General features: G+C 41.0%; 8 protein-coding genes, 1 non-coding gene and 1 pseudogene across 9 annotated transcripts; 1 reads left to right on the top strand and 9 right to left on the bottom strand.

Annotated features, from left to right (window-relative positions):
• Window positions 1-8990: 8990 nt before the first annotated feature.
• Window positions 8991-9786, bottom strand: LOC130712313 (agamous-like MADS-box protein AGL80). The gene has a single exon (XM_057562152.1). It carries the CDS (start codon window positions 9729-9731, stop codon window positions 8991-8993), a length of 741 nt encoding a protein of 246 aa, XP_057418135.1. The 5' UTR covers window positions 9732-9786.
• Window positions 9787-11296: 1510 nt separating this feature from the next.
• LOC130714173 (agamous-like MADS-box protein AGL80) lies at window positions 11297-12337 on the bottom strand. The gene has a single exon (XM_057564067.1). The coding sequence runs from the start codon at window positions 12304-12306 to the stop codon at window positions 11569-11571; it is 738 nt and encodes a 245-aa protein (XP_057420050.1). The 5' UTR covers window positions 12307-12337; the 3' UTR covers window positions 11297-11568.
• Window positions 12338-13870: 1533 nt separating this feature from the next.
• On the bottom strand, window positions 13871-14935 carry LOC130714023 (agamous-like MADS-box protein AGL80). Its single transcript, XM_057563872.1, has one exon. The coding sequence runs from the start codon at window positions 14878-14880 to the stop codon at window positions 14143-14145; it is 738 nt and encodes a 245-aa protein (XP_057419855.1). The 5' UTR covers window positions 14881-14935; the 3' UTR covers window positions 13871-14142.
• Window positions 14936-16445: 1510 nt separating this feature from the next.
• Window positions 16446-17498, bottom strand: LOC130714079 (agamous-like MADS-box protein AGL80). The gene has a single exon (XM_057563944.1). The coding sequence runs from the start codon at window positions 17453-17455 to the stop codon at window positions 16718-16720; it is 738 nt and encodes a 245-aa protein (XP_057419927.1). The 5' UTR covers window positions 17456-17498; the 3' UTR covers window positions 16446-16717.
• Window positions 17499-19020: 1522 nt separating this feature from the next.
• LOC130714141 (agamous-like MADS-box protein AGL80) lies at window positions 19021-20085 on the bottom strand. The gene has a single exon (XM_057564033.1). The coding sequence runs from the start codon at window positions 20028-20030 to the stop codon at window positions 19293-19295; it is 738 nt and encodes a 245-aa protein (XP_057420016.1). The 5' UTR covers window positions 20031-20085; the 3' UTR covers window positions 19021-19292.
• A 1511-nt stretch (window positions 20086-21596) lies between these two features.
• LOC130714048 (agamous-like MADS-box protein AGL80) lies at window positions 21597-22650 on the bottom strand. Its single transcript, XM_057563903.1, has one exon. The coding sequence runs from the start codon at window positions 22604-22606 to the stop codon at window positions 21869-21871; it is 738 nt and encodes a 245-aa protein (XP_057419886.1). The 5' UTR covers window positions 22607-22650; the 3' UTR covers window positions 21597-21868.
• Window positions 22651-24720: 2070 nt separating this feature from the next.
• LOC130712312 (agamous-like MADS-box protein AGL80) lies at window positions 24721-25188 on the bottom strand (annotated as a pseudogene).
• An 11090-nt stretch (window positions 25189-36278) lies between these two features.
• On the bottom strand, window positions 36279-38016 carry LOC130712311 (agamous-like MADS-box protein AGL80). The gene is given in 3 exon segments (XM_057562151.1): window positions 36279-36635; window positions 36637-36713; window positions 37977-38016. Coding segments are annotated over 3 exon segments (474 nt in total).
• A 15888-nt stretch (window positions 38017-53904) lies between these two features.
• LOC130712310 (uncharacterized) lies at window positions 53905-57975 on the top strand. The gene has a single exon (XM_057562150.1). The coding sequence runs from the start codon at window positions 53905-53907 to the stop codon at window positions 57973-57975; it is 4071 nt and encodes a 1356-aa protein (XP_057418133.1).
• Window positions 57976-68361: 10386 nt separating this feature from the next.
• On the bottom strand, window positions 68362-68468 carry LOC130716375 (small nucleolar RNA R71). The gene has a single exon (XR_009011992.1). It is a non-coding gene; the product is annotated as a small nucleolar RNA R71 (small nucleolar RNA).
• Window positions 68469-71098: the final 2630 nt, after the last annotated feature.

Here is a 71098-nt window from a genome sequence, read left to right as displayed (position 1 = left end):
TAGGAGACTTCTGATCAGGGGAATGCTTCATGTTGGAACTTGTGAAGCCGGTTGATCAGAGTCAGAGGGAAAGCACAGATCCTCTGACCATTGTATCTTCTGATTCTGAACTCAGAGGGAAGTACATGGTCTTCAGAGTTTCCACTATTCAGCTTCTGTATCTTCAGAGTCTTCTACACCATCAGAACATCTGAACCTTCAGTGTTTCTAGGTTATCAGAACTTCTGGATCTTCAGAGCTTCTAGTGACTGAGTCCACATCAGAGTTTGTGTAGCTTCAGAACTTCTGAAGCTTTTCCACTGTTCATGTTGAACATGGTCAATGCGAAAGCGTTGCTTGGGTCACTCTTTAAGCACAGTGCTTCTGATTTGTGTGAGATTGAATAGAGGTCAGAGCCTGTAAATAACACACTCAGAAAAACACGTTAGAGTACCACAATTGTTCATATCAAAAAGGTTAACATGTAATCATCAAAACATAGAGTTGTACTACTAGATCAAAACTTGATCTTACACCCGTCACTGGAGGTTTACTCGTGACGAGGTTGCTCCTTACAGCAGGGGCTGTTTATATATTGTATATTAGTTTTATTACTTTTCACATTTGGGTTTTATTTAATTCAGTCTTGTCTTAGTTATTATATTAAAAAAAAATATTCACGTTTTTCCGCATTAAGTTTACTTTTGGTTACTAAAGTGACGCCACCGAAATCGGGGTGCTACATTGTGGTATCAGAGCACGGTCGAGTCTTTCGGGAGTTGTTGGGGAATAGGTCTTCTGTGCTAGGTTGTGTGACTCTGCAAAGAGTAAAAAAAATTGATTGTTTGCAAGCGATTTTTCGCTTAAAAATTGATTGAAGTTATTGCTTACTCATATTGTATAGTTATACTAGATGTTATCTTATGATGAGTACTAACTGTTTGTTTAACTTAACAGAACATGGTGAACACTAACCAATTAGCTGCGATGATGGCCACTATGGCCCAAGCCGTGACAGCGCAAGCAAACGATAATGCGATGAGGCGTGCTGCTGAGGAGGCACGTGAACAGCATCAGCGCCAGAGGGAAGTAACTCTGGACCAAAACAAAGGCCTGAATGATTTCAGGAGGCAAAACCCACCAAAGTTCTCTGGTGGTACCGACCCAGATAAAGCGGATCTCTGGATTCAGGAGATTGAGAAGATATTCGGCGTATTGCAGACTGTTGAAGGTGCCAAGGTGGGCATGGCAACTTACCTGCTGCTGGGGGATGCTGAGTACTGGTGGAGAGGCACCAGAGGGATTATGGAAGACAATCACGAAGAGATTAACTGGAACTCTTTCCGGACCGCATTCTTGGAAAAGTATTTTCCAACAAGTGCCCGGGATGAGAGGGAGGCGCAGTTTCTGACACTCCGTCAGGGAGGTATGTCAGTACCGGAATTTGCTTCGAAGCTGGAATCTTTGGCGAAGCATTTTCAATTCTTTCATGACCATGTGAATGAGCGCTACATGTGCAAGCGCTTTGTGAATGGACTGAGGCCTGATATTGAGGACTCAGTGAGGCCATTAGGAATCATGCGTTTTCAGTCGTTGGTGGAGAAAGCCACGGAAGTGGAGCTGATGAAAAATAGGAGGTTGAACCGTGTTGGAACTGGAGGGCCGATGAGGTCGGGCTCTCAAAATTTTCAAAGCAAAGGAAAATTTCAGAGCAGGAGGCCATATCAACGTCCTGCTAGAGAAGGGTTTACTTCAGGATCTTACAGACCCATGACGGGTACTGCTGGTGGTTCTGGAGATCGGACTTTGAACAGGGAGATGACCTGTTTCAGATGTGGGAAGCCGGGGCACTATGTTAATGCTTGTCCCGACACGAGGCCCAAATGCTTTAATTGTAACAGAATGGGGCATAATGCCGGTCAGTGCAGAGCACCCAAGACGGAGCCAACCCTGAACACTGCTCGTGGAAAGCGTCCTGCTACTAAGGCAAGAGTCTACACCATGGACGGTGAGAGAGCTGAGGGGTTTGTCAGAGGAGAGCGCAAGAACGATGGTAACTTTCTAACCATTCTTTCTCATTCTAGTATAATACGCTCCATTACTCTCATAGCGCATGCAACACACCTATCTTACTTATATTGTTTGAGCTTTAACCTTATAGTTAGTACATCTATTAAGACTTTACTCAGTTATTGCTCGTATTTTAACTATAGAAGTACACGAGGTTTAGGATAACATGCTAAGCCTAGGAAGTAGTCTTCCACCGATACGTTTAAACGGAAGTATATTGTGGAGCCGACACAAGCTATTGAGCTGTATGACAGTAAGTTGAAGGATGAGATGACGAAATGACTGGTTAAGTCCCTTGAGGTATAGTTATGATTTGATCTTCTAGAGGTTAAGTCTTGATCTGTGTGAAGTGTTTAGGATTTCAATAAGTCGAAATTGGTTTGAGTGAGGAATGTTTTGAGGACGAAGACGACAATAATGGATTGTTGGATATTAAGAAGATGATTAGCTTATGAGTGGTCAATGAATTGATGATTAAGGGGATGAGTCTCGTCATGCACGAGGTATTAAGAGTCAAGTCGAGTTTTAAATTTGAACAGTGACTAAGTAGAAGATTGATTTCGTGGTGCGAGTGACGATAGTTATGAAGTTGGAAGTGACGTTAATGGACTATTAGATTCCAACCCAGTATTTCGTCTAGGAGTTATCAAGCGACCGAGTTGAGTTTGGATCATGAGTGAACATCACAAGGTCAAGTTGAGCATTCACTCCGGAACATAGAGGAGTACCGAGTTTCTAATCAGCATTTTGGACGAACAGAAGCAAAGGAGCAAGGGGTTAAGGTTGTGCGATTGCACGAATGCCAACAAATATTATTTCCAACGGAGACCCAACGCAAGTGGTCGAACCGGACAACATAGAGTTGGAAGATGATATGTCTTTTGAGGCGCCGTCGATCAACATGGGGACTAGAAGAGTGAAACAAATCAAAGGGAAAGCAGAGTGCTTTAGTGAAAGTTATTCGGAACAAAGACACGGACGGTGCTATAGGGAATTGGAGGAAAAGATCAAGGGAACAATATTCAGAACTTTTGCCGGACCTTAAGTTTCGAGGACGAAACTTTCTTTTTGGAGGGTAGTAATGTGAGACCCAAGTTTTTAAGCTTAGAATAAGTGGAAGAGATTTCCATTTACGATTAGGCTTGACGTATCGTGAAGGAAAACCTGAACGAGAGTTTATCGGAAGGAATATATTTATGAAGGAGAAAGTTCAGGAAAAGTTCAAGGATTGCATTATGATCGATAAAAGATATAGCACGATCGTTATACGCTTAAACCTAGGTCAGAAACCCTAGTATATAGCTAGTTTTCACTTTTAGGCACGACGGAAGTTAATTCCAAAAATCTTCAGAGAAATGTTAGAACTTCTCTTTTTCCATATATCACAATCGTTTCGAGGCGAAACTCTAGGATCTACGAACGTCCGATTCCAATCATCGGAAGTTTGCCGAAACCGAATCCCTGGTATTTCAAAACCCTAGAATCACCCGACTATGAAGACTTTTTCTATTCAGAGCTTCAAATGAATATTCTACACGCGTACACCCATTTCTCTTGATGATTTCAATCTTTCTTCAGAAGGAAGTTTTCCATTCCGACATCCGATGCAAAAAGCAACTTATCGGGTAAAATAGTTTTATACCGACTATGCATTAGTTGCCAAAAATACAAGGAGACCTCTTTTTAGTTTTGGAATTCTTTCGCCAAAACCTATCTTAGAATTCATGGAGAATGACGCCGGAAAAATCAGATTCGCGAAACTTTCATTTTACCGCGTTTTGCCAACCTCTATATATAGCCAAGAAAGGAAGAAAAACACAAATTTTCCACCATTTTCCCCACCCAAACCCGCGGCCAAGAAGAAGAAGAAGGAGGAAGAGATTTTGTTCAATCCTTGCTTGATCGTCGATCAATCAGTTGCTGCTTCAAGGTTTCGAGGTATAGTCGCTAATCCTTACCTCTGATCGCTTTTTCCATAGCTTTTCTGTAGACTTTTCTGAGCTGATAGTTTATGGGTTTTTGCAAAACTATCCTGAATGTTTCATTTCTGATTCTAAACCTCTTCCTTATGTGCCCAAGATCACTTCTGCCGGATTAGATTTTCCGTTATGCCGCCGGATTTCCGCCGGAATCAATTTTAGCCTTAAATACCCATTTTTGGAGTTTTTGGAGTAAAGCTTCAACCTTTAGGCTGAAAACTATCGCCTTAGCTTAGTGCTAGTAGGATTAGTTGTCATAAACGTCGTTAGTAACGTCCCTGTCAAATTTGGTTTTTGGGATTTCAGTTTTAAAAATCCTAAGTTAAAAATCATGACCAAAATACCCCTGCGACAGTTTTTGATCCGATAATTTTTCCGAGTTCAGAATACCCTTAGTTACGGCTAATGATAGCATAGGAACCAAGTTTGATCGAAGAAAAATCGAGTCCCCTAATTACCTAAAGTGGCCGAACCTATTAAGGGGGGGAGGAGGAAATTTCCATTTCCGAAAACTTGTCCTTTCGCGCTAGATTATCGTACCTTAGAGTATAGATTACTTCGAGTAACCTTAGTAAGTATCGATAGCTTAGTTTTCGATAGATTCTGATAGTATTTCTGTGGTTTTGCTCTAAAGGTGATTTTGAGGAATTCCCAGAGGAGCAAGCCTTTGATTGTGAACAAGTGTTAGGAGATCGTCCTGGAGAATCTACAGGTGAGGGCTTCTCACTGAATCTCTAGTTAATGCTTAGGGTCGATGTTTTCGACATTGTTTACTGTTTATGCACTGGATTGTGTGTGATTGGAAAATGTTTTCTGAGGCTTCGGCTGACAATGTAGATGATTCATCTACTGAATGTTTTTGAGATTGACTTACATGCTATGTGCTATGTGGGTAATCTAGGATGTGTGGTGCATGCTTTATATGCTAAGTGCTATGTGGTTATTGCTTAATATGTTGATATATGGCATGTTGATTGATTGTGCTGAGTTATTTATGGTTATGCAATGAAATCTGAGTTTCTGAAAAGTGAGAATAGCGGGCAGGTCATGCCGATTTTATTTTGAGAATTTTGAGAAAGTTTGATAGGACGAATGAGATTCGGACCTTGTTATGGTGTTTCATGGATCGAGACATTCTCTGGTGTCATTTGGGGATTGGGAGATCCCGAGAACTTATAGGATTTGCGATAAGACTAAAAAGGATATTATTTTGAAAAGAAAACTCATAAGACATTAAACAACCTCTAAATCTTCAATTAATGATAATAAACTCGAAAGGAAGCTTCGGATGCAAATCTTAGTCTTTGGAAAACGAGAAGTGTCGTTGGATCCAATCGTTGAGGAAGCTGAGAAGTGTTGAGTATGTTGATGCTCTTGTGCTGTTGGAGTAGCTATGCGTTGTTGGGCTATCCTGGGGATAAGTCCGGGAAACCGTTAGTTTCCGAGAGTGTAATACTCTGTGCTCGTTGAGCAGTTGTGACCATCGGATTGAGATGAGTCGGATGATTTGGAGATCATCATGAGTTACTATGTTGATGTGAAGAAGTGTCTTTTGTCGCAGAATCGACTTTACCTTAGGGTAAGCTTTTAGAGACATTAATTTAGCTAGAACACGTGGCGACGTGTCGAGTGAGATTCGGAGACGTTGTTTGACTAATCATCCTGCATTCATGCAACATTAATGGGGTATTAACACAGGACGTACTCTGGACCTCGTCGGATTCCAAAATGGTCATAAGACCCGGATTTCCGTGTAAGAACGTTTGTAGACGTCTCTTGTAGCAGACCGAAATGGCAGACCTACGGGTTACGGCTGATCTGGCTACCTTGGTTTGGTGTAAGAGACACGCGGGCAGAATGGTCCCACCGTTGCTGGTGCTAGGATTGATCCGGTTGATGTCCATCCCAGAGGCACGCGAGTAGAATGGTCCCACCGTTGCTGGTGCTAGGATTGACTCGTTTGATGTCCATACCTATGTTTGGTGTAAGAGGCACGCGGGCAGAATGGTCCCACCGTTGCTGGTGCTAGGATTGATCCGTTTGATGTCCATCCGTTCCGGATTGCATATTGGTTGACTGGGTTAACCTGCATATCATTTCACGCAACATGCATACTGACTTAGTTGTTGAGTGTGTTTGATACTTGTTAATTCTACTTGAGGCATGTTAACTGTGATTTATTGCTGTTTACATTCATTGTGAAATATACAACCCTAGGATGTAATCCCTAGTTATAAGCCTAAGTGGCTAATCTTTTATCGGTATCTATTGGTGGTATTATTTATATAATTCTTTGGAGTTGACCCTCGCGTCTTCTGTGTGTGCTTTGGCGGACAAACGCCCTTTGTCAGATGTCTTTGGCGGACTGGTTCACGACGGTTCACCCTTCGGGGGGACTAGGGTTGGGATGCTGGAACAGGAGCGCATCGCGGTAGCGAGAGGAGGACGGATGGTGTACATAGAGTAGGTCGTTCTGGATTTCGAATTCGAACGACGATCATGCTAGCATATAGGTCTTAGTGCTGGTGTGAGCTCCTCGAGATGGGATTAGTGTAGGAGTAGAGTCTTAGCTCTGAACATCATTTGTTTTCTTTGGGGACAGGGTAGTTTCCCACCTATAGCTTTTTGTGTGGTTTCCTTACGGGAATCACAGAGAGTTGGTTGGACTTAGGAGGTCTTATTTTCAGACCATTGGGTCAACTTATTCTCAGTTTTGAGGGATGGTGTTGCGGACACTTCACCCTTTCATTCGGTTTGTACATATTGCCTACGGGCGCTACTCTTCTATTACCCGTCACTGGAGGTTTACTCGTGACGAGGTTGCTCCTTACAGCGGGGGCTGTTTATATATTGTATATTAGTTTTATTACTTTTCGCATTTGGGTTTTATTTAATTCAGTCTTGTCTTAGTTATTATATTAAAAAAAAATATTCACGTTTTTCCGCATTAAGTTTACTTTTGGTTACTAAAGTGACGCCACCGAAATCGGGGTGTTACATTGTGGTATCAGAGCACGGTCGAGTCTTTCGGGAGTTGTTGGGGAATAGATCTTCTGTGCTAGGTTGTGTGACTCTGCAAAGAGTAAAAAAAATTGATTGTTTGCAAGCGATTTTTCGCTTAAAAATTGATTGAAGTTATTGCTTACTCATATTGTATAGTTATACTAGATGCTATCTTATGATGAGTACTAACTGTTTGTTTAACTTAACAGAACATGGTGAACACTAACCAATTAGCTGCGATGATGGCCACTATGGCCCAAGCCGTGACAGCGCAAGCAAACGATAATGCGATGAGGCGTGCTGCTGAGGAGGCACGTGAACAGCATCAGCGCCAGAGGGAAGTAACTCTGGACCAAAACAAAGGCCTGAATGATTTCAGGAGGCAAAACCCACCAAAGTTCTCTGGTGGTACCGACCCAGATAAAGCGGATCTCTGGATCCAGGAGATTGAGAAGATATTCGGCGTATTGCAGACTGTTGAAGGTGCCAAGGTGGGCATGGCAACTTACCTGCTGCTGGGGGATGCTGAGTACTGGTGGAGAGGCACCAGAGGGATTATGGAAGACAATCACGAAGAGATTAACTGGAACTCTTTCCGGACCGCATTCTTGGAAAAGTATTTTCCAACAAGTGCCCGGGATGAGAGGGAGGCGCAGTTTCTGACACTCCGTCAGGGAGGTATGTTAGTACCGGAATTTGCTTCGAAGCTGGAATCTTTGGCGAAGCATTTTCAATTCTTTCATGACCATGTGAATGAGCGCTACATGTGCAAGCGCTTTGTGAATGGACTGAGGCCTGATATTGAGGACTCAGTGAGGCCATTAGGAATCATGCGTTTTCAGTCGTTGGTGGAGAAAGCCACGGAAGTGGAGCTGATGAAAAATAGGAGGTTGAACCGTGTTGGAACTGGAGGGCCGATGAGGTCGGGCTCTCAAAATTTTCAAAGCAAAGGAAAACTTCAGAGCAGGAGGCCATATCAACGTCCTGCTGGAGAAGGGTTTACTTCAGGATCTTACAGACCCATGACGGGTACTGCTGGTGGTTCTGGAGATCGGACTTTGAACAGGGAGATGACCTGTTTCAGATGTGGGAAGCCGGGGCACTATGTTAATGCCTGTCCCGACACGAGGCCCAAATGCTTTAATTGTAACAGAATGGGGCATAATGCCGGTCAGTGCAGAGCACCCAAGACGGAGCCAACCCTGAACACTGCTCGTGGAAAGCGCCCTGCTACTAAGGCAAGAGTCTACACCATGGACGGTGAGAGAGCTTAGGGGTTTGTCAGAGGAGAGCGCAAGAACGATGGTAACTTTCTAACCATTCTTTCTCATTCTAGTATAATACGCTCCATTACTCTCATAGCGCATGCAACACACCTATCTTACTTATATTGTTTGAGCTTTAACCTTATAGTTAGTACATCTATTAAGACTTTACTCAGTTATTGCTCGTATTTTAACTATAGAAGTACACGGGGTTTAGGATAACATGCTAAGCCTAGGAAGTAGTCTTCCACCGATACGTTTAAACGGAAGTATATTGTGGAGCCGACACAAGCTATTGAGCTGTATGACAGTAAGTTGAAGGATGAGATGACGAAATGACTGGTTAAGTCCCTTGAGGTATAGTTATGATTTGATCTTCTAGAGGTTAAGTCTTGATCTGTGTGAAGTGTTTAGGATTTCAATAAGTCGAAATTGGTTTGAGTGAGGAATGTTTTGAGGACGAAGACGACAATAATGGATTGTTGGATATTAAGAAGATGATTAGCTTATGAGTGGTCAATGAATTGATGATTAAGGGGATGAGTCTCGTCATGCACGAGGTATTAAGACTCAAGTCGAGTTTTAAATTTGAACGGTGACTAAGTAGAAGATTGATTTCGTGGTGCGAGTGACGATAGTTACGAAGTTGGAAGTGACGTTAATGGACTAAAGTGACGCCACCGAAATCGGGGTGTTACAATGGGTGGGGCCAAAATAATCCATTTTGGAGATAAGCATCTCCAAATAATGGGACTGTCTCTTTCTCATAATTATCATTGATCAAATTCATATACCATTGCCTCTGCATGGCATCAGAATTAGCCGTGACCAGCCGATGGACATCATTTACTATGGCCATTTCATCAGTTTTGGCTACTGCAAGTGCTGGTGCTAGTGCCATTTGGGGTTGGATTGAACTTTCACCGACTAGGACTGAAGATTGACCCTGGTGGACCACAGTCTTATTCATTTTTTCCAACGCTCGGTCGACCTCCTTCAAATTTTGATCAATCACCCATGCAAGATCATTCAGATCATTCATGTTCATGTTGGGTTGAACCTTCCCTGCATTGATGCACCTATACATGTGCAAGTTCATCTCTTTCTCCCTGTTTTCCTTCCTCTGTTTCATCATTTGGTCTTTTGCCTTCAGGATCATCTGTTTTGTGAAAGTCTCCTGGTTCACCATCTTCTTGCTCTGCTCCAATTCAGGCATTGTCTTCAACCTTTCCAACGCTTTGTGAACCCCAGGTGGGGATGGCCAAACCACAGGTTGAGGTTCGAAGGGGCTATAAATTATAGCACATGCTTCAATTCCACAAAGGGTGCTTAGTTCATCCACCTTCTTGATCAAACCTTTCTTCCTTTTCCTGTATGTTGTCTTCCTCGCAGAGTCATTGACAATGTATTCACGTTTCACTTTTCTCCTGGCCATGGTGCTGGCCAGAAAAAAAAAGTGACAAGAAATAAAATTGAAAATCAAAATGATTTGTTGTGGTTTTTCATCATGAATTGTCTCATATATATATAGGTCAAGTTTACATGCCTTGTTTGATTTGTGATGATCTTCACTAATAGCTGCCAACTCACTTTGTGGTGTAAAATCTCACCATAAATGTCATTCCATTCACAGAAGATATAGATAATCATGTGTCATTATGATATTCAAGCTGTAAAAAATATGATATATCTTGGTAGTATGAGAATTCAAATTCTCTTCATCCACTCCACTAATAAATTGCATAAATATTTTTTATAAATTTAATAACCTGTTTTTATTTAGATTAATCTTAGTCATTAATTATAATAATTAAAAATCAATAATTGTGTTAGAGGCTAAGGAAACCAATAATTGAGTTTGCTAGAGGGTCAGAGTGTATAAAGAACTTAGCAATTAATTATAATAATTAAGAACCAATAATTGTATTAGAGGTTGGGTTGGAGAAGATAGCTATTGCGTTGAGTTTGTTTGAGGGTTATAATGGATAAGGATCTTATCTATAATGGATTCATGCAAAATTATATTTCAAAATTAATTGTTTGTAATGACTATCATATTTTTTTATTCATAATGGATTAGTATTATATATTTATAGTAGATTACTAAAACTCCCGTTTCTCACCACCAAATTTTTTGTTGTATAAATACATTGTTTAAATATTATTATATTGACAAAAAAGTTCTCAGGTGCAAATGTCTTGCGGGTACCTATGCGAAATTTTTTCTAATTTACTCTTAATTCATAATGTTATTCCATTCATTTCATTTTGTTTATTATTTTTTTGAAAGATAAAAGATTATATATTATTATCCACAAAAAACCCCTAAGGGCAAAACCCTAAGGGAGCGAGTAAAGCCTCAAAAAAGGAACAACTCGATGAACAAAAGGAAACCCCACTAAACCTAAAAGCCCTCGACCAAGACCCAGGAACCAGATCAATCGCAAGGCTAAACAAACAGCAACGATGGCAAGGGGGACAACCAAAAAAAAACCCCATAACCAATACAAAAACAACCCGAGAGATACATACAAAAATCAAGACCTGAAATGTTCCTCATATTATTTTGTTGATTATTTATATATATGATAAATTAGTAAATTTTACAAAATAAATAAAGATAAATTCATAATTTGAGAGGTCCTTATTAGTATTGGTAGTAATCGACAACAATCACAAGAAGAAATATTCTCGCGACAAAAAAGAAAAAAGTGGGAATGGTTTTGGTTTTTGACGGATGTTTTAGAATTGTAGTTTAGTTATAATTTATATTTTATTAATAATAAAGATATGTATCAAAAAATACAGTGTACAAATTGTAGCATATATATGTACATCATAACCAAAATGAATGCTACAGTTATTATCCTACGAAATGAGTCTCTTGATAGCTTATGAATCCAAATTTAAATAAAATAATTATTTTTCTTTTATTTGCAATACAAGAAGTAGCCATTGTTGATTAATCATAGATGCAAAAAACATTGAAAAACAACACGAATTAAAACTTTATTCATACTACCATAACCAGTACACTTTGAAATTAAAGCCACAAGATTTTGGAAGTAGCGAAAATAAACATGTGAGCCTAAGCTACACATGATGTATTATTTGCATAAATGAAATAAAAATGTGAAGACTACTAAGCCATAATGGCTAAATATTGTGTCTTCACATTTACACAAAAAACAAAAATCATAAAACTAGATTGGGAGAGATCATGCATTCCCCCTACAAACATTGCTAAGAGGCACATCATAATTTTCTCGAGATTATGGGTGGGGCCAAAATAATCCATTTTGGAGATTAGCATCTCCAAATAATGGGACTGTCTCATTCCCATAATTATCATTGATCAAATTCATATACCATTGCCTCTGCATGGCATCAGAATTAGCCGTGACCAGCCCATGGACATCATTCACTATGGCCATTTCTTCAGTTTTGGCTACTGCAAGTGCTGGTGCTAGTGCCATTTGGGGTTGGATTGAACTTTCACCGACTAGGACTGAAGATTGACCCTGGTGGACCACAGTCTTATTCATTTTTTCCAACGCTCGGTCGACCTCCTTCAAATTTTGATCAATCACCCATGCAAGATCATTCAGATCATTCATGTTCATGTTGGGTTGAACCTTCCCTGCATTGATGCACCTATACATGTGCAAGTTCATCTCTTTCTCCCTGTTTTCCTTCCTCTGTTTCATCATTTGGTCTTTTGCCTTCAGGATCATCTGTTTTGTGAAAGTCTCCTGGTTCACCATCTTCTTGCTCTGCTCCAATTCAGACATTGTCTTCAACCTTTCCAACGCTTTGTGAACCCCAGGTGGGGATGGCCAAACCACAGGTTGAGGTTCGAAGGGGCTATAAATTATAGCACATGCTTCAATTCCACAAAGGGTGCTTAGTTCATCCACCTTCTTGATCAAACCTTTCTTCCTTTTCCTGTATGTTGTCTTCCTCGCAGAGTCATTGACAATGTATTCACGTTTCACTTTTCTCCTGGCCATGGTGCTGGCCAAAAAAAAAAGTGACAAGAAATAAAATTGAAAATCAAAATGATTTGTTGTGGTTTTTCATCATGAATTGTCTCATATATATATAGGTCAAGTTTACATGCCTTGCTTGATTTGTGATGATCTTCACTAATAGCTGCCAACTCACTTTGTGGTGTAAAATCTCACCATAAATGTCATTCCATTCACAGAAGATATAGATAATCATGTGTCATTATGATATTCAAGCTGTAAAAAATATGATATATCTTGGTAGTATGAGAATTCAAATTCTCTTCATCCACTCCACTAATAAATTGCATAAATATTTTTTATAAATTAAATAACCTGTTTTTATTTAGATTAATCTTAGTCATTAATTATAATAATTAAAAATCAATAATTGTGTTAGAGGCTAAGGAAACCAATAATTGAGTTTGCTGGAGGGTCAGAGTGTATAAAGAACTTAGCAATTAATTATAATAATTAAGAACCAATAATTGCATTAGAGGTTGGGTTGGAGAAGATAGCTATTGCGTTGAGTTTGTTTGAGGGTTATAATGGATAAGGATCTTATCTATAATGGATTCATGCAAAATTATATTTCAAAATTAATTGTTTGTAATGACTATCATATTTTTTTATTCATAATGGATTAGTATTATATATTTATAGTAGATTACTAAAACTCCCGTTTCTTACCACCAAATTTTTTGTTGTATAAATACATTGTTTAAATATTATTATATTGACAAAAAAGTTCTCAGGTGCAAATGTCTTGCTGGTACCTATGCGAAATTTTTTCTAATTTACTCTTAATTCATAATGTTATTCCATTCATTTCATTTTGTTTATTATTTTTTTGAAAGATAAAAGATTATGTATTATTATCCACAAAAAACCCCTAAGGGCAAAACCCTAAGGGAGCGAGTAAAGCCTCAAAAAAGGAACAACTTGATGAACAAAAGGAAACCCCACTAAACCTAAAAGCCCTCGACCAAGACCCAGGAACCAGATCAATCGCAAGGCTAAACAAACAGCAACGATGGCAAGGGGGACAACCAAAAAAAAACCCCATAACCAATACAAAAACAACCCGAGAGATACATACAAAAATCAAGACCTGAAATGTTCCTCATATTATTTTGTTGATTATTTATATATATGATAAATTAGTAAATTTTACAAAATAAATAAAGATAAATTCATAATTTGAGAGGTCCTTATTAGTATTGGTAGTAATCGACAACAATCACAAGAAGAAATATTCTCGCGACAAAAAAGAAAAAAGTGGGAATGGTTTTGGTTTTTGACGGATGTTTTAGAATTGTAGTTTAGTTATAATTTATATTTTATTAATAATAAAGATATGTATCAAAAAATACAGTGTACAAATTGTAGCATATATATGTACATCATAACCAAAATGAATGCTACAGTTATTATCCTACGAAATGAGTCTCTTGATAGCTTATGAATCCAAATTTAAATAAAATAATTATTTTTCTTTTATTTGCAATACAAGAAGTAGCCATTGTTGATTAATCATAGATGCAAAAAACATTGAAAAACAACACGAATTAAAACTTTATTCATACTACCATAACCAGTACACTTTGAAATTAAAGCCACAAGATTTTGGAAGTAGCGAAAATAAACATGTGAGCCTAAGCTACACATGATGTATTATTTGCATAAATGAAATAAAAATGTGAAGACTACTAAGCCATAATGGCTAAATATTGTGTCTTCACATTTACACAAAAAACAAAAATCATAAAACTAGATTGGGAGAGATCATGCATTCCCCCTACAAACATTGCTAAGAGGCACATCATAATTTTCTCGAGATTATGGGTGGGGCCAAAATAATCCATTTTGGAGATTAGCATCTCCAAATAATGGGACTGTCTCATTCCCATAATTATCATTGATCAAATTCATATACCATTGCCTCTGCATGGCATCAGAATTAGCCGTGACCAGCCCATGGACATCATTCACTATGGCCATTTCTTCAGTTTTGGCTACTGCAAGTGCTGGTGCTAGTGCCATTTGGGGTTGGACTGAACTTTCACCGACTAGGACTGAAGATTGACCCTGGTGGACCACAGTCTTATTCATTTTTTCCAACGCTCGGTCGACCTCCTTCAAATTTTGATCAATCACCCATGCAAGATCATTCAGATCATTCATGTTCATGTTGGGTTGAACCTTCCCTGCATTGATGCACCTATACATGTGCAAGTTCATCTCTTTCTCCCTGTTTTCCTTCCTCTGTTTCATCATTTGGTCTTTTGCCTTCAGGATCATCTGTTTTGTGAAAGTCTCCTGGTTCACCATCTTCTTGCTCTGCTCCAATTCAGGCATTGTCTTCAACCTTTCCAACGCTTTGTGAACCCCAGGTGGGGATGGCCAAACCACAGGTTGAGGTTCGAAGGGGCTATAAATTATAGCACATGCTTCAATTCCACAAAGGGTGCTTAGTTCATCCACCTTCTTGATCAAACCTTTCTTCCTTTTCCTGTATGTTGTCTTCCTCGCAGAGTCATTGACAATGTATTCACGTTTCACTTTTCTCCTGGCCATGGTGCTGGCCAGAAAAAAAAAGTGACAAGAAATAAAATTGAAAATCAAAATGATTTGTTGTGGTTTTTCATCATGAATTGTCTCATATATATATAGGTCAAGTTTACATGCCTTGTTTGATTTGTGATGATCTTCACTAATAGCTGCCAACTCACTTTGTGGTGTAAAATCTCACCAGAAATGTCATTCCATTCATAGAAGATATAGATAATCATGTGTCATTATGATATTCAAGCTGTAAAAAATATGATATATCTTGGTAGTATGAGAATTCAAATTCTCTTCATCCACTCCACTAATAAATTGCATAAATATTTTTTATAAATTAAATAACCTGTTTTTATTTAGATTAATCTTAGTCATTAATTATAATAATTAAAAATCAATAATTGTGTTAGAGGCTAAGGAAACCAATAATTGAGTTTGCTGGAGGGTCAGAGTGTATAAAGAACTTAGCAATTAATTATAATAATTAAGAACCAATAATTGCATTAGAGGTTGGGTTGGAGAAGATAGCTATTGCGTTGAGTTTGTTTGAGGGTTATAATGGATAAGGATCTTATCTATAATGGATTCATGCAAAATTATATTTCAAAATTAATTGTTTGTAATGACTATCATATTTTTTTATTCATAATGGATTAGTATTATATATTTATAGTAGATTACTAAAACTCCCGTTTCTTACCACCAAATTTTTTGTTGTATAAATACATTGTTTAAATATTATTATATTGACAAAAAAGTTCTCAGGTTCAAATGTCTTGCGGGTACCTATACGAAATTTTTTCTAATTTACTCTTAATTCATAATGTTATTCCATTCATTTCATTTTGTTTATTATTTTTTTGAAAGATAAAAGATTATGTATTATTATCCACAAAAAACCCCTAAGGGCAAAACCCTAAGGGAGCGAGTAAAGCCTCAAAAAAGGAACAACTCGATGAACAAAAGGAAACCCCACTAAACCTAAAAGCCCTCGACCAAGACCCAGGAACCAGATCAATCGCAAGGCTAAACAAACAGCAACGATGGCAAGGGGGACAACCAAAAAAAAACCCCATAACCAATACAAAAACAACCCGAGAGATACATACAAAAATCAAGACCTGAAATGTTCCTCATATTATTTTGTTGATTATTTATATATATGATAAATTAGTAAATTTTACAAAATAAATAAAGATAAATTCATAATTTGAGAGGTCCTTATTAGTATTGGTAGTAATCGACAACAATCACAAGAAGAAATATTCTCGCGACAAAAAAGAAAAAAGTGGGAATGGTTTTGGTTTTTGACGGATGTTTTAGAATTGTAGTTTAGTTATAATTTATATTTTATTAATAATAAAGATATGTATCAAAAAATACAGTGTACAAATTGTAGCATATATATGTACATCATAACCAAAATGAATGCTACAGTTATTATCCTACGAAATGAGTCTCTTGATAGCTTATGAATCCAAATTTAAATAAAATAATTATTTTTCTTTTATTTGCAATACAAGAAGTAGCCATTGTTGATTAATCATAGATGCAAAAAACATTGAAAAACAACACGAATTAAAACTTTATTCATACTACCATAACCAGTACACTTTGAAATTAAAGCCACAAGATTTTGGAAGTAGCGAAAATAAACATGTGAGCCTAAGCTACACATGATGTATTATTTGCATAAATGAAATAAAAATGTGAAGACTACTAAGCCATAATGGCTAAATATTGTGTCTTCACATTTACACAAAAAACAAAAATCATAAAACTAGATTGGGAGAGATCATGCATTCCCCCTACAAACATTGCTAAGAGGCACATCATAATTTTCTCGAGATTATGGGTGGGGCCAAAATAATCCATTTTGGAGATTAGCATCTCCAAATAATGGGACTGTCTCATTCCCATAATTATCATTGATCAAATTCATATACCATTGCCTCTGCATGGCATCAGAATTAGCCGTGACCAGCCCATGGACATCATTCACTATGGCCATTTCTTCAGTTTTGGCTACTGCAAGTGCTGGTGCTAGTGCCATTTGGGGTTGGACTGAACTTTCACCGACTAGGACTGAAGATTGACCCTGGTGGACCACAGTCTTATTCATTTTTTCCAACGCTCGGTCGACCTCCTTCAAATTTTGATCAATCACCCATGCAAGATCATTCAGATCATTCATGTTCATGTTGGGTTGAACCTTCCCTGCATTGATGCACCTATACATGTGCAAGTTCATCTCTTTCTCCCTGTTTTCCTTCCTCTGTTTCATCATTTGGTCTTTTGCCTTCAGGATCATCTGTTTTGTGAAAGTCTCCTGGTTCACCATCTTCTTGCTCTGCTCCAATTCAGGCATTGTCTTCAACCTTTCCAACGCTTTGTGAACCCCAGGTGGGGATGGCCAAACCACAGGTTGAGGTTCGAAGGGGCTATAAATTATAGCACATGCTTCAATTCCACAAAGGGTGCTTAGTTCATCCACCTTCTTGATCAAACCTTTCTTCCTTTTCCTGTATGTTGTCTTCCTCGCAGAGTCATTGACAATGTATTCACGTTTAATTTTTCTCCTGGCCATGGTGCTGGCCAGAAAAAAAAAGTGACAAGAAATAAAATTGAAAATCAAAATGATTTGTTGTGGTTTTTCATCATGAATTGTCTTATATATATATAGGTCAAGTTTACATGCCTTGTTTGATTTGTGATGATCTTCACTAATATCTGCCAACTCACTTTGTGGTGTAAAATCTCACCATAAATGTCATTCCATTCACAGAAGATATAGATAATCATGTGTCATTATGATATTCAAGCTGTAAAAAATATGATATATCTTGGTAGTATGAGAATTCAAATTCTCTTCATCCACTCCACTAATAAATTGCATAAATATTTTTTATAAATTTAATAACCTGTTTTTATTTAGATTAATCTTAGTCATTAATTATAATAATTAAAAATCAATAATTGTGTTAGAGGCTAAGGAAACCAATAATTGAGTTTGCTAGAGGGTCAGAGTGTATAAAGAACTTAGCAATTAATTATAATAATTAAGAACCAATAATTGTATTAGAGGTTGGGTTGGAGAAGATAGCTATTGCGTTGAGTTTGTTTGAGGGTTATAATGGATAAGGATCTTATCTATAATGGATTCATGCAAAATTATATTTCAAAATTAATTGTTTGTAATGACTATCATATTTTTTTATTCATAATGGATTAGTATTATATATTTATAGTAGATTACTAAAACTCCCGTTTCTCACCACCAAATTTTTTGTTGTATAAATACATTGTTTAAATATTATTATATTGACAAAAAAGTTCTCAGGTCAAATGTCTTGCGGGTACCTATGCGAAATTTTTTCTAATTTACTCTTAATTCATAATGTTATTCCATTCATTTCATTTTGTTTATTATTTTTTTGAAAGATAAAAGATTATATATTATTATCCACAAAAAACCCCTAAGGGCAAAACCCTAAGGGAGCGAGTAAAGCCTCAAAAAAGGAACAACTCGATGAACAAAAGGAAACCCCACTAAACCTAAAAGCCCTCGACCAAGACCCTGGAACCAGATCAATCGCAAGGCTAAACAAACAGCAACGATGGCAAGGGGGACAACCAAAAAAAAAACCCCATAACCAATACAAAAACAACCCGAGAGATACATACAAAAATCAAGACCTGAAATGTTCCTCATATTATTTTGTTGATTATTTATATATATGATAAATTAGTAAATTTTACAAAATAAATAAAGATAAATTCATAATTTGAGAGGTCCTTATTAGTATTGGTAGTAATCGACAACAATCACAAGAAGAAATATTCTCGCGACAAAAAAGAAAAAAGTGGGAATGGTTTTGGTTTTTGACGGATGTTTTAGAATTGTAGTTTAGTTATAATTTATATTTTATTAATAATAAAGATATGTATCAAAAAATACAGTGTACAAATTGTAGCATATATATGTACATCATAACCAAAATGAATGCTACAGCTATTATCCTACGAAATGAGTCTCTTGATAGCTTATGAATCCAAATTTAAATAAAATAATTATTTTTCTTTTATTTGCAATACAAGAAGTAGCCATTGTTGATTAATCATAGATGCAAAAAACATTGAAAAACAACACGAATTAAAACTTTATTCATACTACCATAACCAGTACACTTTGAAATTAAAGCCACAAGATTTTGGAAGTAGCGAAAATAAACATGTGAGCCTAAGCTACACATGATGTATTATTTGCATAAATGAAATAAAAATGTGAAGACTACTAAGCCATAATGGCTAAATATTGTGTCTTCACATTTACACAAAAAACAAAAATCATAAAACTAGATTGGGAGAGATCATGCATTCCCCCTACAAACATTGCTAAGAGGCATATCATAATTTTCTCGAGATTATGGGTGGGGCCAAAATAATCCATTTTGGAGATTAGCATCTCCAAATAATGGGACTGTCTCATTCCCATAATTATCATTGATCAAATTCATATACCATTGCCTCTGCATGGCATCAGAATTAGCCGTGACCAGCCCATGGACATCATTCACTATGGCCATTTCTTCAGTTTTGGCTACTGCAAGTGCTGGTGCTAGTGCCATTTGGGGTTGGATTGAACTTTCACCGACTAGGACTGAAGATTGACCCTGGTGGACCACAGTCTTATTCATTTTTTCCAACGCTCGGTCGACCTCCTTCAAATTTTGATCAATCACCCATGCAAGATCATTCAGATCATTCATGTTCATGTTGGGTTGAACCTTCCCTGCATTGATGCACCTATACATGTGCAAGTTCATCTCTTTCTCCCTGTTTTCCTTCCTCTGTTTCATCATTTGGTCTTTTGCCTTCAGGATCATCTGTTTTGTGAAAGTCTCCTGGTTCACCATCTTCTTGCTCTGCTCCAATTCAGGCATTGTCTTCAACCTTTCCAACGCTTTCTGAACCCCAGGTGGGGATGGCCAAACCACAGGTTGAGGTTCGAAGGGGCTATAAATTATAGCACATGCTTCAATTCCACAAAGGGTACTTAGTTCATCCACCTTCTTGATCAAACCTTTCTTCCTTTTCCTGTATGTTGTCTTCCTCGCAGAGTCATTGACAATGTATTCACGTTTCACTTTTCTCCTGGCCATGGTGCTGGCCAGAAAAAAAAAGTGACAAGAAATAAAATTGAAAATCAAAATGATTTGTTGTGGTTTTTCATCATGAATTGTCTCATATATATATAGGTCAAGTTTACATGCCTTGTTTGATTTGTGTTGATCTTCACTAATAGCTGCCAACTCACTTTGTGGTGTAAAATCTCACCAAAAAATGTCATTCCATTCACAGAAGATATAGATAATCATGTGTCATTATGATATTCAAGCTGTAAAAAATATGATATATCTTGGTAGTATGAGAATTCAAATTCTCTTCATCCACTACACTAATAAATTGCATAAATATTTTTTATAAATTAAATAACCTGTTTTTATTTAGATTAATCTTAGTCATTAATTATAATAATTAAAAATCAATAATTGTGTTAGAGGCTAAGGAAACCAATAATTGAGTTTGCTAGAGGGTCAGAGTGTATAAAGAACTTAGCAATTAATTATAATAATTAAGAACCAATAATTGCATTAGAGGTTGGGTTGGAGAAGATAGCTATTGCGTTGAGTTTGTTTGAGGGTTATAATGGATAAGGATCTTATCTATAATGGATTCATGCAAAATTATATTTCAAAATTAATTGTTTGTAATGACTATCATATTTTTTTATTCATAATGGATTAGTATTATATATTTATAGTAGATTACTAAAACTCCCGTTTCTCACCACCAAATTTTTTGTTGTATAAATACATTGTTTAAATATTATTATATTGACAAAAAAGTTCTCAGGTGCAAATGTCTTGCGGGTACCTATGCGAAATTTTTTCTAATTTACTCTTAATTCATAATGTTATTCCATTCATTTCATTTTGTTTATTATTTTTTTGAAAGATAAAAGATTATGTATTATTATCCACAAAAAACCCCTAAGGGCAAAACCCTAAGGGAGCGAGTAAAGCGTCAAAAAAGGAACAACTCGATGAACAAAAGGAAACCCCACTAAACCTAAAAGCCCTCAACCAAGACCCTGGAACCAGATCAATCGCAAGGCTAAACAAACAGCAACGATGGCAAGGGGGACAACCAAAAAAAAACCCCATAACCAATACAAAAACAACCCGAGAGATACATACAAAAATCAAGACCTGAAATGTTCCTCATATTATTTTGTTGATTATTTATATATATGATAAATTAGTAAATTTTACAAAATAAATAAAGATAAATTCATAATTTGAGAGGTCCTTATTAGTATTGGTAGTAATCGACAACAATCACAAGAAGAAATATTCTCGCGACAAAAAAGAAAAAAGTGGGAATGGTTTTGGTTTTTGACGGATGTTTTAGAATTGTAGTTTAGTTATAATTTATATTTTATTAATAATAAAGATATGTATCAAAAAATACAGTGTACAAATTGTAGCATATATATGTACATCATAACCAAAATGAATGCTACAGTTATTATCCTACGAAATGAGTCTCTTGATAGCTTATGAATCCAAATTTAAATAAAATAATTATTTTTCTTTTATTTGCAATACAAGAAGTAGCCATTGTTGATTAATCATAGATGCAAAAAACATTGAAAAACAACACGAATTAAAACTTTATTCATACTACCATAACCAGTACACTTTGAAATTAAAGCCACAAGATTTTGGAAGTAGCGAAAATAAACATGTGAGCCTAAGCTACACATGATGTATTATTTGCATAAATGAAATAAAAATGTGAAGACTACTAAGCCATAATGGCTAAATATTGTGTCTTCACATTTACACAAAAAACAAAAATCATAAAACTAGATTGGGAGAGATCATGCATTCCCCCTACAAACATTGCTAAGAGGCACATCATAATTTTCTCGAGATTATGGGTGGGGCCAAAATAATCCATTTTGGAGATTAGCATCTCCAAATAATGGGACTGTCTCATTCCCATAATTATCATTGATCAAATTCATATACCATTGCCTCTGCATGGCATCAGAATTAGCCGTGACCAGCCCATGGACATCATTCACTATGGCCATTTCTTCAGTTTTGGCTACTGCAAGTGCTGGTGCTAGTGCCATTTGGGGTTGGATTGAACTTTCACCGACTAGGACTGAAGATTGACCCTGGTGGACCACAGTCTTATTCATTTTTTCCAACGCTCGGTCGACCTCCTTCAAATTTTGATCAATCACCCATGCAAGATCATTCAGATCATTCATGTTCATGTTGGGTTGAACCTTCCCTGCATTGATGCACCTATACATGTGCAAGTTCATCTCTTTCTCCCTGTTTTCCTTCCTCTGTTTCATCATTTGGTCTTTTGCCTTCAGGATCATCTGTTTTGTGAAAGTCTCCTGGTTCACCATCTTCTTGCTCTGCTCCAATTCAGGCATTGTCTTCAACCTTTCCAACGCTTTGTGAACCCCAGGTGGGGATGGCCAAACCACAGGTTGAGGTTCGAAGGGGCTATAAATTATAGCACATGCTTCAATTCCACAAAGGGTGCTTAGTTCATCCACCTTCTTGATCAAACCTTTCTTCCTTTTCCTGTATGTTGTCTTCCTCGCAGAGTCATTGACAATGTATTCACGTTTAATTTTTCTCCTGGCCATGGTGCTGGCCAGAAAAAAAAAGTGACAAGAAATAAAATTGAAAATCAAAATGATTTGTTGTGGTTTTTCATCATGAATTGTCTTATATATATATAGGTCAAGTTTACATGCCTTGTTTGATTTGTGATGATCTTCACTAATAGCTGCCAACTCACTTTGTGGTGTAAAATCTCACCATAAATGTCATTCCATTCACAGAAGATATAGATAATCATGTGTCATTATGATATTCAAGCTGTAAAAAATATGATATATCTTGGTAGTATGAGAATTCAAATTCTCTTCATCCACTCCACTAATAAATAGCATAAATATTTTTTATAAATTTAATAACCTATTTTTATTTCGATTAATCTTAGCCATTAATTATAATAATTAAAAATCAATAATTGTGTTAGAGGCTAAGGAAACCAATAATTGAGTTTGCTAGAGGGTCAGAGTGTATAAAGAACTTAGCAATTAATTATAATAATTAAGAACCAATAATTGTATTAGAGGTTGGGTTGGAGAACATAGCTATTGCGTTGAGTTTGTTTGAGGGTTATAATGGATAAGGATCTTATCTATAATGGATTCATGCAAAATTATATTTCAAAATTAATTGTTTGTAATGACTATCATATTTTTTTATTCATAATGGATTAGTATTATATATTTATAGTAGATTACTAAAACTCCCGTTTCTCACCACCAACTTTTTTGTTTATAAATACATTATTTAAATATTATTATCTAGATAAAAAAGTTCTCAGGTGCAAATGTCTTGCGGGTACCTTTGTGATAATTTTTCTAATTTACTCTTAATTCATAATCTTATTCCATTCATTTCGTTTTGTTTATTATTTTTTTGAAAGATAAATGATTATGTATTATTATCCACAAAAAACCCCTAAGGACAAAACCCTAAGGGAGCGAGTAAAGCCTCAAAAAAGGAACAACTCGATGAACAAAAGGAAACCCCACTAAACCTAAAAGCCCTCGACCAAGACCCAGGAACCAGATCAATCGCAAGGCTAAACAAACAGCAACGATGGCAAGGGGGACAACAAAAAAGAAACCCCATAAACAATACAAAAACAACCCGAGAGATACATACAAAAATCAAGACCTGAAATGTTCCTCATATTATTTTGTTGATTATTTATATATATGATGAATTAGTAAAGTTTACAAAATAAATAAAGATAAATTCAGAATTTGAGAGGTCCTTATTAGTATTTGTAGTAATCGACAACGGTCACAAGAATAAATATTCACCCGACAAAAAAGAAAAAAGTGGGAATGGTTTTGGTTTTGGACGGATGTTTTAGAATTGTAGTTTAGTTATAATTTATATTTTAATAATAATAAAGATATGTATCAAAAAATACAGTGTACAAATTGTAGCATATATATGTACATCATAACCAAAATGAATGCTACAGTTATTGTCCTACGAAATGAGTCTCTTGATAGCTTATGAATCCAAATTTAAATAAAATAATTATTTTTCATTTATTTGCAATACAAGAAGTAGCCAATGTTGATTAATCATAGATGCAAAAAACATTGAAAAACAACACGAATTAAAACTTTATTCATACTACCATAAAAACCAAAACCAGTACACTTTGAATTTAAAGCCACAAGATTTTGGAAGTAGCGGAAATAAACATGTGAGCTTATGCTACACATGATGTATTATTTGCATAAATGAAATAAAAATGTGAAGACTACTAAGCCATAATGGCTAAATATTGTGTCTTCACATTTGCACAAAAAACAAAAATCATAAAACTAGATTGGGAGAGATCATGCATTCCCCCTACAAGCATTGCTAAGAGGCACATCATAATTTTCTCGAGATTATGGGTGGGGCCAAAATAATCCATTTTGGAGATTAGCATCTCCAAATAATGGGACTGTCTCATTCCCATAATTATCATTGATCAAATTCATATACCATTGCCTCTGCATGGCATCAGAATTATCCGTGACCAGCCCATGGACATCATTCACTATGGCCATTTCTTCAGTTTTGGCTACTGCAAGTGCTGGTGCTAGTGCCATCTGGGGTTGGATTGAACTTTCACCGACTAAGACTGAAGATTGACCCTGGTGGATCACAGTCTTATTCATTTTTCCAACGCTCGGTCGACCTCCTTCAAATTTTGATCAATCACCCATGCAAGATCATTCATATCATTCAGGTTCATGTTGGGTTGAACCTTCCCTGCATTGATGCACCTATACATGTGCAAGTTCATCTCTTTCTCCCTGTTTTCCTTCCTCTGTTTCATCATTTGGTCTTTTGCCTTCAGGATCATCTGTTTTGTGAAAGTCTACTGGTTCACCATCTTCTTGCTCTGCTCCAATTCAGGCATTGTCTTCAATCTTTCGAACGCCTTTTGAACCCAAGGTGGGGATGGCCAAACCACATGTTGAGGTTCGAAGGGGCTATAAATTATAGCACATGCTTCAATTCCACAAAGGGTGCTTAGTTCATCCACCTTCTTGATCAAACCTTTCTTTCTTTTCCTGTATGTTGTCTTCCTCGCAGAGTCATTAACAATGTATTCACGTTTTACTTTTCTCCTGGCCATGGTGCTGGCCAGAAAAAAAAGTGATAAGAAATAAAATTGAAAAGGCTTAAAAGCACTTTTGGTCCCTCACGAATACACTTTGTGCAAGAATGGTCCCCTAACTTTAAAAATAGCACTTTGGGTCCCCCGCGTTACTCTCCGTCAACAAAATTGATCCTTCCGTCTAAAAACTAACGGTTCTAGGGACAAATATGTAATTTAACAAAAAATAATAATTAAAAAATGAAGAAACCCAGGAAATTCCTCATCTTCATCTTCTTCTTCCACCATATTCATCATTTTCTCTATAAATCAAACCCAGAAAACTCCCAAATCACAGTTAATCTCTTTCTCTCTCTCTCCGAGCTAACTGCTGCTTCTTCTTCCCAAAGCAACAGAAATGAAACATTAAACCCAGCAACAATGTATGTATAGATGATGATGAACCCTAACCCCCAAATTGAACAAATACCCATAAATCGCCCAGAAATTTGATCGAACTTTGAGAAGAAATCGCCCAGAAATTTGGCTAAATCATCGAACCCTAACCCCTAATGCCGATTTGAATTTAGGTGGCTGTGGTGTTTATGGGTTTTGGGGTTATGGATGTTGCTAATTTAAATATTGTTCGCAACCTAGTTTCCAGACACGAAGATCATATTTCTTTAATGCAAATGATACCAAGTCCAATCATACCAATGGAGCTAGAGGACAAGTTTGCAAACGGCTTAAAGCTTCTTCATACGCCAATTGACAGAGGTGGCTATGGAGTTTATGGGGTTGGGGATTTTAGGTTGGAGTATATGATTTGAAGTTAGATGCTTACCAGATCGGTGGAATTTCAAGATCTAATAAACATGAAGAAGAAAGATGGAGATGAATAGATGATGATGAAGATGAAGAACAATGAACATGATGATGGAGAAGGACGATGATGATGCACATGAAGAAGATTAAACTGATGCAAATTAAAATCATTTTTAAAAAACAAAAATATCTGCCACACAGGATAATCTCTCCTAATAAGCATACACGTCAATTAAAATGTGCCACATATGATAAAAACGTTAGAAATTTGACAGAAGGACTAATTTTGTTGACGGAGGGTAACGTTGGGGACCAAAAATGCTATTTTTAAAGTTTGGGGACCAGTCTTGCACAAAGTGTATTCGTGGGGGACCAAAAGTGCTTTTAAGCCAATTGAAAATCAAAATGATTTGTTGTGGTTTTTCATCATGAATTGTCTTTATATATATATATATATATATATATATATATATATATATATATACATGCCTTGTTTGATTTGTGATGATCTTCACTAATAGCTGCCAACTCACTTTGTGGTGTAAAATCTCACCATAAATATCATTCCATTCATAGAAGATATAGATAATCATGTGTCATTATGATATTCAAGCTGTAAAAAATATGATATATCTTGGTAGTATGAGAATTCAAATTCTCTTCATCCACTCCACTAATAAATTGCATAAATATTTTTTATAAATTTAATAACCTATTTTTATTTAGATTAATCTTAGCCATTAATTATAATAATTAAAAATCAATAATTGTGTTAGAGGTCAAGGAAACCAATAATTGAGTTTGCTAGAGGGTCAGAGTGTATAAAGAACTTAGCAATTAATTATAATAATTAATAACTAATAATTGTATTAGAGGTTGGGTTGGAGAAGATAGCTATTGCGTTGAGTTTGTTTGAGGGTTATAATGGATAAGGATCTTATCTATAATGGATTCATGCAAAATTATATTTCAAATTTAATTTTTTTTAATGACTATCATATTTTTTAGTCATAATGGATTAGTATTTATATTTTTATAGTAGATTACTAAAACTCCCATTTCTCAACACCAACTATTTTTTTGTATAAATACATTATTTAAATATTATTATATTGATAAAAAATTTCTCAGATGCAAATGTCTTGCGGTTTTTATATACAAAGTTTCGTATCTCAATGTGGGTACCTATGCGATTATTTTTCTAATTTACTCTTGATCCATAATCTTATTCCATTCATTTCATTTTGTTTATTTTTTTAAAAAGATAAAAGATTATGTATTATTGGACTGGGCAAGACCCCAGGGTCCCTCACCCAGGAACGCCATCTTAGGGCGACGAGTTGACCAGGGACTTGGGCCTCCTCTCAGAGGCTCAACCGGCCCATTAGGAAGGGTTAGGGGCGCCAAGCCAAACTCCACATCTATACATAGGAGATGAATACCAATTGTAAAGGGCTCTTAGCTCATTGAAGAAATAACAAGATTGAAATTCAGTTACTTTCTCTCTCTAAAGCGGTTTCGCTCTCATTCTCTCTAGGAATCTTATATCACGTTCCTTACACTCTAGGTACTATACCTCATCTCAATGTTCATGGATAGAACATTTGGCGCCGTCTGTGGTGCACGGTAGATTTCGATTCCCGGACTACGTGGATTGTGATTTGGTTGGGTGAAGTTCGATTTTCGAATTCGGATGGTGGATTTTCAATTCTCGATTCTTTACCTAGATTCTCGGTCCGCTGATAGATCTTGATGAAGCCACGCCGCCAAGGGCGTTGCGAGGAAATGGAGCAGAAGCACGAATCCTCACCGCGCTGCGAAAGGATAGGGAGACTGCACCGCGAAAAAGCGTGACGGTCACAAGCTAGCGACGTGAGACTGCAAAACGATTGTTTGCAGGAAGAATTGGAGTATTACCGTCTCAGACAGTGGAATGAGGAGGCGAAGGAAGCTGAAGCTGCTGCGAAAGTCGAGCCGTTCTCAGTAGCGGTGAGAGAGGTGACACTACCGGACGACATGACGAACCTTGTGTTGGAAACGTACGATGGGCGAACCGATCCAAAAGATCATTTGCTTCAGTTCAATGAGAAGATGGCGGTGAGCACGGCTTCTGACGCTGTGAAGTGCAGGTGCTTCACTTTACATTTCAAGGTGCGACAATGTCTTGGTTTATGACTCTGCCTCAAGGATCCATAGCAAGGTTTCGCGACCTCTCGTCCAAATTCCTTGTCCAGTTCTCTGCAGAAACGATCGAAGATCTATTCGATATTCGGCAGAGGGAGCTGGAAACCTTGAAGCAGTACATGGAGCGGTACAGCGCTGCGTCCACGAAATTCGAGGAATTGGAATCTCGGACGTGTGTGTGCGCTTTCAAAAGTGGTTTGATGGTAGGAAAGCTGAGCTGCGAGCTGAGTAGAAAACCAGCGTGCTCAATGACAGAAGTTCGCGCCCGAGCAAGGGACTACATCCTAGAAGAGGAGGACGACGCATATAAGAGGAAACGTGCGAGGGCAACGAAGGTGTCGCTGGCGAGGAAACGGATACAGGATAAGGAGGCAAGTAACGTGCGAAAGGTTAAGGAAGTTGGCCAACTCATTAAAAAGTTCAAGGGAAAGCTACTCTGTTCGGGAAGAGAGAGCGTAGAGTGTAAGCGTCCTCGGCGGTCAACTAACTCTCGTCGGCGACGAAGGCCGGGTGGTACTCGAGTGAGGTGTTGGCAAAGTCATTCCAGGAAGAGACGGTTGCGGAAACGGCTGAGGATGGCAAATGCGCAATTGAGCCGTGGCACAGGGTCAAGGGCCGGTCCCAGTGGTGTGAATATCACAACTTGGAAGGCCATAACACCAGTGAATATTTATCATTGAAGAGCCAAGTTAGACAACTGATCAGGGCGAGGCAACCACGGGTTACAGGTCATGGATTAGACGGAGACCGACGTGATAGTCGGAGGCGAGCGTCAATTACAGATAAAGGGAAGATGAATACGTCGAGGGGAGAGGAAGCAAAGAAAGTTGTCAATGACAAAGGCGGGGCGTCAGTCGAAACGGCCAACACAATCGCAGGGGGTTTCGACGAGGGCGACAGCACATCGACGGCGAGGCGGAAGCGAGTAAGGGTGGTAGCATCGGTACAGGAATATCCGACTCCATTTGGGTGCCAACACCCAGATATAGTAATATCGTCACCAGATTTTGAAGGAATCGAGGCCCATACAGATGATCTGTTGATGGTAATGGTAAGAATTAGTGGTTTCAATGTGTAGAGGGTGCTGTTGGACCAAGGCAGCTCAGCAGATATCATCTACGGAGATGCGTTTGGACAGTTGGGGTTAACAGACAAGGATTTGATGCCATATACAGGAAACCTAGTAGGTTTTTCGGGAAAGCAGGTTCGGGTGCGCGGCTATGTGGATTTGGACACAGTCTTTGGAGTGGGCGAGAACCCTGAGCTCCTAAGGGTAAGGTATCTGGCCTTACAGGTTGTAGCAGCATATAACGTCATCATAGGACGAAACACTCTGAATCGCCTCCGTGCGGTGATATCAACGGCCCACCTCGCGGTAAAATGTCCACTACTCTGTGGAAGGATAGGAAAAATAGCGGTAGATCAGAAAGGGGCGAAGAAATGCTACAGCAACTGCCTTGACTTGTATGGTAGAAAGGGGCTAGCGACGGACACAGGTGTCATGAGATTGAGGTCGCTGAAGGCGAACAAGAGCATCGAGCTACACAGAGCCAGAACAACACGGGTAAGCGAGGATGACGGGTTGACGAAAAAGTAAAAAGGTTGAAGAAAGAGGAAAGTCAGGGCGAGAGAGCCCAGGAGATAGGGCGGGACGAACCCTTTGTTTGTGCTAGTAATGAGCGGCGTCGGGAGAACTGGGACATGGATGCAACCAATAGGGGCGTTTTGGTGATTGAACCTAGGCTCACAACCGAGCAAGAGGGGCGCCTGGATAAGTTGGTAGAAGACAACGTTGACCTCTTTAGTTGGAAACAAAAGGGAGCTACTCCCTGGGGGCTACCCGCGTTCGGCAAACCTCCACGGAGGGCGAGAGAAAAGGAAAAGGGGGAAGGACTAGGGGTAGACAAAGGAGAAATTCGTCAGACTTGGGAAAAGAGAGAGGCAGAAGAAAAGGGTAACCGGTCAAAGTGCCGACGGGACAAAAGGAAATGCGAGCAGCTAGGAGTTGAGAATAAGAGGCCAATGAAGTCAGCCCGTTGAACCGAGCGGGAGGGTGAACAAGGGAAAATCCCTTTCTACTACAAGGTTGTCGAACAGGGCGACGAGGATGGAGTGCTGAGTGTGATACTCTGATCAAAAATGCCAGTCACAAAGCAAGAGCATGGCCAGGAAACAACTGAAAAGCTAGGACCAAAATTAAAGATGCACTCTTTTTCTCCGTCACGGGAGTTTTTTAACGAGGCATCCCTCGATGTAAAATTTTCTACAAAATGAAATACAAAAGGATATTCTCAGCAATACTCCAAACAATTAAACTGAGACGGCAACTCGGTGGAAAAAATTCTCTGAAGGTGGCGATCCCAACACGACCTTGATGTCTGGGGATCGCTCCGGAAAGTCTGGCGCTGACCGTAGCCACCCGTTGGCGACGTGTGCGGATAACCTTCTTGTCCAAAGAACCTCCCCGAAATATGGGCGAGTCAAGTCTTCCCGAAACGCGGGCGAGCATTTTTAACTAGGCTAAAGTCTCGGGCAACCCATATGGCCATTGGGCCCCGAGCAACTATAAGACCCCGCCTAATAAAGCTGGTGGGGCCACACCTGCTCTTACGGGAAATATGCGTGTGAACAAAAGCTTCGGTCCAATACCGAGCGAAAGTTCTAGTTATACATGACACACTCTCAAAGCTACTCACGCAAAACTCGGAATCAAGCACTGAAAACACGTGCTAAAACAGCGAAACTCGTAGCGGACCGCCCGCCTCGACCATTTATTTAGTTACTCGTTTTTTTGTTTTTTCCGTCCATTATTTATCTGCTCACGCATTCATACTAACACACATCTAGAGGCATTCATAAAAAAAAAACTCTTTTATTCATACCATTCGCATCATTTGCATTACATCTTAAAACAGAGGATTTCTCCTCATGACTTTACATTGATGATGAAACTCTGTTTTCTCAAGCTCTAGACGGTGCTGTTTGTACTCCAATTAGACCAAGTTCTGGCGAACCTCCTGCTTCATAGGACTCTCCGCCATGGCTTCCAGCGAATCCTCCACCGCTCGAATAGCAGCATAATTGTCCAGCTCCCGCTGGAACAGATCCTGAAGCTCCTCCACGAACACGAGGAACCCTCTGAGTTTGATGTCCATCTCCGGGGTTGGGCCCATGCCTAGCAACTGATTGGTCAGTTGATAGACACTCGGATTCTCTGGATGTCTAACGTTGATGAAAAGATCCTCGTCAAAGGCCTTCTTCCTCAGCTCACTGATCCAACTTTCGAAGGATGTCATTGTGAAGCTTGAATTCAGAAACAGAATGAGATGTGAAGACTGTTATGGTTTAACTGCAATTTATACACAAAGTTCAGTTTCCAGGAATTATTGTTAAAGCGGTTTCTCGAGGAGTTTTCCTTGAAAGATGAGGCAAATCGTAATAAAGTCATAAGTGCTCCTGGCCGGTGGTCAACGATAAACCTCCGTTGGAGTTTGGGACTCTATAGGAAGGGTAACTCGCGTGATTCACAGTCTAAGAGTTTCCTCGGTATGATACGCGCGCCCAAGGCACATAATGGGTACGGCGTTGGAAGAGAAGGAAGGTCCGAGCTCGATTGAAGTTAAAAAAAAAAATTGGGGAAGAGGGAAACATAGCAAGGAAAAACACAAAGGGAACTTGGAATTTTCATTAAGAGACAGCAGGGAAATAGACCATTATTACAAGATCAACATAAAAATTGCTAACATTCTTCGTTCCCATCTACATCTTCTTCATTCAGGAAACGCTCGGCGACAAAACCGGGAGGATCGTCGGGACCGACCAATCCGACGTGAGTCACTTTCTTGAATGCTCCCATCTGGCTAAGATCAATTTGGGGATGGAGACGTTGAACTTGGTTTTTGGCGAGGAAGAACCCACGACCACGCTCGAAGACGGCGGCGGCAACGACATCTGACCTCATCTTCTCTTCTAAGACCTTCGCGTCATACTGGGCCTGGGCCATTGCTGCAGACAGAGCCTCATTTTGCTCCGCCAATTCAGCACGAAGGGTTTCAAGTTCCTCACCCATTGAAGAAATGGCTTGATCCTTGGAGGCCATCAAATCTTCCTTCGTGTCGGACTCCAACTTCGCCTCCTGCTGGAGCTTTGCAAGGGCCCTTTCCAGTTCCGAAATTTTCTTGTCTCGAAACTCCAAGCTAACCTCAGCACGGTTAGTCTGCTCGGCCAACTCCTTGGAAAACGAGGCTTCCTTGGCATTTAGCTAGGCAAGGAGCACTTTGCGCTCCTCAACGAATTTAGTGTTGAGGGCGCGGAGGCGCACCACCTCTGATCGCAACGCTCCGGCATCCTGGGCGGACCGCTTGTAGCGGTGAAAAACATAGAGCACTGTCGCCAACACACCTTCTGAAACTTTGTCCAACCCTGCTGCTTGACCACTTCATCCATCCTCACAACTTGCGATGGCGTCAAGGATAGGGAATATGATAATTCCTGGTTTGTAGAGCCCGAGGGCGAGGCGGGATTATGACTCGGCGGCGGGACACTGGCAGATGGAAATAAGATTTGACCAGGACATGGCGAGATAACCTGCGTGCCAGGGAAAGATCTGTCAATAGGATCACCCAGGGCGTTGGGCGAGGAAACTGAAGTCACCTTTGGAGGCCCGTCGGGCTGGTTCGCCTCGAGAGTCTCCTCAGGCTCATTGAAAGCAGTGGAGGTAGCGGGAGTACTTTCCCTGCCAGGGGGTGATGCAACAGTAGCGAGGTGCGGTTTCTTGGGGGAAGGGCGAGGGGTCTCCTCGCCAGGATGTCGTTTCTCACTCGCCTGGACCTTCAACAAAGACGTCTTGTCGCCCTTCAGATTAACCTGAGGAGGAAAGGAGATTTTTCTTTTCTTCCCAAAGGCATCCAGGAGATCTTCACTGACCTGGCGTATTTTTCCTGAAGCAAAGAACAACAAGGATGAGTTAACAGGAAGTATGGAATACAAAGTAAACAAGGGAAAAACTTACCAATCACATGAGCGCAGTCTAAAACGGGGAGTCTGGCCAGGAAGCTGATGACAACTTTGTCCTCGGGGGTTAAGGAATCCTCAGGTGGATCAACTACTTGGAGCACGTCTTGAGTCCAGTAGAAGGGGAATCGAGCGGTGTCGTCCCTCTGGGTAAAAACCTCTGGGTACTTATAGGACACTATGACCCTGAAGTACTTTCGGGCCAGATCAACGGTGATGCTGGGACCAAAAAGGGTTGAAGCGTTGACGTCCAGGTCTAGCTTCCAGGGAGACCCAGCTGCGTGGCGGTGATAGCTGGGCGGACACGCGATAGAAATAGAAGAAGTGGGAGGGTTCAGTCTCTTGCTGGATCGCGTCGCAGATGATTTCAAAGCATTGCAGAAAGGCCTAACTGTTGGGGTGAAGTTGACTGGGAGCGACATTGATACTATGGAGCACGGAGCAAATAAAAGAGAAAAGGGAAACCTAATTCCCAAGCTTGTGAACATGTACCCATACACATAGAAGAAGTTGGAATCACCCACATGATTGTCTTGAGGACGGAGCCAAGGGCGCTCAAAGGATGAGCAAATCCCGTAGTACATAAGGTTGTCAAGGGGTTTCTCGTGACAAAACCCACCAGATTCCGAAGAAATTTCTTGAATGGATGACCATTCCTCCAAGCTAGACGGTTGGTTAGGTATCGTCCCAGTGGGGAGGGATCTTACTGCGGGAACTGGCAAAGACTTCCAGGTTCTCGTTCGGAAGGCAACAATGTCTTTTTCCTCGAGTGGAGCTCCCCCGGGGGGTGTCGACAGGAGGAACACACCGTAAAGGGGTGGCGACAGTGACGTTGTGATTGGAGTTTTTGGTTTGGCGTTTCGATGTCATTTCGAAAAGGGGATAGGAAGTAGAGGTTATTTTGACGATGGGAAAGCTCGCGCGTGAAAGAGGAAGCAAAAGGTCGTGGTTATGAAAGGATTAAAGGGTAAGAGGAGCAGCGCCTTTATAAGCAGGGAGGGATGATTGAGGGGAAACGTGTGAAGGGAAGCTGGGGGCAGTTGTTGGGGGATGCGGAGGAAAGGTGGGAGATCGTGTCCCATAACAGAGGGAAATGATTGCAGTTGCGAGATTTCGGGAAGTGGGAATGACACAGTAAGTGGAAAACTGCAGCGGTTGAAGATAATTGGTCCAGTATCCAAACTGACAGGCATTATGGGGATTCGAGGGGACGTTTTGGTAGGACAGTTGAGATTTTGCAGACCTTGACTACCACGTGTCATAAGCCCTGTGCGCATTACAAAATCACAAGTCAGAGTACGCACGTAACGGTGACAAGGCAGACAAACCAAGCGCCATCGCCACAAGCCTACTTGTGGACTCGAGCCGCCAGGGGAACATAGCAAGAAGTTCAAAATGTTAATTTTTAAAGTTTTAATTACCAAGCCATGTTGGCCATTACTCTTTGTTGTTAGACCTCAAGTTTTAGCATTAATTGGCTTCTCATGGCCATCGCCCTAGTTTTTCTACTAAAAGACACACTTAGCTCTCATGCTTCGAGCTCGGTGTCTTGTGGACTTGTGGACTGGGCGAGACCCCAGGGTCCCTCGCCCAGGAACGCCATCTTAGGGCGACGAGCTGACCAGGGACTTGGGCCTCCTCCCAGGGTCCCTCGCCCAGGAACGCCATCTTAGGGCGACGATCTTAGGGGCGCCAAGCCCAACTCCACATCTATAAATAGGAGATGAATATCAATTGTAAAGGGCTCTTAGATCATTGAAGAAATAACAAGATTAAAATTCAGTTACTTTCTCTCTTTAAAGCGGTTACGCTCTCATCCTCTCTAGGAATCTCACATCACGTACCTTATACTCTAGGTACTATACCTCATCTCAATGTTCATGGATAGAACAATTATTATCCACAAAAAACCCCTAAGGACAAAACCCTTAGGGAGCGAGGAGAGCCCCAAAAAAGGAACAACTCGACGAACAAAAGGAAAACCCACTAAACCTAAAAGTCCTCGACCAAGACCCAAGAACAAGACCAAATGCAAGGCTAAACAAACAGCCACGATGGAAAGGGGAACAACAAAAAAGAAACACCATAACCAATACAAAAACAGCCCGAGAGATACATACAAAAATCAAGACCTGAAATGTTCCTCATATTATTTTGTTTATTATTTATAAATATGATAAATTAGTAAAGTCCAAAAAATAAATAAAGATAAATTCAGAATTTGAGAGGTCCTTATTAGTATTTGTAGTAATCGACAACGCTCCCAAAAATAAATATTCTCCGGGCATAAAAGAAAAAAGTGGGAATGGTTTTGGTTTTTTACGGATGTTTTAGAATTGTAGTTTAGTTATAATTTATAATTTATTAATAATAAAGATATGTATCAAAAAATATAGTGTACAAATTGTAGCATATATAACTACATCATAACCAAAATGTATGCTACAGTTATTATCCTACAAAATGAGACTCTTGATAGCTTATGAATCCAAATTTAAATAAAATAATTATTTTTCATTTATTTGCAATACAAGAAGTAGCCATTGTTGATTAATCATAGATGTAAAAAACATTGAAAAATAACACGAATTAAAACTTTATTCATACTACCAAAACCAGTACACTTTGAAATTAAAACCACAAGATTTTGGAAGTAGCGGAAATAAACATGTGAGCCTAAGCTACACATGATGTATTATTTGCATAAATGAAATAAAAATGTGAAGACTACTAAGCCATAATGGCTAAATATTGTGTCTTCACATTTACACAGTAAAAACAAAAATCACAAAACTGGACTGGGAGAGATCACGCATGTCCTCTACAAGCATTGCTAAGAGGCACATCATTATTTTTTCAAGGTTATGGGTGGGGCCAAAATAATCCATTTTAGAGATTAGCATCTTCAAATAATGACACTGTCTCGTTCCCATAGTTATCATTGCCTCTGCATGGCGTCATAATTATTTGTGACCAGCCCATGGACATCATTCACCGTGGTCATTTCTCCCGTTTTGGCTACTGCAAGTGCTGGTGCTAGTGCCATTTGGGGTTGGGTTGAACTTTCACTGACTAAGGCTGAAGATTGACCCTGGTGGATCACAGTCTTATTCATTTTTTTCCAACTCTCGGTCGACCTCCTTCAAATTTTGATCAATCACCCATGCAAGATCATTCAGATCATTCATGTTCATATTGGGAAGAACCTTCCTTGCATTGATGCACCTATACATGTGCAAGTCCATCTCTTTCTCCCTGTTTTCCTTCCTTTGATTCATCACTTGGTCTTTTACCTTCAAGATCATTTGTTTCATTAAAGTCTCCTGGTTCACCATCTTCTTGCTCAGCTCCAATTCAGGCATTGTCTTCAACCTTTCCAACGCCCTTTGAACCCACGACGGGGATGGCCAAATCACAGGTTGAGGTTCGAAGGGGCTATATATTATAGCACATGCTTCAATTCCACCAAAGGGTGCTTAGTTCATCCACCTTCTTCATCAAACCTTTCTTCCTTTTCCTGTATGTTGCCTTCCTCGCAGAGTGATAAATGCCAATTTTACCTAGTTTCGATGTGCAATATAAGCACTTATCTTAAGTAATTCATGAGAAATTCTTATTAGTTCTCCTCATCTTGATTGGAATTTGTTAATTGAGTGAGAATTAAGCTCAAATGTGTTTTTTCTGGTTGATTATATTCTCAAATTATGATGTAGGGTTTAATTTTTCAAGGAATAAGGAATATTTTCATGAGATTTAAAGAATTTTTGAATCATCTGGGTCCCAACGCTTGTCAGTGGCCGCCCAGCGCCCATGGCGGTTCCGAAAACCCAACTGTGAAGTAACTGGGCGCCCAGCGCCCATAAAGGGCAGCCCAGCACTCTGCACATATGCAAAATGATTATAAAAGGGTTTTCTTCATTTTCAAAAGGAGAACTCGAAATTGGAGAGAAAGGATAGAGGGAAAACAGAGAGAGTTTGACCTAAAGAGAAAAATAAGGAGCTTGACGCCGGTTGATCGTCCGTTGAGCGGGAGACACGCCGAGGACGCCGCACCACTGCCGATCATCATCTTCTTCATTGTTCTTTCTTTGTAAGCTCTTGAGCATCCATGAATATGGATAGCTAAGCTCTTTTTGTTGGGATTGGTTGTAGCCTTTTGGCCTTTATGCACTCACTTTGATCTATATATACATGAATCTTTGTTCTATGGATGGTTTCAATGATTTCACTGTGTTCTTAATGCATGTTTTAGCTTGATCACCTAAGACATGAAAATGGATTTGATAAGTTTAGTGAGAACTAGCTAATTGAAACTGACCTAGGTAAATATCATCTAATGAATCTTAGATCTAGAGATAGAATTTGATCATTAATAAAACTAACATCTATGCTTAATGCTTCTTGCTTTGTTAGTCAAACAAGAGATTGAAGGTTAATTTAATAAGATGATAATCTTCGCATAGGGAGACTGTGTAGTAAGATAAGATATGGTGTGATGGAACCAATCATAAGACAAGATTTATGTGTGTAGTCTTCGAGTGCGTAAAGTCAATCGGTGAATTCCAATTCCAACAATTGTCTCCTCTCGATTTCAACCCTCTTTCATATCGCTTTGCTTAACTTACATGTTCTTTTGGTTACCGAAACAATCAACCTTTTGTTAAACTCATTGCTTAAGTTATTTAGCTAGAGAATAGCGTTGTATTTCCAGTTCCATGTGGATACGATATAACCCTTTACTACACTACAATTGAATCTTGATAGGGATTCAAGAGCACGTGTGGTGAAACCTTTCAACACAGAGTCCTTGACTATAAATGCAAGTTTCCCCTTTCTCCTGGTCATGGTGCTGGCCAGAAAAAAAAAGTGTCAAGAAAGAAAATTGGAAATCAAATTTGATTTGTTGTGGTTTTTCATCATGAATTGCCTCATATATAAAGAGGTCGAGGTCAAGTTGACATCCCTTGTTTGATTTGTGATGATATTTACTAATAGCTGCCAACTCACTTTGTGGTGTAAAATCTCACCATAAATACCATTCCATTCACAAGAGATATAGAGAATCAAGTGTCATTATGATATTCAAACCGTAAAAATTATGATATATCTTGATAGTATAAGAATTCAATTCTCTTCATCCTATGCAGCAATAAATTATCATAATTTTTTTAATTTAATAAGCAATTTTATTTAGATTAGCCCTAGTTATTAATTATAATAATTAAAAATCAATGATTGTGAGGTCAAGATATAGAAAACGGTTGACAAAAAGGAAATTAAAAATAAAAATGATTTGTTGTATTTTTTTTCAAAATAACATGCCTTGTTTAGTTTCTGATGATATTCACTAACAACTGTCAACTCATTTTGTGTTATAAAATCTCACCATAAATATCATTTCATTCACAGAACATATAGAGAATCATCAAACCTACGATTAGACAACAATGTGAATAAACTTCAAAACAAATCTTTCACTAGAAAGTTGAAGGAAATTAACATCCTACTTGAAAGTGTCTAAGCCCTACGATGAGTTGTTTACTATTTGTTGATTGTTTTCATCATAAATGTTGAAAATTTTAATTAAGTAATTAATACGTAGTGAAAATTAATAACATATTCCAATATACTAGTTTTTTTGGATAAAAGAAGCAAAAGAAAGGAAAAAACAGAATAAAAACTACTTCCTCAAGAAGGCGACACCAAGGGCATCAACATGCAATAAAGACGTGACACCCGCCAAAGGAGATTCCCAAAAAATACTTGTGGTCGTAGTAGACACTCCAAGCTTAGCCAATTAATCAGCAACAACATTTCCTTCACGAAGCAAGTAATGACAGTGAACAACCCAACTCCGACGAAGAAGACATTTCATGCAAGTAATTATGCGTGCATACTAATGAAATGGAGGATGATCCGAAGTCAGAAGCCCAAACGCAAGCATTGAGTCCGTGTATAACTCCACACTCATATAGCCATGCTCCCAACACAACGTCAAACCCCGAAGGATTTCCAATAACTTCGCACGAAGGCTATCACCAACACATGCATACCCAGAAAAGCCAAATATCCAAGTACCCAATGTTGCATCGCAGGGGGCATCGAGCGGTGAAGATCACATGAGCAACGTAACCAGCACTCACAGGGATCGAGCCTCACACATCTCCTGAAAGACCTCAAGTTTAGACCATCAAACAAAGCTCTACACATAGCTTTCCAAATTGTCCAAGTTGTCGACAAGATCACAAGTAGGCTAAACCCCTCAAACTCATGCAACACATCCTAAAAATCCTGAGCGTGAAGAAAGTCTCCTGAAGCACAAAAATAATCCTCCACCAAACATGTAACGAAGCCGGACAATCCTGCATGCTTGTCTCAGCCGCCAAACCACAACGACCACACATCCTAGAACTAGAAACCTGGCGATGACAAAAAAACTCAGAGGTTGGGAGAGAATTATGAACAATTTGTCAAACAAAGAATTGGATATTATTCGGAACCTGGAGCTTCCAAAGCGCGTGCCAAAAAGGGACAGTGGGCAAAGCATGATCTCGAGCCACCAACCACTGATACCCATTCCTGACATAATAGCCACCATTAATAGTATGGGACCATATCAAACAATCTGGTGTATCGTCATGAAACAAAACCTGTTGAAAGCTGCCAAGATACTGTAATAAATCCGGGGAGAGACAAGAATACATCAGGTTAGCATTAAAAGAACTCGAAGCATAGACATCCTGAAACTTAAGCTCCTTGTCATGAATATCCACAAAAGGAACCTTGTGACAAAGAGGGCCCAAAGGAGACCAACTATCAAACCAAAAGGAAGAGCTCTCGTTACCAAACCGCACGCTAAATGCATCCTTAAGGACTTGTTCAATTAAAAATGAAAAATTAAATACTTACGCGTATAAAAACCTTTCTTAGCCAATGTGTGGTTGGTTTAGTTATTAACTTTTTTTTTTGGAAATTAGGTATTACATATTTACATGTCAAATTTCATGTAAATTAGTGTTTCGATTTTGATTATTGTGTATGAAAAAACATCCACTAGTCCCACATTAATGTAAACATTTTCATATTAAACATTTTCACCACTAGCCAACTGTGGTGAATCCACGTTGTTAGAAAAAAAAAAGTGAGTTAACGTAATTATTAAACACTTTTTGTTCACTAAACAAGTGGTTGAGATTCGATTCCAACTTTAATATGAATTGAAAAAACTCTTTAATCAACCTCTATCACTTAGAGTCAGTTTGGTTGCAGTTTTGTTTTTAGTATTTAAAACAATTTTCAGAAACAATTTTTAAAAACAGTTTTCAGAAGGAGAAAACAGATTGAATGACATGTTTTCCAACATTTAGAAAACTAATATCTGAAAACTAAAAACTGAAACTGAAAACATCTTTTAGCTGTTTTCGTTTTTTAGTTTTAAAAACTGAAAATGAGAACTGTTTTTGTTTTGAAAACAGGTCATACCAAACAAGTTTTCAGTTTTTAAACTGAAAACTGTTTTGAAAACAGGAAACAAACAGGCCCTTAGTCCGCTGATAGTTGGGTGGATAATTAGCTTCACGGCTTCCGACAACTACTGTGGAATAGATTATGTTTAAGAAAAAAAAAAAACATTTCTCAACTGAGGGCAGTGGTTTTGGAGGCAATGTATTTTGGGTTGGAGGCCAACTTTAATTTGAAGCAGTGGCGGAGCCATGTTGGGGCAGGGGTGGCTGCACTAATTAACACATGAGACGTGTTGTTCTAGTGGGTCAGATCCTTCCCTAGTTCCCTCTTGTACAGTGTTTGATCCACTCTCCAACCATTTTTTTGCAATATTAAGAAAAGTTTCATTTATTTACACATACTATATTACTATACTTTCATGTACTTATTTTCTCCACTATTTTTTTTATTTTGTTTGAGCCTTAATGGACATTATTACTATAATTAGTGCAAGAATTAAAACAATCATATATAACTTTTTTCTTTACATAAAAATATGAGTGTTGGAAATATAATAGTCCTAGACCATTTTTTTTTACAAGAGAAATGCTAATAGTCTTAGAGCATAAAATTAATATATAAATTTTTCTCAAATAACTAATAATCAAGAGTAAAAAAAATAATTTATTTTTTCCAATAGAAACACTTTTGAGAATGATAAATAAAAAAAAAGCTAATGTAAAAAATAACCCGAGATTAAAAACACTGGAAAAAATGAAAAAGAAATTTTTTGACATTATTAATATAACTTATAATACATTTTCAATGAGTATATAAATTAATTAAATTTTTTGTGTATGTTGGTGTTTATTGCTAATTACAAAGTTTAATTTATTTTTAAATTTTATTTTGACCCTTCATAATATTTTTTCTGGTTCCATCACTGATTTGAAGCCTGGCCATGTCTCTATCCGTATCTGCCAGTGGAGTGGGTTTTGTATGCTCACTATTGTGGATTTGCTTTAAATTAATCCGAAAGTTGGTAGTTCACTTTGTCGTCACAGGACTAGCAAAAACACTGTTCATTATTAAACCGGAAAACATCGCTTTCCTCATTGATTGTGGGCTGTGGCATGGGGTGTGCTATGTTAGAGGCATAAATTATGTTCGAAAAATGAAATAAAATAATAGATATATCAAATAAGCATGAAGGTGACACAGTATATATGAAAGCATATGATTGTGACTCAAAGGCTGAGAGTCCCGGTGAGAGTGAGAGGGAGGGGGCTAGATAAATATTGTCGACATAAGGTCAAAAGGGAAAAGTATAGTGCTTTACCAAAATTATATGAACCATAAGTAAAAAAAATAGTGAATATATATAACTAGGTTTTATAGATGTTATTTTTTTCTTTATTAACATGGCGTCAAAGGATCTGCAATAAGAGGCCTCTGTTATTTGTAGGAGGGGAGAAATTCTGCTGACTACCAGTGCCTTTTCTCCCCTGTTTTTTCCTTCACTTTGGCTTACTATTAGCCTTCTCATGTTTCTGTTCAATTTCCCGTGCTAGCTCTTGTAAACTATTATTATAGCACTTCTTGTGCTACTTTTATATATCTAATTGGCTTACCCAAAAAAAAACATGAATGGTCAGGTGCTACCCAGTCGAAAGCCGCCCAAGTAACGAAATAGTAACTCTAAGTAGCCCATGCCCGGAAGGAATTCATAAGATCTAAATATCGTAATAGTGTCAGGGTGAGCTATATATTAAGACACATTTAGCCCTCATGTTTCAGGCACAATGTCTTGTAACACGAGTATAAGTCACGTGCGTTCCAATGATGGCGAGCCCAAGTAACTAAGCAGCTACTCTAAGGCACCTCTTACCCGCGAGGAATTTGCAAACCCATATGTCGTAATAATAACAGGGCGTGCATTAAGACACACTTAGCCCTTATACTTCAGACACTATGTTTTGTGGACTCGTCAGGTTCCCAATGAAGGCATAACCCAAGTAACAAAGCAGCGGCTCCTACTTGTGAGGAAGTCACATATCCAAAATGTCGAAAAAACCCCTCTGCTAGGGTTTGCCTTTCCTATCCTTCAGCGGCGGCGCCGCCTCCCCTCCTACACGGAGGTGGCGCCTCCCACTCCTGTTTACCGACGATGCTTTCTTCTTCACGTGGTCGTTTTCTCCTTCTCCTGTTTTTGTATTCTGCTCTGTTCTCTCTTCTTTTTCTCCTGTTCCATGCTCTGTTTTCGCATTCAACCTACTTCGGTTTGGGTGGCCGTCGCGCCGCCTCTTCCTGGCGCGGCGGCAACCCTCGTTTCCTCCCTCTGTTTTGTCCTTTAGCTTTCTCCCCGTGTGCTAATAAATCGGATCTTTACCTGAGTTAGCTGAACTAGAGGCTACCGCTCTCTCTACCTCGACAGTTGCGTCCTCGTTTCGCCCTCCTTGCCGCATCTGATGTTCGCTTACTTCCGCTTGGTGCCGCCTATGCTCGTTCTTGTCGAGCAATGGCCTGGTATCTCTCTTGCTCAAGAGATCTCTTTCAAAGGTTCGTGTTTTGGAGGAGTTGGATCAAACACTACTCTTGTGGATCCACCGTTTTTACAGTGTTAGGGTGCGCCGCCCTCCGCCTTTGGTGGTGGGTTTTTTGCCGCCGCGGGGTGGTGTTCTGTGTACGAGTTTTGATGGCGATGGCTGTTGCTTTTTGCTGTGGTGCGGAATTCGGTGGGGGTTCGTTCTGGTGGCTTCTTCTTTAGTGACGCCAACGCCGACGTCCGGTCCTCTAGATCTACATCATCATCTTCCATAGAGGCGAAGCCATCTTCTACAAGAACAAGGCTCTCCTTTGGCGACCCTAACCCATCGACGGTTGCTTCTCTCCCTTGTGCGCAGACCTGTGCTCCTCAGCTACTTCCATTCTTTTTCCTCTTTCGCCAGATTTTTGTTCAAATCTGTGCTTGCGGTTGTCTCCGCAGTTGGTGAGGAGGTTGGGATTGCGTTGGGGTGTGCACGTTGGGGCTGGTGGAGGGAAGTACTTGTCGCTCTGTTCCGGTTGGTTTTGTCTGGCGGAGGCTCCTCGCCTTGCCTTTCTGCCGTTGGGTTTGCTTAGATCTCTGCGTGTCTGTTGAGGCCAGATCTGCCTGAAGAGTCTTGTTCTTTGCCTGCCTAGATCTGTGCGTGCCTGTTGAGGCCAGATCAGCTCTGATTCATGGATTCGGGTTCCCTGGCAGCGTCGCTGGTCTCTACCCTTACTGGTGCCTTTCCTAGTCAGATCCTTTGTTTGTGAGTGTGGAGGGTTCGTGGTTGATGATGACATTTTGGGCGTTGTTGGTGTTTTTTGGTTATTGGTGCTCGGTATCTTGGTTCGACCGTAGGTTTTGCTGTCACTTTGCTGCTTTGTATTTGATTGATGTACTGTGATTATTTGGGTCCCAATGTCGAGTTGAGCTCTATTTTTGTTGGGTTTGTGTGACGTTTGCCACACCTAGGTCCCCGATAGATGCTCTTCTCATAGATTTTAGGTGTTTATTCGCCGGGTAGAAGTCTTAGGACTTTCATTGTAGCATTGTGGACTATACACACGAGGTGTGTTATCTGTACTATCATCTTTATATTATATATATATATATATATATATATATATATTATGTTTTCTAAAAAAAAATAATGATATGGTGAACCATTAAGACACACTTATCCTTCATTCTTCAGACACGATATCTTGTAGACTTGTGGACTGATCAAGTGCTTTCGAGTTAAAGGCTCACCTGATTAGTGTCTCAATTGGGCAGTTTTCAAATGAGCAATTACCTTCACATACGGTGAAGATTTAAAGGCCAAGGACGCTTAATCAAGGTCGACCCAACACTAAATGAGGCCTAAAACAAACTTTAAAGTGAGACATTTTTACCTAATTTTTTTTATTAAACCTCTATACGTAAAAATGATTTTTTATTTTAAAATTGATTTTTCGAGCTTTTTGAGATGCAAAACCATTTATTAAATTATCATAATCAATTTGATTTAACATGTCTTTTTGAATCAATAGTAAAGCTAATCCATTAAATCTTTGCATGAAAGGGAGTTGCAGTACCAGGGATTGAATTTCACATACTATTGTTGCTTGAAAAATTGCAGAGTTATTCTCTTTTTTATATTTTTATTTATTAGTTATTAACAATTAATGAGGGAACTGGAGAAACCAAATGTGGGATTGGGATGGACTTTGTTGTTGTCGTTGTCGTCTATTCATTTTTCATGGAGTTTTGTTCAATTAATCAGGGAACTGGGGAGACCAAATGTTTGCCAAATTAGTCAAACGTGGGATGAAGTATTTTTTTCTTTTCTTTTCATGGAGACTATTGGGGTTGATTTTTTAAAGTGAAGCTGATTTTTATTTGAGGTTTTCTTTACAAAAGGATTATTGAACTTATCACATGAATGAGACGCATTATTTGCGTAGTAAAAAAAAAATTGAGGTCTAAAGCCCTTACTTGAGCCACATGGGCTTGGACTAGCGCTGCTGCCAAATAAAATACAGCCGCTAGGTTTTACAGATATTATATATTGATTTATATTTAGTGACAAAAATTCCTAAAATAGAACTTAGATATATATAAATTGTAATAAGTTTCAAGAAAACAAATTGTAATAGATAATAATTTTTTTTTTTTGAAAAGATAGATAATAATATTCAAAAGGACTGAACTAGGGGTTTAGTTATTTCAGATTTTTTATTTATAAAAAAAGCTATAATCTCCCCAAATATTTAAAATTAGCCACTCAACCTATCTAGGTGGCCTTAATTATTCCGTTTTCCCCTAAAGTTTTGAGATCCTTTCCTTAGTTTGAGGAACTTACTTTGCAATTATTCTTAACTGATCAGTAGATGAGCGCTATGTAAGCATCAGGATGGATATAACTCAAAGATCGAAGAGCTTTAGAAATTAAAACTAGCTAATGCAACCAGTAATTATGGAAATGATCATTAGCTTAACTCTTGTACTTTAACAATGTAAACCCCTTGCAATAGATTCTCGTAATTTTCTACATCATATTGAGTATAATAATTACGGACAACCAACCGTTTTTTGGCTTGATTGGTTCAATATTGGTGCGCAACTGAAAGCCAAATTTAGGACATCCAAAATTTAAGATTGCATATCTAAAAATTATAGTAGTACAGGCTTAAACAAAGTGCCAATAAAAAAACAACTGCAAAAAAATTAGTAAGAAGACATTTAATGAAATGCATAAAGTGCCCGTTCTTAACTCAAAAATCTCAAACATTCAATGTTGTCACAAGTTGTTTGTCTCAGCTACATAAAAATAAAAATAAAACAACCGACAAAAGGCATATAATGTTTAATTCAACACTGTCAAAATTAAATCCAAAAGACAATCTTTCCCACAATCATCATTATCAGAGAGTGACATATCCTTGAACTTCTGAGTCATCCAAATCAATGTTTTGTATCTCTTCTTCTTCCTCTTCAGCTTCAACCACCTGTTTTCCTTTTCCTGATGAAGATGCACCTTTCTTCTTCCTAGATGAAGCACCTACAACACTATAGGTCTTTTCTTTTGATAGTTGTTCAATGACAAATTTATTTCCAAACATGCCACCACCGTTTTTGTAAATTGGCAACTCTTGAAGTATCTTCTATGAAGCACGGACTCAGACACGGACACCGACACAGGCGGAAACGCCGACACGGCTAAACTCCAAAAAATAAGATACGGGGACACAACGTGTGTATATATATATATAGGAAAAAGGAGTCAAAGTACAAAAAGCAAGAGGTTATAACCTCTGCAACATAAAACGGTTACAGGAAAGATACAAATGCAGAAATAAAAAGAAAACATAAGCAACAATAGCAGATAGATGACATGAATGTGAAGAGCCAACTTGTGATTGAGCCCAAGTCTAGAGCATGCACGATTACATAGAAAAAACATGACAGTGCAACTATGAAATCAGCAGTCCAGCAAGATAAATTCAGAACTCAGAGTATATATATATATATATATATATATATAAACATGATAATATGTTCACAAGATCTTATTTGATAAGGTTTTTTTTATTTTTAATTAGATAAGTTAATTTTATTTTTAATTTATCTTTTTCTTTAAGTCAGAAAATAATAAAATAACAGTACAAGTGTCCCCTATATGTGTCCAGCCACAAAGGTGTGTCGGCTCAATAAACAAGCCGTGTCCAAGCCGTGTCCGAGCGAAAAAATAATAATTTTTTATTAAGACACGTGTAACGCCCCGATTTCTCGAGTGTCACACAGTAACCAATTAATCCAATTTTCGTAAAGAATTTTCGTCGATTCAATTATTAATCTTTGATTAATGACAAAGGTCCATTAATTGCGAAACTCTTGAAAGATTAACCTTTACAAATCTCGCGGAAGTAAACATCATCCCAAAATTTTTGAATTAAATAAAATAAGTATGAAATATACATCTAAAACCAAAGTAAATTACATCAACTTTATTTATCCAAATGAAAGCAAAATAATTGTTCAATACTTCCCGAACTCGGTACTCGCAACCCAAAGAGAAAATGGGTGTCTCTCAACCCAAACCTATTCCTTGGCCTCTTCCTCTTTATCTTCTTCCTCTTCATCAGGAGTGTAGTCGTCACCCGGTAGTGGCTCGTCACGGAGTATCAGCTCCCAAGAATGGGTCGTCGCCGTTATCTTCACGACCATCTACCCCCCACAGATAACAAATAAAGAAGTAGCGCAAGGGTCAGGTCGCAAACAAGATAATCATAAACATATCATAAAGCACAATAATCATTCGCTTATGAAATTAAGTTTTATGACAATTAGTCAGTTAGACTAGCGCATCCTCACATCACACAACCCACCAAAACTCATTGGCCAATCACATACATCCGCAGATGTATAAATCACGTGAAGCCGCAATGCTTCACCAAAAATCTCACGGTGTCCGCAGTCAACCAAATCACGTGAAGCCGCAATGCTTCACAAAAGTCTCATGGTGACCGCAGTCAACCAATTCACGAGGATCCACTGATCCACAAATCTCTCTCACGTGCAAGCTACCGTTTGTCTCTAACGGCACCATCGTTCTCATGGTACATAGTCTCACCTAGACCTATGTTCCATTATTTCTCGTTTACTTGCAAGCGATTAATTCACATTTCTCTTTGTTTTAGGCTCTAAAGTCAATCCTAGAGTCTTAACAAACTTTCACGTCGAATAAAACAACATAACGACAATAGATATTCACAACACCAATGGGAATTACAGCTAGATGAGCGACCCATGATTCCTCAGTCAGGCAATATTCATATAACATAGATATTCATAATCATATTCACATGTTTTTCAAACACATAAACCATGTCAAATTAACCAAGCAAAGCATCAAACAGTACCATTGAGCTAGATGTTCAGAATTCAAAAGGACAACCAACTAAATAGTAGATGGATACAAGTTTTTCTGAATTTAAAGGTCACTGTCGTTTTGTAAAAAAAACAGCAGAAACCACAGTCACTAAATATTTTCTACATAACTCATTTCACAACCAAATTTTACGTTTTACACATATCTGGAAAGAAAATTTAAAATCCTACAACTTTCTAGTTCACCACTTTTTCGTTTGAAAATCAGAGCTAGGTGATATTGGACCACGACGATTTCTGTCTAGTGCAGGAAAAACAGCAGGTACATCAGTTACTAAAAACGTTCTCCAGGACTCATTACGAAACCAAAAATTATGTTCTTTATACGTCTGGAAATCTGATTAAAAATACTACAATTTCTTAGTTCACTAAATTTTCATTTGAACTCTACAACTGGGTGATATTGGACCTCGAAGTTCGCTGTCCAGCACAGAAATCTGACAGCGTTCCTTTGGCCTCAAATTTCTTTACGAATGATCAAGTCTAGGGTTCCTATTTTGATTCAACCTGATTAAAAATCTAAGCCAAGAATCCTTAACAAACATGTTTTTCAAGCATAAAGGTGCAGCAACAAACACTTACACATATCACATACACAAACATGCAATATGTCAACTTTCTCATGGATTTCATGGTAAAAACCCTAAGCAACTGCCATTTTCCTAGACCAGCCCTTACCTTGCTAGTTTGGTGATGAAAAACAAAAGTTTTGAGATGAAAAGATGATCAAGAGCTGCTGTCTAGATCCTCTCCTTGCTCTCTCCCAACCGATCTCTCTCTTTCTCTCCTCCTTGATCGCACGCTCTTCTTCCTCTCTCTCGATCTCGCGCTCCTTCTCTTTCTTTCTCACTTTTTCTCTTTTTCTCTTTTCTGTGTGTTACGTGAATAGCATGGGGTTTCTACTTCTGATTGCAAAATGGGAAAAATAAGGATTTCCCCTATTCCCTTTAGTGTAGCCGACGGCACACACACAACCTTGGGCTAGGGTTTTTTTTTCTTTTTAATGATCCAAGCCCAACCCAACTAATTACCCTCCTAATACTGATTAAGAGAATAAAAATAAATCAAGGCAAAACCCCTTTCCCTGAATTTAAAAATAAATTCGGAATTAAGAAAAATCCTTCTAGCAAAATCGCGAGTACAGTACAGTCTGACCTTCGGTCACTAAAACATGAATATCTCGGGCTACAAAGGTTGGAATGACCTGAAACCAACGAGAGAATTTAGCTAACTCAGAGAGATACAACTATCATGAAGGAAGCTTCTCCAGATAAGGTTGTTAAGACCTCTCAAAAATTCACACAAGGTCACAGACAGATTAGCAATAAAATCAAACTTCACTAGAAACTTCACTTTTATTCAATAAATCGCTTAAGTAATACTTAAGTAAGGTTAGGGTCTTACAACACACCCCATATGTGTCCGACACGTGTCCGCGACGTGTCGGTGGCGTGTCCGTGTCGTCCGCGTGTCCGACACGCGGACACGCCTCTGTTTTGAAGTGTTTGTGCTTCCTAGAGTACTCTTGCTCCTAACCTCATCACTAGGCGCCAACTTATCTATACACCTGCAGACTCCATTCATCACCTCATAATCAAACTCCATATCGGTACCCTTATAGTAGAACTCTGGTTTAGAAAGTGACCAATTGCATGTAAAGGGCAATGAAGTTGGCAAGTCCACAAATTATCAAACATGCAGTTTCTAAATATCGTTATATTTGCTTTTATATATCGTTGTCAGAGAATTTCTTGATATCTTCTTAGGAATTCTCCATTGCCTCATAAATATAACCCATAATAATAGGCTTTTTTTTCTCACTATCAGCTAGGCCCAGAACATGTAAAAGTGGACCCATTACCTTGAGTATATAAGAGATAAAGGAAGAGGGAAACAAACAAAAACATAAAAATAGTGAGCTAAAACAAACCCAGAAAAATTAAAGAAGGAAACTTCAAAAGAACATTGTATCAAAATAATGTGAAAACAAAACAATTTTGAGTAGTGGACATCGCCTTGAGTGTATAATGAACACTATTCCAAAATGGTAACATGAGAACAGTATTTGTTGCCTTCCGCCCTTTGGTTTCCTTGGACGACTTATATTTTGTCCAATCCAAGCTCTGCTTTGCGTGGTCCATGCCTGACCTACATTCTCCTTTTATGGCTCAAGCTTGGTCTGTGGCCTTTCAACAAGCCAAATTTTAAGCTCTGGCCTGGCTACAAGCCTACTTAAAAGTCTATATATTTAACAAACAATTTCAAATAAAGAAAACCGATAGGTTCGCAAGCTAATAGGCTACAGGCTGATATGCCCTTCTATATATATATATCCTTGCATTTCCTTGTATATCATTGCTCTCGGATAATATTATTTATATTATCGATAAAAATAATATTACGTAAACAAGCCGACTTATCAAGCCAAACATGCTTTTTTGATAGCTTGGACCTGACCTTTTTAGTTAATCAAACATTTTAAATAGTCTAGGCCCAACCTTTTTAATAAACAAGCCAAGTCAGGTCAGACCTCTGATGACCTAGGTCATAGGCCCTTAACAAGCAGTTTGGCTTATTTTCACCCCTACTGATAAGGGGAACTCTTATGTCATGATAAGAAGGTCGCCTAAAATTAGGTTCGAAGCTTCTAGCTGTTGGAAGAATGTCTTGAAAACTTTGCAACTTAACCATATTGAACCCCTTAGATTTTCCAGCCTGAAATTATCCTTTATCCTCCTTTCAATGATAGTTTCTGGTTTTCCAAAAAAATATATCAAGAGGGCCCTTAGGAACCCTTTTCTATCCATCTTTTCCCTTAATTTCAATCTTGTAGCCCTTCATCCAAAGAACGTTCTTCATCACTATCACAACGATCATCAAGAAGATCAAGGCGAACCCTTTGATATGCTTCACTGTCCTTTTGCTTCTTATCCTTCCAATAACCCCATAATTCATCTCTAACCTCTTTTAGACACATAGAAAAAGGTGGAACTTTCTATTTATTCCCCTAGACGTTAGAATGATAGTTAGGATTTGTTTTATAAATAAGACTTATGTATATTGAATAAATGTTCACAATCTACAACTCAAAAAATCCTTAAAAGCTACACGTCCAGTACATCTCCAAAGTGACAAACAATGATAAGGGGGCACTACGAGTCAATTTATGGAACCTCATTTCTCTATTTTGAAATCTTTACATTCAATGCAATTTTGATCTTTCTTTCAATTTGCCTTTATTTTCTTTTTCTTCTTCTTTCATTATTTTAACTTTGAAGCCAAGTTCATTTTCCAATCACAAGTCTAAGAACACTTCGTTCTTTTCATCACAAAGTTCATATTCACACTTAAATGTTTTCACTAAAAGAATCCAAGAGGACAAGAATCCAATCCTCGGATTGCTCCATGGATTTTCATTTGTTTACAAAACTCTTAGTAAACAAAAGCTTGTTCGTTCCGACAAGTTTACGACTAGTTTAGGACTCAGGGCAAGGGTTAGGGTTTAGGTCGCCCTTACATGTTTTTGCCGGTCAACGGAATCATGTTCGGTTTAGTGTCAGGGTTTAGGGCTAGGTTTAAATCACTCTTGTTCAGGTCAATTTGACTGGTTTAGGTATGTCCGACCCATTAATTTAGGTCGGATCTTAGGGTTTAGGCATCGGAGTTTAAAGTCGGGAGACCAAGGAGAGTGAAAGAAATTTTGAAAATATAGGCGTCATGGGCTAACCCTAGTCTACAAGCCTTTTGGCCCTGAAGACTTTTTTGTGTGGGATTTTTTAGCCTTGAGGGTGTTTTGACCCTGGCCCACTTAGGCTAGGGTTGTTGTGCCAAATTGAGAGCTCTACCTCGAAATAATTGTTTAATTTGACAATTTATTTTTCTTTGAAAATTTTAAAAGGTATTCATGTCAGATACCATACTTTTAAGGGGTGGTGTATTTGTACAAGTGTTATAAAACTCGGCTTGAACCGGCCGGTCATTTTTTTTCCAGCATTTTTTTCCCGCATGTATTAGTTGTGAAAAAAATTGAGAAAAAGGTCCAGCATAGATTCTAATTCGCTCCCATGAGTTTCAATGCTGTGAACCTTACCACTAGGGTAGACAAGTGCTTTCACATAACGATTGCATTTAATTATATTTATATATTAACAGAAATAATAAGCAATGACAATACTATAAAATTCCTTCATGGAGTGTGAGTCACCGGCTTTCTCTCCCATGGGAGGAGGCAGCCCGAAGCCGCCGGACGACGTCACCCAACAACCGCGTACAACTTTCAAAGAGAAGCTGATGGGAGGGACCTCTGCCCCCCCCCCCCCCGCCTAAGAAGTTTGAGGATCTTATTGACAACGGCTCTATGAAAGTGGTCTACGTCAACGATAACCCATTGCTACCGAAAATAGTAGTCGACCGTGAGGTAATAGAGAACATGTGTTCTCCATGGACGAATGCACTAGTCATCTCCCTCTTGGGGAAGAAACTGGGGTATAGAATGATGAAAGCAAAGCTATCAAACCTATGGAGGCCCGCTGGGGGATTCGATCTCATCGATGTGGACAATGGCTTTTATATGGTTAAATTCGACAGAGATGGTGACAGGGACAAGGTCATTGGCGGCGGCCCATTGATGATTTTTGATCATTACTTGGCGGTTTCTACATGGAGCCCGGAATTCATATCCCCGGCAGCAAGAGTCAAGAAAACTTTGGCCTGGATCCGCATTCCAGGGTTGAATGTGGCATTTTACAATGAGAGTTATTTGATGTCAGCGGCTAGAGCCATTGGCAAACCGGTAAAGCTGGATAGAAGCACCCTCATGGCAGAAAGAGGTAGATTTGCGAGAATCTGTGTTGAGCTGGATCTAAACAAGCCAGTGGTGGGCAAAATTTGCTTGGAAGAGTTTTGGTATAATATTGAGTATGAAGGGCTTCACGTGATTTGCTCCAACTGTGGATGTTACGGCCATAGAACGCGAGAGTGTAGTGGTCCAGTACCGCAGGCAGCGAAACCATCGCTGGCGCCGTCAGCATCCTCGGCGGCGACGACCCAGGTGGAAGATCTGGCCGGCGGTGGGAAGGAGAGTCCCATGGAGGTTCAGACTGAAAGCAACCCGTTACCCAGTATGCCAGTTACAGATCCCAGCATTAATGAGGGGAATGGCATTAATGGTGTAATTGAAGTTGAGAGACAAACATTGACGGCTGATGATGAAGCAATAATGGAGCCCCTAGGAACGTGGTTGACAGTTGTGAAAAAGAAAAAAGGCAAGAAGAAGTCAACTCAGCAGAATCCCAAGGTGGCAGGAGGGAATATTCCCGGTATTAAGGAGAATAACGGAAAACCAACGAGTAATGATGGGGCAATAAAGGCTAAGGCTCCAAAGAAGAATCAACGTGGAAATAAAGATGATAATCATGAGGAAATGATTGCTAATCATGGGGGCCCAAAATCAAGGGAGGGAATCAAGAAGAAATCAGTTATGGTTCCCAAGGCTATCGGTTTTGAATTCAAAACCGTTAGTGGACCAATTATTTCAACGCCCACGGCAACGACCAACAAGAAGCGTAGATTGCGTGGCGATGAAATTGATCGTGGGGCAATTGTAGTTGGAATTAATGACAAGCAGGGCCCATTGAGAATAACTGAGAAACCGGAAATTGCTACTGATGCAATGGTCATGTGTGACGTGGCTAACCATGATCTCTCACTGGTTGTTCAATCAGGTGGATCCCAGGGGTTACAGGAGCATTCCTCCAATGTTGTCAATGACCCGGGAGATGTTTGAGCTGTGGGTCAAGGGAGACCACTCCTTTTCTCCAATTATAATTTTAATGATTGGTTTTACTGATTTTAAAATTTTGTCTTGGAATATTAGAGGTGCTCTCCATGAGCATGGGAAACTTGCTATTAAAGATTTTATCCGTGGCAAGAGGCCTGATGTGGTGATCCTGTTGGAAACTAAATGCTTGTTTTCCAGAGCTAAAAGGTTTTGGGATTCTCTTGACTTTTCTCCTATTGTCATTGAGGAAGCCAAAGGCTTTAGTGGGGGAATTTGGGTGCTAGCTCACAAAGGCACCAGTGTCAATTTCAGAGTTGTGGACTCCCAACAACAAGTGGTGACCTTTGAGGTTTGGAAAGCAAACTTCTCTTGGTTATGCAGTGCAGTGTATGCTTCTCCAATCCCTGTCCAAAGAGAAGTGTTGTGGGAGCATATGGTCCAGCTTCGGGGTACTACTCGTCTTCCTTGGCTTCTCCTGTGGGACTTCAATGAAATTCTTTTGCCATCGGAGGTTCGGGGAGGGGATTTTCTCCCAAACCGGGCTGATACCTTTTCTGCTGTGCTGGACAACTGCAACCTGGTGGATTTGGGTTCGGTGGCGCGTAAATTCACTTGGTTCAGAAAAGTGAACAATAGACTTATCCTGTCCAAAAGATTGGATAGAGCAATGGGTGATGTGGAGTGGCGATTGGCTTTCCCAGATGCATTTGTGGAGGTCCTTAACAGGGTTCATTCGGATCATTGTCCTCTCCTTCTCCATTGTGGTGTTTCCAATTTGAACTTGCAAGACCGCCCCTTCCGCTTTCTTGCGGCCTGGGTCGAGCATGAGCAATTTGAAGCTGTGGTGGAAAACTCTTGGAGGCAAGGCGAGGAGAATATCCAAACCAAGCTTGGAAGAGTGAGGGACGCATCCTTAGCTTTCAACAAGGAGGTCTTTGGAGACATCTTCAGGAGGAAAAGGCACTTAGAGGGTCGTCTCAGAGGAGTTCAGAGGGAACTCGACTGGAGGGTCACTTATGATATGGTGTTGTTTGAAGCTGAATTGCAGCGTGACTACAGGAATATTCTCAAACAAGAAGAACTGTTGTGGTATCAGAAGTCTAGAGAAAATAGAGTAAGGTTGGGAGATAGAAATACTGCCTACTTTCACACTCAAACAATCATTCGGAGGAAGCGCAACTATATCCATCAGTTGAAGCTGGAGGATGGAGAATGGTGCTCGGATGTTGATATTCTAAAACAGGAGGTTCAAGGGTTCTTCACCACCTTGTTTGCCGCGACCTTGCCCCCTTTTACTCCGACGTTCTCTCATAGTCATTTCCCGGGCTTATCGGTTGGAGCTAGAGCTTCTCTAGTTTCACCTGTCTCGAAGGCAGAAGTGAAGGAGGCGCTCATGGCCATGAAATCTTACTCTGCTCCAGGTCCAGATGGTTTCCAACCTCTCTTTTATAAGAAGTATTGGAGCCATGTGGGTGATGCCCTGTGGAAGCTAGTGAAAAATGCTTTTCAGGAGGGAGTGGCTCCAGAGGATATCATGGAAATCCTGGTGGTTCTTATCCCTAAGGTTGATCATCCATCAACAGTCAAGGAGCTGCGTCCAATTAGTCTTTGTAATGTTACATACAAAATGATCACCAAGGTGCTAGTTAACAGGTTGAGACCTTTTCTCCACTCTTTGATTGGGCCTATGCAAAATAGCTTCATTCCGGGGAGAGGCACAATGGACAATGCCTTGCTTGCTCAAGAGATTATCCACTTTATGTCTAAATCTACGGCAAAGAAGGGTTCTGTTGCATTCAAAATAGACTTGGAGAAGGCTTATGATAGTATCTCCTGGTCGTTCTTGAAGGAAACTTTAGAGCTTTATAGTTTCCCAGTGGAGATGGTTTCCCTTATCATGCATTGTGTCACCTCTTCCCAAATTTCTATTCTTTGGAATGGCTCCCGACTTCCAAAGTTTAAACCAGGTCGAGGTCTGAGACAAGGGGACCCACTATCGCCTTACTTATTTGTGCTTTGTATGGAGCGCCTTTCTGTTATGATACAAAGCTTGGTGGATGATGGTTCTTGGAAACCCATTAAGCTTTCTAGAGAGGGACCTCCTATCTCCCATCTTTTCTTTGCAGATGATGTGCTGCTCTTCTGTCAGGCAACAACAAACCAAGTGGACTTGCTCGCTTCTGTCATGAAGGCCTTTTGTGATAACTCAGGGCTCAAAATTAACATGAGTAAATCCAAAGCGATTACTTCAAAGGGGGTGTCGTCGGAGGTGAAATCTGAAATTGCAGCCATTGCTCCTATTCCGTTTGTGGGGAACTTGGGCAAGTACTTGGGGTTTCCTCTTAAGGGAGGAAACCCTAGGAGTAGAGACTTTGATTTTCTCTTGGATAATATCCAAAAGAAATTAGGAACCTGGCGGAGGAGCATGCTGAACTTGGCTGGTCGAGTGTGCTTAGCCAAGGCAGTAATTTCATCAATCCCAATTTATTCCATGCAGGTTTTTAAACTTCCATCCAGTGTTACCAACCGCATCAACAAAATCACAAGATCGTTTATTTGGAGCAATGGTGGTGGATCGAGAGCTTGGCATCTGGTGGGATGGGAGAAAATTATTAAGCCCAAGGATTTTGGAGGCCTAGCGGTTCGTGATATGAGGCTAGCCAATACAGCGATGCTTGGCAAAGCTGTTTGGAGTGTTCTTCACAAACCGGATAAGCTTTGGGTACAGGCCTTGACTCACAAGTATTTGGCTAATAATTCTGTTTTGCAGGTAGAAGCGAAACAATCAGATTCGCCTGTTTGGAAGGGTTTATTAAAAGCCCGTGATGATCTTAAAAGTGGCTTCAAATATCGTCTCGGGAACGGAGCAACGTCCTTTTGGTATGCAGATTGGAGTGGTGGTGGAAAGTTAGCGGATGCAATTCCGTACGTGGATATCCATGACATGAACCTTTCACTGGCAGACATGATCACGGCAGAGAGTTGGGACCTCAGGAAAGCCTATACGGAAATTCCTGAGGAATGGATTCACAAACTCCAATCGGTGTCACCCAAGCTTTTCCCAGACAGAACTTATACCTGGATTTGGGGGCACGATGACAGAGGCTGCTACTCAGTAAAAAACGCTTATGATTGGCTGCTTTCCATGCACCAAGCGCCGGTTGTGACATCGAGTTATTCATGGCTGTGGCGTTTGAAAATCCCCGAGAAGGTGCGGATGTTTGTTTGGCTTGTACTACAGAAATCAATTCAAGTTAATCAGTATCGTTTCCAATGTAACATGGCAGATTCCCCCAATTGTGTTCGGTGTTCTGGAGCGGTAGAGGATATCTTGCACTGTCTTAGAGATTGTCCCCATTCCAGGGAAATTTGGATGAGGGTTGGAGCTTTGAGGTGGCCGGGTTTCTTGGTAGCAAATTGTGGTGCTTGGGTTCAGCGGCAAGCACAGGGAATCAATGGGGTTAAATTTGTAGCTTGCTTGTGGGGGATATGGAAGTGGAGGAACAATATGATCTTTGAATCTCAACATTGGGAGATCCATGAAGCTTGGAGGAGACTTTGCCATGACCATGATGAGATGGTTCAGTTCAGGGCCCCTGCGATGGAGGTAGAGGACGGAGTGTGGATGGCAAGCCGTTGGTTGAAGCCACCAGCGGGCGCGGTGAACCTGTGTGTCGACGGCAGTTTCAGGCCTGATGACGGAAGCATGGGTGCTGGAGGGATTGTGCGTGATGATCAGGGCAAGTGGGTTTTTGGATTCCATGCATTTCAGGAGCAGGGAAACACGCTGATGTCAGAGGCTTATGCGCTGAAGCTAGGGTTGTTGTTGATCTGGGACCGTGGATTCCGTCGAGCAATTTGCAACGTTGATTGTGCAGAGCTTCTTCAGTCTTTGAGAGATGAGGAGAGTAGGCACTTCCTCTCTATTCTGGAGGAAATCTCAGGCCTCCTGAGTCGTAACTGGGACATTTCGCTTGCTCGTATTGATAGAGATTACAATCGTCCAGCGGATTGGCTAGCTAGGAAGGGAGTTTCCTCTCCAAGTTCACCGCTCAACGTGTTGATCAATCCCCCAGGGGAGCTGGAGATCCTCATCATGGAGGATCGTTTAGGTGTTCCTTAGTCGTTTGTTTTTCTGTCAATTTTCCGATGTAACAAAAAAAAACTATAAAATTCTTTGACAAGTAGCCTAAAACATTAGTGTTATTAGTTATTACACAAAATAACTAAAACCACGGCCCAACAATTATAATAATTACTTATATATATTATATTTAATAATAAATTAAATAAATTATTTGTGTGATTTTTTTATGACGTTATTAATTAATGTTAATTAGTATTATTAATTCTTAGAATTTTTTAATATAGAATGAGTCAATCAGTTATGTATATAATTCATTTGTAAAGTCTTCTTGTCCTTTTTTGAGGACAAATTAAAGAATATGAAAATCAAGTTTTGGTGTTGTAAAAAATTGACAAATTGATAATCTTTTTAGTTAGCCTGAACTGAAAACTGGATTATATAAAAGTTGTTTCATGTGGATATATCATTTGTTAGTTTATGATGTAACAAGATCTTATTTGTTGAATTCTGTTTTAATCTTATTTGTTGTTTGATGATGTCAGACCAGTTACCCATTGACCCAATGCCCTAATCGAGTCGATCACCGGGTCGAGTTTAATAACACTGCTACTAAACAGTTTCGAGTTTGCTACAACAGCTAATTTACTGTTCACAGTTTTACTATTATTTTTCCTAGTCTGAAAATATTTTTGATCAGGGAGTGACCAAGCTACCTGTTGACGAGGGGTAGGTGAGGGAGGATCTGGACGTGTGGAAGGACTCCTGAGCTGGTAAGGTCCCGGGAGGGGCTCCTGCAAGACACTTCGATGCTTAAGTCAGTAAGGGAAGTAGTGAGTATGGTGAGAATGGTGAGAATACGTTACCTTTTCAATGGAAGAGGTGCTCCTCTTATATAGTGGAGGTGAGATTAGGGTTGGAGCCATGCAACGTCATGCATGGCTCGTACGTAGGGTGAAGCCCGCCGTTGGATTACCTGCGGTAGCTGCAGTGGAACAGTGATCCAACGGCTTGGGAGCCACTACGGATCTGCACCAGCCAACCTACTCCCTAGAGTGGTTGGCCTAGGTCAACCCCTGCTAAGTGGGCCCTAGATCTTGTCTTTACCTTAGGCGGTAGGTCCCATAGGTAGGGTGCTCCCAGGTTCCTTAGATCGTCCCTCGGCAGGGACGTTCGGTGGGGTCCACGGTCGCCCCGGGTGCCCTGTCCGTCTTAGGCCAGGGTTCCCGGAACAGTAGCCCCCTAGCCCTAGTCTGCTGTTCTAGCGGGGCAAGGGTTAATATGCCTTATGCTCGTGGCGTTATGGAAGTTCTCAGAATAGTAACCTAAGGATCAGAGATTTAAGTCTTTACTCGTTATTCATTAAGTGTGGGGGGTCGTTAGGCCGTTACATTTGGTACTCTTAGAAGGGGGGTTACTCGCATAGCGTTGTAGCGGAGGTGAGCGGCTCTTAGGTCTCTGTCGAGATTCCTCCTCGCGGCTAGGAGGGGGACCAGCTCGGCTTTGATCTCCTCAGCCGCTCCCTCCTCTTCTCCTTTATGCTCGGCGGCGGACACCTCCAGCCCCCAAATTAGCATGCTAATCTCCGAGCGGCGCCGGTGTAGCCCCCACATCTCTTCTACCAGTTCCAAGAGGGTCAGCAGCCCTGCTCTCAGTTGGGGATCGGGTCCCTCGGCCAGAAGTCTACTGATTAGGGATCTAATCCTATCGGAGGTGGTGGCCTGTGTCTGGAAAGAGTAGTACAGGTCGCAGTCCAGGGCCTCAGCCCTGAGTGCCTTTAGGTGAGTCTCTATGGGGGTCATCTTCGTTTGAGGGTAGTGTGTGGTATGCAAGGGGGACCTGTTGTTATTTATACCCAAAACGTTCCTGGGAGGTAACGCCCATTAATCTTTTCCCAGGAGTTTCTTTAGGGAACCGAAGAGGGCATTAAATGCGGTGGCCGGTATTCAAGGCTTATCTTTCCGAGGTTGTACCTTCGGTTACGGCCGACCAGAGACGATCGCCGACCACGGCGCGCACGGTGTCCGAGCGACCGGGTTCATCACCGAGTAGGTCACTCCGGCGGGTCACTGTTCCGCCGTTCGAATTCGAAAGCTAAAAAGACGTGGGAATAGGGAACGGTGTGAGACTCTGGGACCCAGGGCATTTAATGCACCTGGTTCTTGAGGGGGTACGTGTCGTTTCCGGGCGAGTCGCGTCGTTTCGTGACCAATCTCCCACGTGCTTTTGGAAGCATGCGTCGTTTCGTCGTCGCTGCCTCCATTCTGACGTGGCAGGGGCTGATTCGACGGTTCCCTTGGGTTTCCCCAAGCGTCATGATTAGGGAAACCAGGGTTGATGGAACGTCGCGTCTTCTCCCCTAGTTTTCTATGAAAGAGGAAGAGGAGGATTCATTTGCACTTTTGCAAACCTGAATCCTCAGAGAGCTCTCCCCATTTCTTCCGTCAGATGCCGGCGTTTCACGGTGGTCGTCCTTTTCGTGCGGTGGTCGTCCGAAAGATCCTTTAGTTTTTCCTCGTAAGTCCTCGTCTCTCTTGCTTCTCCTTTTAAGTTTCTTATTATTTTTTTTTCTTTAAGTATAACGGGTGGCTTGCCCCGGGAGCCCTGGGAGAGTTTCTCCTCCCCTTGTGGCCCCCATTTGCGGCGGGGAAGAGTCTTTTCCGAGAGTCTTGGTCGCCGCACGGTTGTGCTACCCTGCCTAGGGCAAAGATGGACTCCGGGTGGGTCCTTATTTGAGCCGATCCAAACAAGTCAGGTGTTGATACGGCGTTCTCCCTTGTGCAGGTGTCGTCATGGTGAGGCCTACTAAGGGAAAGAAGGGTAAGGCTGTAGATGAGGCCCCGAGGGGGGCCTTAGCCTCTAGGCCCCGGGCAGAGGCGCCCAAGAGTAAGAGGATCGATCGGGATAAATTCCCTCATCTGGAGGGTGATGACGCCGCGTATGACAAATGGTGCTGCACCATCCTTGGTCTCCAGTCGGAGTACGCCAACGAGGACGAGGGTTACTTCTGGAGTCAGCGTTTCATGTCGCAGACTCAGGTCGGTTCCGGCCACATGGCGTACTCGTCGGGCAAGTTGGATCGGTTGCCCCATACTCCGCCGTTCGGGGTGTACATGCATATTTACACCATGAAGAAAGTGAAGGTGAGGATGCCGTTCACGGATTTCCAGTGCGATGTCCTTCGTCATATGGCGGTCGCGCCATCGCAGCTCCACCCAGGCGCTTGGGGCTTCGTGCGTGCTTACGAGGTCGCCTGCGTCCTGTTCGGCCGGAAACCGTCGATCCCCCTATTTTTTCATCTGTTCGAAGTGGCCCATACTCAAGGACACGGTGGGTATGGAATCGTAACCCTGAGATCGGGAAAGGATCTCCAGATTTTCCACCCGTTCGCCGAGTCTTACCGGGACTTCAAAGATCAACTCTTTCGGGTGGCGCCTACCACCCCGCCTCCTTACTGGTGGTTTGAGAGGGCGCCGAGCGGGGCTAGCCGTCCCCGGTTCCCGTTGACTTGGAATGCCAAGCACTATGACGTGAAGTTGAGAGCTTTTGGTTTTCCGGCCGGGGCCTTGTCGGAGGTAGACTTGGCATTCAAGAACCTCCTGGTGGCCGCAATACAGAAGGAAGTGAGGGGTAACCCACCCAATGAGTTTTGCACCCGGCTGCTGCGTAGTTACGAGCTTTGCACTTTCAGTGTTCAGAAGAACGCGTGCCTGTTGCGCGCGAGAGGTAAGGTGTCGTTATCATTTTGTCTAAGGTAATTCGTGCCCCTTTGCTGGACTAACTTTCTTCTTGTTACTTCTACGCAGGTGCTAAGATGGAGATTAACGCTGCTTTGGTCGCCGCCCTACAAGTGCCAGTCGACGAGGTAGAGACCGATAGCGAGGGGGAACAGGGCGAGGTCTCTCGAGACGAGGGAGGTGGACTTGGCGACCAAGGGCAACCGGCAACCGGGACCGACTCCGTTGGGGGCGGTCAGGGTGCCTCGACCCATGAAGAAGAAACAATTGATCCAGGATCGGGGCCCCAGGGTGGTCGGGTGAGTCCCGAACGTCAGCCGGAGGGTTCCCTTGAGGGGAACGAGGGTCGCTCAGAGCGCCCGGTTAAGAGAAAGCGCCGCTCCTCGGGCGGAGAGATTCGCTCTCCTGAACGAGTGACCCCGATCGCTCAAGTTCGTCAGCCGAGCTTAATTTCCGTGTGGAGTCGCGAGGCGGTGGACACGGAGGAGCATTACGACTAGGTCGATGCTTTGGTGTACAATGAGCTCGACCAGTCGTTCTTGGGTCGAAAGGAACCTTTCAGCCTCTTGAACTATGCTCTGAAAGCAACACTTCAGGCTGCCTCCGTTATCCGTCATGTGCAGCAGGGGGTAGTGCTCGACGTGGAAGAGGCCAAAGAGCAGGCGAGTGAAGCCGAACGCAAGTCCGCTAAGGCGGAGAAAGAGATGGCCGATTCCAAGAAGGCGGTTGAAGAGCTAACCGCTGCTAAGGTGAAACTGCAAGGGGAAGTGCACGAGGTGACGGCCAAGGCCAGGCAGTTTGCGACCAAGCTGGAGATGAGCGAGAAGGACAATGACTATTTGCGCAACTGGGCGGAGAAAGCTGAGCAAGCCCTGAAAGACGAGAAGGCTGCTCGTGAGGAAGAACTCAAGGAGATGGAGGCCCTGAAGGCAAGGGAAGCTGAGCTTAAGAAGAAGGTTGCCGATCTGGGGGTAGAGAGAAAGAAGATGAGGTTGAATCTGAAGGAGATACACAAGGCTTCCTTTGACAATGCTTTGGCCCAGCTTGAGGTGGTCCATCCGGGTTTGGACGTGGGTCCTCTTCATTATAGGAAGGTTGTGTTGGACGGAAAAATCGGCACGCTGGACGATCAGAAGCAGTTTACTCCAACTTTCCCGGTCGAGCCAGCCCCTTGAAGTTTCTGCTCTTAATCGTAGTTTGACCATGTTTTAGTGTCTGCCCCGTGTCTGTATAAACTTGCTGTTTTTTAATTTTCGTTTCGTGTTTGTAAAGACTCGTTGTTTTTATTTTTCGCCCTGTGCTTGTAAGAACTCGTTCGCCTGCTATTTTGAATTCAGTGTTGCGTTCTTATTTCTTTACTTGGTTTGCCCGGGCTGGCCTTAATTATCGCGTGCCCGGCGGGTCTTGGTGCCCTATGGGTCTTTTAATTATTTTGTGCCCGGTGGGTCTTGGTGCCCTGTGGGTCTTAATGCCCGGAGGGTCTTTAATTATTTTGTGCCCGGCGGGTCTTGGTGCCCTGTGGGTCTTAATGCCCGGAGGGTCTTTAATTATTTTGTGCCCGGTGGGTCTTTAATTCCTTAGTCGCTTGTCGGTACGATCGCGTGTCTTGTCGGTCCAAATAACTCAAATTCAAAATAACAAACTACTTCATTTCTGCGCTTTAAGAGTTCGCGGTCCTAGTCGCGTACAAATTCGGACAGGATGGGAGTGTACACTTGATTAAAAAAGACTAAGTTAAAAGAAAGCGTAAAGACAGATAGTGGGTGTTGGGTCGGTAGTGCCCTAGCTGTAGTATCTCCTCAGGTTGGTTGCATTCCAGGTACGTGGGATCTTTTTTCCTGCTAGAGTCTCCAGCTTGTATGCTCCCGTGCCGGTTGCTTCGGTCACCCTATAAGGGCCTTCCCAGTTGGCGGCTAGCTTTCCGCGCTCGGTCGAGCGTGCTCCGACGCTGGCATTCCGAAGAACCAAGTACCCCGGGGTAAAGGAGCGGAGAACTACTTTCTTGTTGTAGCGAACAGCAGCATGCTGCTTTGCTATCAGCTCTCTGCAGTTGGCGACCGCTCTTCTTTCAGCCAGGAGGTCAAGATCCTCCTCTATGAGCTGGTCGTTCTGGTCGGGATCGAATCCAGCCGTTCAAGCGCTTGGTTCCCCTATTTCGGCCGGGATCACTGCTTCTGTGCCAAAGGTGAGGCGGTACAGGCTCTCCCCCGTAGTCGAGTGCGGAGTAGTGCAGTATGCCCACAGGACGTGGTCGAGTTGCTCGGCCCAGTCGCCTTTGGCCTTCCCCAATCTTTTCCGGAGGCCTCGGAGGATGACCCTGTTGGCTGACTCTGCCTGCCCGTTTGTCTGGGGGTGCTCGAGGGAGGTGAACCGTTGCTTGATGTGCAGGCCGTCCAAGAGATCCCTGAACCCTTTAGAGGTAAACTGGGTCCCATTGTCTGTGACCAGGACCCCGGGAACTCCGAACCTACTGATGACGTTCTTGTAGAAGAAACGTTGTACTCGGGCTGACGTGATCGTTGCCAGAGGTTCGGCCTCAATCCACTTGGTGTAGTAATCCACGGCTACAATCAAGTATTTGAGCTGACCGGGGGCTGTGTCGAACGGGCCCAATAGATCCATGCCCCACTGGTGGAAATGCCAAGGACTGACCAGAGACGAAAGACGTGCAGGGGGAGCGTTGTGCAGGTCAGCGTGCCTCTGGCACGGGTCACACTGCTTGACATGATCCGCAGCATCTTTCTCCAGTGTGGGTCAGTAGTAACCTGCTCGGAGTACTTTTCAGGCAAGGGAGCGTCCATCTGGATGGTGGCCGCAACTTCCTTCGTGGATTTCTGCTAAGACATAAGCCGCTCTGTCCTTGGGCAAGCACTTGAGAAGGGGGGTGGAGAATCCCCGCTTGAAGAGGTCATCGTTAACTATGGTGTACCAGGAGGCGCACCTCACCAACTTTTTGGCTTCGGCCTTATCGTCTGGTAACCATCCAGATCTGAGGTACTTGAGGATTGGGGTCCTCCAGTCTTCCTCCATGCTGACTGGCATCATGGCTTGTCCCATCGGACGATTGGGGTCAGCGACATAAGGGAGAGCTAGGGTTCCTTGAATAACCGTTCCATTCAGGCCAGGTTTCCCGGTGCTGGCTAATTTGGCCAGAGTGTCAGCGCGATCATTCTGGGCTCGGGGAACGTGGCGGAATTCCACTTTGGCGAAGGTCGAAGCCAGTTGCTTCAAATGGGCCAGGTACTGTTCCAGGATGAGGTCCTTAGCTTGAGCTTCTCCATTTGCTTGCGAGACGACCAATAGTGAGTCGCAGTAGACAAGGATCTCCTTTGCTCCCAGATCTTTGGTCGTGACCAGTCCCGCGATGCAGGCCTCATACTCGGCCTGGTTGTTTGTAGTGGGGAAGTTGAAGCGAAGGGACTGCTCGACCACCATCCCGGTGCTGCTTTGTAAGACGATTCCAGCCCCTCCCCCTTCCTTGTTACTCGAGCCGTCCACGTTGACCACCCATGTAGTCTCTGCGGGGGGCTCTTCTTCATTTGTGAGCTCGACTAAGAAATCTGCAAGGACTTGTGCTTTAATGGCTCTTCTGGGTTCGTAGTGGATGTCATGCTCGGAGAGCTCGATTGACCAGCTAACCATCCGGCCGGCCAGGTCGGGCTTGTGGAGGACCTGTCGGACCGGCTGGTCGGTACGCACAACGATGCGATGAGCCTGAAAATACCTCCGCAACCGCCGAGCAGTGGTCAGTAAGGTCAGCGCCACTTTCTCTAGCATCTTATACCTGAGCTCCTCCCCCTTCAAAGAACGGCTGACAAAATAGACAGGTAGTTGTACTCCCCCCTCTTCCCTGATCAGAACGGAACTTACTGCATTTTCCCGTACTGCCAAGTAGAGGTACAGAGTCTCCCCTGGTTTAGGGCTGGTCAGAATAGGAGGGGATGAAAGGATTTCCTTCAGCTGGGTGAACGCGGCGTCGGCTTCTTCCGACCACTCAAAGGTTTCTCCCTTCTTTAGAAGTGTGTACAGAGGTAGTACGCGGAGAGCGGCCTTTGGCAAAAAGCGGTCGATCGCGGCCATGCGACCCGCAAGCTGTTGGACTTCTTTGACGGTGCGTGGGCTCTTCATATTCATGATCGCTTGACATTTGTCAGGGTTCAGCTCGATTCCGCGGTTGGTCAGCATGTATCCAAGAAACTTCCCGCTCCGAACACCAAAAGTACATTTGTCGGGGTTGAGGCGCATGTTGTGTTTCCTTAACTGCTCGAAGACGACTGCAAGGTCTGCTGCGTGATCTCCTCCCTTCGGGGTCTTGACTATTATGTCATCTATATAAACTTCGACCGATTTTCCCATCAAGTCTCCGAAGATCCGGGTCATCATCCTTTGGTAGGTTGCCACTGCGTTCTTGAGGCCGAAGGGTAGCATAGTGTAGCAGTAAGTGCCCCGATCGGTGATGAAAGCAGTTTTATCCTCGTCACTCCTATGCATAGGGATTTGGTTGTAGCCTGAGTAAGCATCCATGAGAGAGAGGTATTCGTACCCGGAGGAGTTGTCCACAAGTGCATCAATGCTCGGTAAAGGGAAAGGGTCCTTAGGGCATGCCTTGTTGAGGTCGGTGTAGTCGACGCACATGCGCCACTTTCCGTTTGCTTTCTTGACCAGGACCACGTTGGAGAGCCAAGTAGTGACCTTGACTTCCCGAATGATCCCGGCCTGAAGCAACTCTGTGGTCTGTTGATGACCCGGATTTAGTAGTGTTTTTAGGGTCATTTCTTTGGAGGTTTTGAGTCTTTTTGTTGAGTCTCATGTAGTGTTTCATGCATTCTCATGCATTTTTATCTTTTCTTTAGTCTTTATTTTGTTTTGGTAATTTAGTAGTTTTATAGGGAGTTTTCTTGCATTTTAGGTAAAGTTTAGGACTTGCATGGTTTTGTTGTGTTAAGTGAAGGACTTCTTGTGCTAATGAGCTCTTGGAGCTTCTAGAATCTTCCTTGTCTTGTTGGTTAGGTTTGGAGTGTAGAAACTGAAGAAGAAAGAAGGCCAAGAAGCATGGAATTGATGAAGAACATAAAGAGGATTGAAAAGAGGAGTTTCAGAAGCCAAAAAGTCATTTTCAAGCGAGCTTGAGCGCCTAGGCGCTGGGGGATGGGCGCCTAGGCGCCAATTAGTCCAGAGAGCATGTTTTCTAAGAGCAATTGGCGCTCAGGCGCTCTGAATTGGCGCCTGAGCGCCCAGTCTCGACCTGTTAGCCTTTAAATAGGCTTTTTGCCATTTCTTTTGTACCTTTTGTCATTTTTATCAATTTTTACATAAGTTAGAAGAGAGAGCTGGGGTTCTGAAGCTTTGGGAGCCCTCCTTAAGTCTCATGTTCCAGGTTTTATCTTTATCTTCTAGCATGGAATTTCATAGCCATGCTTGGCTAAAACACCTTTTTGCTTTGGGTTCCTTGTAAGACTCTTGATGTTTTAATCTTATCTCCTTTTTCTTCACATGAATCCTCTGAGTAAACCCTTGAATTCCATATCTATGCTTTATGTTTCAAGTTAGATCATGAGCTAGCTTTATGCTTTTCTGTAATATAATGGAAATTTGTTATAGATTAGGGACATGATATGGGATTACCTCTTCTATGCTTGCTACTAGGAATAGAGTAGGGGTTGGGGTTTGTTGGCCTGAATTGCATGCTTAGTGCCTTTAGCAAATGTTTAGGTTGTCAAGGAATTGAACCTATCTTTTGACTTTAGAGGATTGTCTATACAAGGCATTGATAGATGATTACATAGGCTATAACATCAAGGAGAGACTCAGAATTTTTGTGGGAAGAATAGGTTAATTTAAAACTGATTTAGTTAAGCAAGAACCCAAGGCAAGATCACCATTGTTATCACACACTTACATTTCTTAAGTTTGTCACTCAATCACTTGAACAATCAACCCTTAAAACTGAATTTTATTTGCTTTCCAACCGTGAACTCGAATCTTAAACTGAATTGCCACACCAATTCCCTGTGGTTCGATAATTTAAAACCGGGTGAATTCCGTACACTTGCGGATTAACCAACAAGTTTTTGGCGCCGTTGCCGGGGAATTGTTTGTGGTTTTTGGTTTAAGTTTTTAGTTTGTGGTTTTATTTTAAGTTTTAACTTGTCTAGAATTGGTGCTACTAATCTTTCTCTGTGAGTGTCATACGCAGGTTGCTTTCAAGAGAGGCGCCACCATGGGTGGCCGCATGACAGAGGAGGAGATGCAAGCCCACATTGAGGCAAGGATCCAAGAGGGTATCACCCTCCGCTTACGTGAACAAGAAGTTGAGAATGCCAACCGAACTCTTCGGGAACTAACTTCGGGGTCCATGAGCTTTGACTATCCCGGAAGTATTGTCATTCCCGAAGGAGTGGGGAACTTTGAATTAAGACCAGCATTCATCAACATGGTGAGCCAAAGCCAATATGGTGGAGGTTCCACGGAAGATCCTCATGCTCATATGGAGAAGTTCATCCGGAATCGCAACACTTATCGGGTGGTGAATGTTTCTGCAGAAGCAATCCGGTTGAGCCTATTTCCCTTCTCTTTGAAGGATGCAGCAGAGGATTGGCTGAACTCACAACCTCAAGGGAGTCTCACTACTTGGGAAGACCTTGCAGAAAAATTCACAACAAGGTTCTTCCCAAGGTCCCTCTTGAGGAAATTGAAAAATGACATCATGACGTTCACACAATCCTCAGATGAAAATCTTTATGAGGCTTGGGAGCATTTCAAGAAGCTCTTGAGGAAATGTTCTCAACACAATCTCACCCAAGCTGAATGTGTGGCGAAGTTCTATGATGGGTTACTATATTCATCACGGTTTGGCTTGGACGCGGCTTCAAGTGGGGAGTTCGATGCTCTTCCCCCACAAGCGGGGTATGATTTGATAGAGAAAATGGCGATGAGAGCCATGAACTCCGAGAATGAACGCCAAATCCGAAGAAGTTCTTTTGAAGCAGAAACTTATGACAAGCTCATAGCCTCCAACAAGCAATTCTCCGAGGAAGTTGCGGAAATGCGGAAACATATTCAGGATGCCAAGTCCATTGGAGCAAAAGTAACTAGTTTGGAGTGCAAATTTTGTGGTGAATCTCATGATAGTAACCGGTGTACTGTTAATGATGATGATGGCAAGGTCAGAGCATTGACTCAAGGAGGAAGAGCTCCAACCTCTGAACAAGGGCCTCCTGTCCAACCGCAAATTGTTGTAAAGACGGTTGCCAAGAAGAGTCTTGAGGAGCTGATTGAGAGATTCATCGATCATACATCGAACAATTACAAGAGCCATGATATGGCTATCAAGAGCTTGGAGAGTCAATTGGGACAGCTAGCAAAGCAAATGTCCGAGAATCACCAAGGTAAGTTCTCTTCCGAACCTTTAACTTTGACTGAGCAAGAAAATACTGCTGTTGTTTCCACTAGGAGTGGAAGAGTGTTACATGGGCCAGAGGAGAAAGTTGAGGGAGAGAAAAGTGAGGAAGCTGAGGTAGAAAGAGATGAGGGTGTTATGGAGGGAAAAGCTAGAGGGCCCACTAGGACTAGAGTTGTAAGTACCCATACTCCTGAACTCCGCAAGATTCCATTTCCCAAGGCTTTGGTGAAGAAAAATTTGGATAAACAATTTTCTAAGTTCTTAGAGGTTTTTAAGAAGCTTCACATTAACATTCCTTTCTCCGAAGCCTTGGAGCAAATGCCAATCTATGCTAAGTTCATGAAAGATATCCTCAGTAAGAGAAGGAAGTTGAGTGAGGTCGATGAAACTATCTTGATTACCGAAGAGTGTAGTGCCATTTTGCAAAGGAAGCTGCCTAAAAAGAGGAGAGATCCCGGGAGCTTTACTATTCCGGTGGAGATAGAGGGGTTAACTGTGGTAGAAGCTTTGTGTGACCTAGGAGCGAGTATCAACTTGATGCCGCTTAGTATGTTTAAAAGGTTGAACTTAGGTGAGGTTACCCCGACTATGATTTCTTTGCAAATGGCGGATAGGTCCTTAAAAACCCCTACGGGATCATTGAAGATGTTGTGGTTAAGGTGGATAAGTTTGTCTTCCCAGTGGATTTTGTCATTTTAGACATGGAAGAGGACTCTAAAGTTCCTCTCATACTGGGGAGACCATTCTTAGCCACTGGTGAGGCTGAGATTAAGGTGGCTAAGGGAACTCTAACTTTGAAAGTAGGTGAAGATGAGGTCCTCTTCAATATTTTTGACTCTTTGAAACACCGAGCGGATGAGGAAGTTTTCCGATGTGAAGTAGTGGATGAGCTCGTGTGTGAAGAGTTTGTTAGGATATCTATTAAGGACCCCTTGGAAACAACAATCATGGAGGGGTTAGAGATAGAGGACCAAAATCTTGAGAGAGAACTTGATTCTTTGTACCATGAGGTTAATGCTACTCTATCTCAATTAGAATTTGTCTCATCTCTTGCCACCAAAAGCATTTGGAAAGAAGAGTTAACTAGGGATGAGGAGATTCCAATTGAGGAGAAGAGTGAGCTCAAGCCACTCCCTTCCTCTATCAAGTATGCTTATCTTGAGGAAGGTGAGAATAAACCTGTTATTTTGACTAGTGCTCTCACTCCCTTGGAAGAGGAGAAACTCCTCAGAGTTTTGAGGGATCACAAGTCAGCTTTGGGTTGGACTATTGATGATATCAAAGGCATTAGCCCTGCGATATGCATGCATAAAATTTTGTTGGAAGAAAATTACAAACCTATAGTCCAACCTCAAAGAAGACTTAACCCTTCCATGAAGGATGTGGTGAGGAAAGAGATAATCAAATTGCTTGATGTAGGTGTGATTTATCCAATTTCGGATAGTGAATGGGTAAGTCCCGTTCAAGTGGTTCCCAAGAAAGGAGGCATCACTGTGGTTGCCAATGAGAACAATGAGTTGATTCCTACTCGTCAGGTGACGAAGTGGAGGGTTTGCATTGACTATCGAAGGCTGAATTCGGTAACTAGAAAGGATCACTTTCCTTTGCCCTTCATAGATCAAATGCTGGATAAGTTGGCTGGGCATCAATACTACTGTTTTCTTGATGGTTATTCCGGGTACAACCAAATTTGTGTTGCAACGGAGGACCAAGAGAAGACGGCATTCACTTGCCCTTACGGCGTGTTTGCTTATAAGAGAATGCCATTTGGGCTTTGCAATGCCCCAGCTACTTTCCAAAGGTGTATGTTTGCTATTTTCTCTGATTTGATAGAGACTTGCATCGAAATCTTTATGGACGACTTCTCTGTTTTTGGTCCAAATTTTGACGCTTGTCTAGGGAATTTAGCCTTGGTTCTGAAAAGATGTCAAGTGACCAACTTGGTCTTGAATTGGGAGAAATGCCATTTCATGGTTAGGGATGGCATAGTTCTTGGACACAAGGTGTCCGAAAAGGGGATTGA

This window comes from Lotus japonicus, chromosome 4 (assembly GCF_012489685.1).
Source record: "Lotus japonicus ecotype B-129 chromosome 4, LjGifu_v1.2".
Taxonomy (NCBI): Eukaryota; Viridiplantae; Streptophyta; class Magnoliopsida; order Fabales; family Fabaceae; genus Lotus; species Lotus japonicus.
This window is presented reverse-complemented; position numbering and strand designations above follow the sequence as displayed.

What these genes read in the sequence shown, in the direction of transcription:
- LOC130714023 (XM_057563872.1), bottom strand. Translation starts at nt 14,880, where the DNA reads ATGGCCAGGAGAAAAGTGAAACGTGAATACATTGTCAATGACTCTGCG.
- LOC130712313 (XM_057562152.1), bottom strand. Translation starts at nt 9,731, where the DNA reads ATGGCCAGGAGAAAAGTGAAACGTGAATACATTGTCAATGACTCTGCG.
- LOC130714048 (XM_057563903.1), bottom strand. Translation starts at nt 22,606, where the DNA reads ATGGCCAGGAGAAAAATTAAACGTGAATACATTGTCAATGACTCTGCG.
- LOC130714173 (XM_057564067.1), bottom strand. Translation starts at nt 12,306, where the DNA reads ATGGCCAGGAGAAAAGTGAAACGTGAATACATTGTCAATGACTCTGCG.
- LOC130714141 (XM_057564033.1), bottom strand. Translation starts at nt 20,030, where the DNA reads ATGGCCAGGAGAAAAGTGAAACGTGAATACATTGTCAATGACTCTGCG.
- LOC130714079 (XM_057563944.1), bottom strand. Translation starts at nt 17,455, where the DNA reads ATGGCCAGGAGAAAAATTAAACGTGAATACATTGTCAATGACTCTGCG.
- LOC130712310 (XM_057562150.1), top strand. Translation starts at nt 53,905, where the DNA reads ATGATTGGTTTTACTGATTTTAAAATTTTGTCTTGGAATATTAGAGGT.